At 39.6% G+C, this 72,089-nt stretch overlaps 1 protein-coding gene across 1 annotated transcript; it reads left to right on the top strand.

The window, feature by feature from the left end:
* Positions 1–23,692: 23,692 nt before the first annotated feature.
* EMC2 (ER membrane protein complex subunit 2) lies at positions 23,693–65,527 on the top strand. Its single transcript, XM_084260441.1, has 11 exons — positions 23,693–23,757; positions 30,223–30,336; positions 33,703–33,767; positions 38,136–38,221; positions 40,940–40,997; positions 51,949–52,034; positions 52,207–52,266; positions 54,647–54,728; positions 55,871–55,981; positions 58,453–58,557; positions 65,134–65,527. Exons 1-11 carry the CDS (start codon positions 23,718–23,720, stop codon positions 65,218–65,220), a joined length of 894 nt encoding a protein of 297 aa, XP_084116567.1. The 5' UTR covers positions 23,693–23,717; the 3' UTR covers positions 65,221–65,527.
* Positions 65,528–72,089: the final 6,562 nt, after the last annotated feature.

Genomic DNA, 72,089 nt, shown 5'->3' with positions numbered 1-72,089 from the left:
TGTTACACATCTGGAGGAAGACATTTACTATCAATGAAGTGAAGTTCCAGAACAGCCTGCTCACAGAAGTGGAAGCAAAGAGCCAATTCAGGTCTAACATAGGTTTAGCTACTGAACAGGAGGCTTCTTTGAAGCATGTTTGCTGTTTCTGCATTATTCCTACCTATACAGGAGCAAAATCTATCTTCAGGGAACAGTTTATTTCTGTTAAGCATCTGAGTATGGACTAACGTATCAAACATAGAGCTCACCAGCCAAACTTAACAGCTAGAGTCTATACTGAAAGGCTGCACTTGTGTCATACCTACACAGATACTGTAGGACGGGCCCTAGGATGTTTTACTGAATATCCTGCAAATCCTACATTATGTAAATTGAAAATTCTTTGGTAATCTCAGACTATGGAAATATAAACCAACAATCTGGTGGTGATCATGCTAGTAATTAAACTCCTCCAGAGAGCAGCCACTCATACAGCTTTCTCTAGTCCTCCTGCTTCATGTTTCTTATGTGTTGTGGGTAGTCTGCTTTCAGTCTGTTGTCCCTCTCCCTCTCATCACTCTTTCGGTGTCAATCAGAAGTCAGATGGCTGGTCCATCCTCCTTCAGTTCGAAGTTACTTTGGCGAGTACCAGAATAACAAGGTACTCCCTCCAAGAGGCCCAGTGCCTGCCTTTCTCCAGTCAGGCTTAAAGGCTCTGCCAAAGAATTTAAAGAACATCTTGTTTTACAACCACAGAAAGTAATACAAAAAAATTCTTCCCCTTCACATGCCAGAGTTGATATTTTTTATCTACAATGCCTGTCAGATGGCACTGCCTGTTGCTCACCTCCCCTTTGCCTTCCCCCACTGGCTCTTTGCTGTGTGCACACCATTCAGGGTGAAGTTTGTACAGATCTGTACAATGCCATTTTAATGTACTTCAGTTTGTCTGAGCACCCCTTGAGGCAGAGACTGAGGCTAACAGCTTAGATTTGTCAGTTACCCATGCCAGCCCGGGGCTCACCCTTTGGGGAGCCAGACCCTAACCCGGAGGTGCAGGAGCTGCTGGTGGTTCTCAGCAGTTCATCACGGCTCAAGTGGGCAGAGGTGGGTCAAGTGATGGCTTCCCAGTAAAACTCTTAGGAACAAGGAAAATACTATTCTCAATGGAAGGACCAACCATCTATTTGTAAAGAGGGAATGAGAATGTCTTGTATGATCAGTTCCAGCTTCTCTACTAGACATCCTTTTCTCCAGCAATATTCTCATGACTGAAGCAGCAACGGGTTCTGAATTACCCATTGACCAGTTTCCAATATTGTTTAGTATGATTTTTGGGATGGACAGGCTAGTTTATGGCCCAGTAGAGCTCTGTGTGGCTGCTGTGCCCAGGAAGGTCTGATCCTTTAGAATAGAATAGAATAGAATAGAATAGAATAGAATAGAATAGAATAGAATAGAATAGAATAGAATAGAATAGAATAGAATAGAATAGAATAGGAATAGAATGGAATAGAATTTTTACCAAAAAAAAAATTACTGAAAGAGTTGTCAGGGCCTGGAACAGGCTGCCTAGGGATGTGGTTGAGTCACCTTCCCTGGATGTGTTCAAAAAAAGGGTAGATGAGGTACTTGAGGATATGGTTTAGCTTAGGATGGGAATGGTTGGACTTGATGATCTTCAGAGGTCTTTTCCAACCTTGTGATTCTGTGAATATAATATAATATAATATAATATAATATAATATAATATAATATAATATAATATAATATAATATAATATAATATAATATAATATAATATAATATAATGCTGTTCTGTTACAACTGCAAAGGGCAGTTGCTACTTTATGATTGCTGGTTGTATTTACTTGGAAAAAAACATGTCTAAGATAGTTGTACTGCAGCTGATGCACTGTTGATGTGGTTTGTGAGGAGAGAGAAGGACATTCTCAGCTGAGGGCTATGGACCATAAAACTCCTCACCCCGAAACCTCAGGGTGAGGACGAACAGCAGCATCAGATGAAATGAACCCACACTAGAAAAGTGCTTTAAAACACCTTCTGCAATTAATTGTTTTCCAAGTTAGGCCTACTGTGAAAAAATTTAGATTTCTTTGTCATTTCCACCCCGCCCTGAGAAAAGATTTTAAGCAATGATAAATAGTATGGTTGCCATAATGCCTTAGTCTTGATTGACTGCTATGTGCATTGTATGGGGTATGTTATATGCTGTTTTTCTGACCCTGGTTTCCTGCCATTAGTCAAACATCATCACATGTGGAGAAATGGTTGAATTGCCAGATGATAGGTAAAGGCCCTGAGAAAAGGCCTGGCCATTCATGTTTCCACATTGGTGAAAATCAGCAGGAACTTATTTTCATTATAGTGGTTTTGTATTTACATCAGTGTCACTTATTTATGGTAGAATTTAATAGTTGTTTAAATTGAGTGCTTCTTGCCCACTATAGTGACTGTTCGAGCACACAGAAATGTGCTTGCTTGGAGCACACTGGGGTGACAGCACTGATAGTCTCACCTTCCTGTCTGGCACAAGGATCAAAGTGGTTAAATGCTTCTCTCTGCTAAGGCCAGATCTACTCTCTTCTGTGACAGTAACAGTTGTGGTCTGATCAGACTGTCAGTGGTTGTGGTGTCATGATCACATTCCAGTGTTGTCATCCTGCACTCAAAGAGCAAACTGGTCACAGAAGTCACAGGAGAAAGAAGTATGACAGGATTGTATGTCTGACTTAACTGAAGGGACTTCCTATTTGGTTGTTCTTTATCTCATTTTGAATCTTCCCATGTTAGAGAAAAGATGCTGAAAAGCAAAAGAGCAAATCAGATTCTGTGCATGAACTATTTACTGGGGAGACTGAAATCACTCATGCTGGGATACCTGTTCCAACAGGTAGAGCTACTGCAGTAAGCTTCCTCGAACACTCCCGAGCATCTCAGGGATCACGGCAGCATATGCGCTTAGTGAGGGTTAATATAGTTTGGCACAGCTAGAATGGTAATTAAAGAAGTCGACATCACAGGCTGTGGCTCCTGATGAGCCTTTCCTGGGGTGTACTGGAAGTCACAAGGCCAAAGGCCAAGTGACTTCATGTTTCTCAGAAGAGGCCATGACACACATCCTGGAATGGCGCGTGGAAATTTGAAAAACATCATTCACAGGGGCAGAGGCCTCCTGCAAACCCCAGTGTGAGCTCCAGAACATTTTTCACTTATGATTGTTAATTTAATAACCCAGCACATCTCTCTGAACAACTAGGGACAGATATTCAGCTATTACTTGCAGATTGTCATAGAATCATAGAATACTTAGAGCTGGAAGGGACCTTAAGTTCCAACCCCCTGCCATGGGCAGGGACACCTCTCACCAGACCAGGCTGCTTAAGGCTCCATCCAACCTGGCCTTGAACACTGCCAGGGAAGGGGCATCCACCACATTTGCCCCAGTACGATCGGATACTTTCAGGCCTATCTTTCTGCAGCCTTTTTAGATCTTCTAAACAGGCTTTTTTACCCACTGAAAGAATTCTAAGTGACAGTCTGATAACCTTGATAGACATGCACATCTCTCTTACATGAAGGAGGATCCTTTCTTAGAACTGACGGTTTAAGGATTAAGTTACAGAAAAGCTGCACTCCATATGGGCAGCACAAAGTAAGTAAAACCAAACACAGCTCACAGTGTAATAATATCAGAAGAGCAATAATTTGAAATGAGGTGGCTTGTTACAAACTGCAGCCTGTGTGGAACAGAAGTCCAATCCGATTTCTTTCTCCCCAGCCCTGGAAGGTTTGAGGCTTGATTAACTGTGCTCCTTACAATGCTGCGAGATCCTCAGGTAGTGTTTTGCAAAAACAACCACCACATTTAATTTTCTGTCACAAAACAATGAATTAATGCTTGACTGAAGCATAGAAATTAGGTGCCAGTTGCAAAGGTGAGACAGACAATATTTGACACTGTTTCCCACAGCATCCTAGTGGCTAAACTGAGGAAGTGTGGTCTGGAGGGTTGGGTAGTGAGGTGGACTGTAAACTGATTGAAGGAAAGAAGTCAGAGAGTTTTGATCAACGGGACAGAGTCTATCTGGAGGTCTGTATCTAGTGAAGTCCCTCATGGATTGGTACTGGGACCAGTACTATTCAGTATACTCATCAGTGACCTAGATGAGGGAATAGAGTGTACAGTCAGCAAGTTTGCTGATGACACCAAACTGGGAGGAGTGACCGACACATCAGAAGGCTGTGCTGCCATCCACCAAGACCTGGACAGGTTGGAGAGTTAAGCTGGGAGAAGTTTAATGAGATTTAACAACAGCAAGTGTAGAGTCTTGCATCTGGGGAAGAACAACCCCAGGTACCAGTATAGGTTGGAGATGGATCTGTTGGAGAGCAGCATAGGGAAAATGAACCTGGGGGTTCCGGTGGGCAGCAGGATGACCATGAGCGAGCAATGTGCCCATGTGGCTAAGAAGGTCAATGGCATCCTGGGGTGTATTAGAAGGGGTGTGGTTAGTAGGTCAAGAGAGGTCCTTCTCCCCCTCTACTCTGCCCTGGTGAGACGGCACTTGGAATATTGTGTCCAGTTCTGGGACCCTCAGTTCAAGAAGGACATAGAACTCATTGAAAGAGTCCAGTGCAGGGCCACCAAGATGATTAAGGAAGTGAAACATCTGCCTTATGAGGAGAGTCTGAGGGAGCTGGGCCTCTATAGCCTGGAGGAGACTGAGGGGTGACCTCATTAATATTTATAAATATGTAAAAGGGTGAGTGTCAGGAGAACAGAGCCAGGTTCTTCTCAGTGATGTCCAATGGTAGAACAAAGGGCAATGGGTACAAGCTGGAGCTGAGGAGGTTCCATGTGAACATAAGGAGAAACTTTTTCACTGTGAGGGTGACGGAGCACTGGGACAGACTTCCCCCAGGTTGTACAGTCTCCTTCTCTGGAGACATTCAAAACCTGCCTGGACGTGTTCCTGTGTGACCTAATCTAGGTGATCCTGCTCTGGTGGGTGGGGTTGGACTAGATGATCTTTAGAGGTCCTTTCCAATCCCTAACACTCTGTGATTCTGTGTATGATCTAGGAATTTGGGTATTAATTATGGTCAACAAGCAATGAGTATATAGTTTTATCTTTCATAGCATGCCTCCACTTTCCATGAGAACAAGCAAATCATTAACATCAGTAGACTTATGCCACTTTGTGCCAATAGAGGATGATGGCCATTCTCCCTTCTTAATAAAAACACACACTTCCTTGTAAATTCAAAATGTGATGATTGCTAGGAGAAATAAATGCGCTTGATTTTTCAGTGTTTTTGTCAGTAGTATGACAATCACAGTACACACACACAAAATAATCTGAACAGTGTGTTGTTAGAATTGAATTCATATAAATCTACATGAACATTAGAAAAAATAAAGGAAAACAGAAAGTTGAAGAGTACAAAGACTCATCAAGTCCATGAGAATCTTCATTATAAAGTACTGAGGTCTGTGCAAATGAAAAGGTCTCTGTTGGCTAAATTGCTGCACTTTTTTACAAAATTTTATGAAAAAGATACAGCCTAACTCTTCTTCTGATTAGTAGGCTGCTAATGGCTAGTTCATGTAAATCCATTTTCTGTTCTGCCAGTGCCAAGTGAATTCTTTTGCTGGTGAGTGCCCTGAATCTATCAATCATCCATGTTGTTCAGGGAAGCTCCCTTTTTGGAGGATGGGCAGCTTTGAACTGGGAGCCATCCCCACGAAGGTTCACAGCAAATTTCAGAGCCCCTCTGGGTTTTTGGTCTGGAAACAATTTTATCCATGCAGGGACATGACTTTGGGGTGTACCATAGCAGGGAGCCAGGCACTAGCTGTGTGGGACCAGGGGCTCCTTTTCCTGGCTGAATGGTACAAGGACATCCAGCTCTCACTGGGAAAGTATTTCGCTCTGGAGAGCCCTTTCTCTTTTAGGCCTATTTAACTGTATATGGAGTCACAGTCTTCAGAAACACAATCCCTTCTAAGCAGAATAATCATCATGTCTTTTTGTGTTGTATAGATCTTCATGTTGTGTGAGACTTGCAATAAGATAGAAAGGGTGAGAAAAATACCTGTGAGGGTTTGCTCACCTCTAAGAAAAGCTCTGGCAACATTTCCAGAAATACCCAAACCATTTTGCCTTGCTACTGGAGAGGGAGCCCAGATGTGAAGAGCTATAGGAGAACCCTCGACTACTGTCAGCTGTTATGCTCCAGTGCCTTCAGTAACAATACAATGCAGCTGTGGGTTTCCCAGATGGGTCCTTGCTCCCTGCTCTGCTACTGTATTGACAGGCTCAGTGTACTCATCTGTGAGGGAATGGCTGCAGCAGCAGTGTTGACCAACTTGCAGTGGTTTTTTTTTTTTCATGATTAATCAGCAGTTTGCAAAATATTTGAACACCATAGTGGAATAAAGCACTAATAGTTTGGAGCAGTTTGTATGCGGTATGAAAATCAGAATGTTAATGCTTCTGTTTCAGATCAGCCTCAACAGTTAAAATGAAAAGAATGTGCACTACCATCCCTCCTCTTAGGACAGTCAAATGTATTCACCTCTACTTAGAGAAAAAAGCCATGAAATAACCATAAATTGCTTCAGCAAATTACAGTCTAGACTTGCTGATTTGTTTTAACAACACAAGATATCAAATCCATATGCAAGCATTATTGTAAACTGCTGTTCCTAAATGCCTGTAAATGCATTGTCCTGTAGACCAAGTATCACTGCAGCCAAGTAATTACTTAGATTTAATGTGGAATTTGTAACAGGAAAGGAGTATTCGCCATGTCGCTTGTAGTAGTCTGGTTTTCCTCTTCCCCTGACATCTTTAGACAGAGTGACTGGGTCATCACTATCATTTGACAGCAGTGCAGCTTGCAGAAGATGAGAAGGCTATTTGTGGTTAGGTAACACCAACACAGACAGTGAGCTGTGCACCTCCGAAGGGAAAATGAAACAGGAGTCAGGCTGCATTTAATTTTTAATGCTTTTTTGTGGTTGTCCAAGTTTATCTTTATAATTCACAGTACCCACAAGATGTACTCATTTCCTTCAGAACAACAGCTGTGGAACGCATGGAGGATTACCTTTGTGGTTTCCCCAAGGAGTTTTGCCTCCTCACAGAGGATCGTGAAAGCTTCCAGTGACTACAGTGGTCCCTTTTCCTTTGGCAGGCTGTGCTGTTCAGCCAAGCACATACATATCAACTGCAGGGCAGTCACAAGTTCATAACAGTTTCCAATGAAAAGAAAATGTGTATGAAACCTTTGGGTTTTGTAGGGTAAAGGTTTTTACTAACCATTCATTATAAACCAGCTATCCCAGGTTTTCAAACCTAGGAACCTAAACCTGCAGGCAAAGTCATCCCCTTGTATCGTACCTGTGGCAGCAGCTTCTTGGGCTGACTTACTGGTTGCATTGACCATTCAAGTGATGACGTTAATTTTGGGAACTGGAACTATTAAATGCAGAGTATTTACAGATGCAGTACGCTGTAGATACTGAATTTCTGCACTAAGTTACTGGCATGTAGAATTCAAAATGAAACCAAAAAAATCTCAGAAAAACACAGAGTAAATCTGTTCCCTACCAATGAAGCACTGCAAAAGCACATTCATGGCAAACATGGAGAAAATGAAGCTGAAAACAAGGCCTGGCCATTCCCCCCACCTCCACTGCAGTGCTGATTTTCTGGCACGTGCTCTGCACACACTGCTCACGTGGAACACGCAGGCAGAGGAAGGAGGCTGAGGTGGCACTGTGACCGCACTGCTTCTTGTGCATACTGACCTTGGAAAATGTAGCCCAGCATCTCACTGACGGCATTTAGCTCCTGCAGGATGTTCCACCCTCTCCCTCTGGATAAGGCAATGGTTTTGGGGAGAAATTGTTCTGAACATAGCAACAAGGCATTTGCAGTCTTCTTTACACAATTGCTTTTTCAGCCCCAGCTTTATCAGACTCAGCAGATAAATAATACATGCCCTTCCCATTTCCTATGTGAGATCATGAGCGAGGAGGTGCTTCTTGACAGATGTCCAGTGAGTATATTCAGAAGTAATTTTTCAGTCAAATGTAACCGTTATAGCTGTCTAGTCAATTTAGCAGTGGCATCTCACTTTTCAAACTTCAGCCAAATTTTCTCATAGCTGTGACTAGAGAACTTCAGTTAGAACTTCCTAACAGGACAAAAGAGCTCTTTTTCTCTGCTTAAAATTACTTCAACACCATTTTTCACTCTCAGAAAACTAAAAGGAGATGTCTCTCAACCAGAGAAGGGAATAAAGTCAAGACATTTTAATAATTTGAAAAGAGGAATGTAAAATTAAAGTAAGTATGGCACAAATCCTAACATCTTTGCTTAGAAGTATTAGCAGCATTTAGATACAACTTCTTTTGGCATGCATGGGACGTCAGTACTCTTTTAGTTCTCCAAAGGATTTTGGGCAGATCCTGTCCTACAGAAACAAAAGGCATTTGTGCTACTGAATAAAGATGGAAAATGAGAGCAGTAAAAAGGCAGTGGTAGAATATCCCTGCATAGTGAGTTTGACCTAGATTATGAAAGTTTCAGTTACATTTGCTAAGAACTCATATCATTAACTGTAGGTAAAAATGCTAGCAATAAATCCACACAAATTACAAACTAAGAGTTACAAACAGCTCTCATACCACCTCTAGCACCCTAACTGTAATTTCTAAGGAATTTAGAAATTCCTTGATTTTACAGTTATGAAAAAGTTAATTTTCTTTTTTACTAGCAGGAAGTATCTAAAAATTTGCCACTTTAATACCAGTTGGACCTTTTTAATGTCTGCAAATGCCTAAATATATGGTTCCATTGTTTTATTAGTATGTAAACTGTGCTTGATGCATCAGGATCACAGCAGACCAAAGTGTGACCCGTAGGATGACCTCAGAAACTGTGTTGGTAATCAAACATGTTTTCTTTCTGTAACAAAAATATGGAATAGAAATTGTCTGAGAGGTAAGAAGAGCACACTGTACAGCTTTAGATTACTTAATATTAACACTTTAAGCAGTGTTCCATGTTGGTTCTTGCTTTTGATTTACTAGGAAAATATATTACAGTGTATTGCAAACTCTTGCCATTTATACTATTACGTGTAGGATCAAGTCCAGTAAATTAATGGCCAAATAAATCCCACACATTATCTGTGGGCCTCTTCAATACACTGGTGAACATCAACTATTTCATGAGATCATACTTACTAGTTTGTCATCAGGTTGTAAAACATTTTACCTAAACTGTCAGTGAATGTGAACTAAAATAAATGCTGAGTAAAAGAAAAGATAGTGAAGCTAATGATAAACTCTCTTCATCAGTAGAGACCTTTTCTTTCCTTTTCATTTTCAGTAAAATATTTTTCAAGCCGCAGCCTGAACTACTCAGCCGAGAAGTGATCCAGTTACAACACTTTATGTATGGTGTGGTTCACAGTAGCTACTTTTTTGACAACTTTTGCACATTTTTATTTCAGAAAGAGTTTGTGGTTCATGTAGTGGAATAAGTTCTTGTTCCTTTCCACTTAATGGCCCTGGGGTTCCTACCAGTGATACCTTTGAGAAGAACATTGTGGTTGAAAGTTTCAACTGCTGTACTAATGCATCTCTGGTACTCATTGTAGAACTACTGTGCAATTGAGGGGAAGACAGTAACAACTATTATTTTTAGCAGTCATCTCTTTGCAAAGCAAAGTGCTGATGACTAAATAATTTGTTACACATGTACTGGTCCAGATTCTGCTTGCCTTTTGCAATCAAAGCTCTCCTTGATGCATCTAGGAGAACTGAGAGTGCAAGCATAGCCAATTCATTCTTCTAAACATTGAAGAACATGTTTTTCTACTTTTCTACCCATTGAGTATGAACATACCCTGGAAATAACATTTGTAGGATCAGTCACAGAGTAAAAAAAAACATTTACTGAAAGTGAAGATTTTTTTCCTTAGATTTATAGCATGCTTGTACAGGCAGAGAAAATATTAAAACTATGAATACTCAAAAGAATTCACGAGATATAACGGTGACAATCAATTTTATTATCTAAAAGCATGAATGTCAAAAACTCACTTCCAGTCACTGGTCAGAATCTGAGCTCAGTAACTGAGTGCCTTTCATTTGATCTCTGCCATATCTCTCAGTTTACACATGCTGGTGGTCTCATTCCCTCTTCTCAATGGTATCCAATGGCTACATCTAGGTTAATAAATCAAGCACTGTTCCCAGGAGCAGGAAATCCACTGCCTCTACTGTTAAATTGCCAAAATAGTCCCTGGGATGGCCATGTCCAAGGGTAGCTAGCAATCTCTCAAGTAATTCCAGAATGCAATTCAGGAAGAGGCACAGGTTGGAGATCCAGCATGGAAACGGCCAACATATTTTGGAGGACAATAGAGTTTAACAGCATGTTAACAGATGCTGACCATTCAATGCCAGTTTGCCCTAGTACCAAAGAATGATCCTGAGACAATGGATTTACTTGTATGGGCATAGCCAGTGAGGACCCCATCAGAGCATGGCCTCTGAGACCTCACCCATGGTAAATGTAGTTCTTCCATCAGGAACTTCAGAGTACAGAGTATGACAGTCCAAACAGCATCACCCACAAGTGTCAACTTTTTTGTATTAGCAGAGAAGCACGTGACATTTCAGTAACCCTCTCAGTTCTCACTGGAAGGTGTCTTTCACCAGAAAGCCCTTGCACCCTGGGATCTGGTTTTGAATTCAGGTCCTGTGATTCATTCACTACAGGCCACTCCATTGTAGGAGTATCGTGGAGATTTTTCTCTTCTAACCTCCAGAAGATTGTTGTTATAGTTAGGTGTGATCTTGCCATCATCTCTCACTTGTTTCTATGATGCTAGTTCTTCAATAGATGCAGGAGTGTACGTGCCAACACAGTATGGTTTCTTATGCTTGAGAGGGACTGTTAGAATCATAGAATCATAGAATCATAGAATCATAGAATGGCCTGGGTTGGAAGGGATCCCAGGGATCATAAAGCTCCAATCCCCCTGCCACAGGCAGGGCCACCAACCTCCAGCCTGGATCTACACAAGGTTGCCCAGGGCCCCATCCAACCTGGCCTTGAACACCTCTAGGGACGGGGAATCTACTACTTCTCTGGGCAGCCTGTTCCAGCACCTCACCGCTCTTTCTGTAAAAAACTTCCCCCTAATATCTAATCTAAACCTTCCCTCCTTTAGCTTTAGTCCATTCCCCCTTGTCCTGCCATTATCTGCTCTTTTAAAAAGTTGAATCCCCTCCTGCTTATAAGCTCCCTTCAGCGACTGGAAGGCTGCAATGAGGTCCCCCCGCAGCCTTCTCTTCTCCAGGCTGAACAAGCCCAGCTCCCTCAGACTCTCTTTGTAGGGCAGGTGCTCCAGCCCTCTAATCATCTTTGTGGCTCCTCTGAACTCTCTCCAGTAGTTCTACATCTTTCTTGTATTGGTGACCCCAGACCTGGACACAGTACTCCAGATGGGGCCTCACGAGGGCAGAGGCCACCCCCTAAAATGAATATACTCACCATTTTTTTCCTCTTGCCTGTGAAACTAGCCAAAAGACATACACATGGCTTATTTGGGTTTCCACAATAAGTAATTTCAGCACATACACTGTGTTTTCTGGTCAAAGTTTCCATCTGTGGCTTAACTTTCAGAGGCTGGAAGAGGAGCAGTTATGCAAGGAACAGCTGTTGACGTCAAAGTTGAGTTTGAGGCAGATCTGGAGTGCAGCTTGAGATTCAAACTTCCCTTATACTTTGGTCCTTCTGAGAAAAGTTGTAGTTAGACAAAAGGCAGTTGATTATTTTATGTGGTTATAGCAGTGTTTGGAGTTCCCTGGTAAGTCCGGATGCATGCCCACTTGCATTCATATGGTGATATTAAGATTTAAGACCTGGAGATGAGTGAAGCAGAAATTAAAAAAAAATTCCATATGCAAATTATTTTTATGTCCTTCAACGATGCTAATTCTTACAGATCCTACAGGACCAGTGTCCTACTTATCCATCTCTAAGGACACAACAGGCATTTTTACATTCACTGCTGCCTTTTGCCAAAATTGCTGTTCCATGGAATAGCAAATAAGTAATTAAAAAAAAAAAACAAACGCAAAAGAAATATTTAGTTTTAACAAAAGACAATAGAATTCATCACTGGACTTGAAGGAAGTACAATGCATTTTTTAACTCATGTTTCCAGCACAATCTCATTAAAACCTAGGTAGGCCTTGGTTGTGTATTTGCTCAATCTTCTCACAATGGTATTAATGTAACTAATATGTTATTACACTACAAGACCAAACAAGAGCGGCAGATGTGTAAGAATATCTCGTCAGAGAGTATGCCCTTAAATTTCCAAGAAAGCTGGAGGTAGGTTTATGTAGTTTTGGAACAGCATAGTATTCACTTCAACTCTGTGCTACTGGCCTTTACCAAAAAGCTAGCAAGATGTGACAAAAGATCCAAGAAGTGTTTGACAATAGATCCAAGAAGTGTTTGCAGGTGTTATTTTAGAATAAAAAGTAGCTTGTTAGGGAATTTAGGAAATACTTCCTCATACTTATCAGTGTCTATATGGAAAATGAAAAAAAAAAAACCCAAAACCAACACATTGATTTCAACAGTAGTTTGCAAAGGAGGTTATACTAAAGTGCATTGTATCAGCACCTCATGCAGTCTGTTATTATTGCAACTGAGCTGTTACAAAGCTGGGACTGCTTAATCATGGTGAGAAGTGTAAAGAGGGCAGACACGTCTCATATCTGACTGTTCACACATGGCAATCAATCCGGGCTGCACTCGGAAGCGTATAGGATCTCCACCACAGGTGAGTAGGGGATTCATCAACTGCCCTGAGGATTTGATGTTGGCAAACTCTCTGATGGACACTTGAGTGGACCTTCACAGATGGAAGCCCCTATCTTGTAAAGCTAGGGACTCAACATAGAACAGGAAGAAAATTCAGATTATCAGTGGTTCATTTTCATTCTGAAGTGGTATGTGTATCATTGTTAGTGCTTCTGTGGCAGGAAAACCTCTGCCACTTTTAGATTTGTTATTGTCAAATGTTTTATTTCCAAAGAAAAACATTTATTTTGAACCGAGAAAACTTAAAGCTTTAATTTGCCAATATCTGAGAGTCCTTTAATGAAGGACAACTGCAGGCAGACAGCTCAAGGAAAGGTTGGGGGCAGGGAGGGCAGGTCTGGTCTTTGGTGGATGTTATGGCAGGTTTTTTTTTTCTTTTTATTCCCTTTTTTTGGCAAAAGTAAGAGAAGGGAAGACAGTTGCTACTACAGAAGTGGAGGAGATCTGGAAAATTGCAGACATAATGAAGATTATCTGTACACAACAGTTGTGGGTTCAATGTTATCCTTGAGCATTCCACAGCAGTTTGAGACATATCAGGTCATCTGACAGACCCTGAGAAGAGAAAATTCAAATATTTAAAGTCCATAGGGAAGTCAGGAGAAAAACATAATGGAAAAGAGGGGAAAACCAAGATTTTCAGATACATAATGATGATAAGACCTGAAAAATTAATGTGCAAATGGTAACAGTAACCCATGATATAACCAGAAGGACAACACAAAAGGAAAAGGAGAATTATTGTGTATTTGTTTTATATGAGAATGGAAAGAAGAACCAAAGCATGGAAAAGGATATTCTGGATCAGGAAGAAGAGAAGAAATATGGTGAACATGGTCACAGCTTACACAAAAAATGATATTTAAAGCATCAGAAAGAACAACAGGCAGAATGATACTCAGTAAATTGGGAGAATAGAAAAAATGAGATTTAAGATCCACCCTAAGAAAAGACATGTCTGCCTTACAGAGGAGCACTTATTAAAGACTAATAGATGTGCAATGGCAGAGCAGAAGGGTAGAACAGAAAGGTATGCACAGTGTTAGTTTCAAGTCTTGGAAGAGTAGGCCAGCAGGCAAAAGGATCCCTGTGGGACCACAAAAGTCCACAACCCATTCTTCACTTTAGGTTGAATGCCATGGCAAAATTCCTGTTACAATAGATGTCAAATGACTGTAACATCTTAAAGAAAATATTCACAGAAGTGCTGTAAATCAAAGGACATAAACTAGTCATGTGGTATGAGGCAACAACCACAGATCCATCAGAACTTCCTAGCGGCAGTTTGTGAGGCAGACAGATGGTCAGAGAGAAGCTGAATGACTTTGGTAAATTTTCCAAGATGTTCAAGGCCAGAAGATCTGGAGCACAGTGACAAAACAGGACAAATTTGGAAAACACGTGGTCCCAAATGATCTCTTATTCTTCAGTCAACCTACAAAGTCTACCTATCACTCTACTATTGAGGCACACAAATAAGAGGGCTCATGTCAGCAGAAGAACATGACCTGAAAGCCCCTCAAGACTAGTATCTGTTCTTTGAAAACTCTTAGTCGTACTAGCAGAGTTTTGTGATGCTACTTTAAAAGTTGCTGAACCCTGAGCGATAAATCCTGGAGTCTGGCTTTCAGAGAATGGGGCTTAAAAACTGCACTGAGGTCACAGATGGTACAAACATACTCAGTATTTGCCCTTTTACCAAAGGAACCAGTGAATAAATGAACCTAAGATGTTCTTTAAGAGCCCTGAGGACCATAGAGCAAGCTTAAGAGCACCAGTCTGGGAGGCATTGGCAAGATACATGACATCTGTGTTTGGAGCAGATAAGACACGCAGACCCTTGGACAAGCTGAGATCTTTACTGTCTCCCATTAATAACATTCTCAATCGGGTGCAGGTGCCTCCTGTTATTTTGATGAATTCCATCTAGCTTCTCCTGCCAGGACTTAAGAAGGTAAATATACACAAAGTGCATCCACCCAGTGCATACTCTTACAGCCTGTAATCATTGCAGAATGGTGGCGGATTATTCAGTGGGAAAGCTGGAGGCAAGAACGCATGGTTTCCAGAGTCACTCGAATGCCAATATTATAAAAACTATACCTATGATGATGACCTTTTTGCAACACATGGGAAATTTGAGGGGGTTTTATTATTAGAATAATATGTGGATACTGATGAACTCATTAGCTGATCTGAAAATCTGGAAAGGGCTCCCAAAGGTAATGCAGGTCTTAGTTCAAGAGACTAGGGAAATTAGGAAAGTCACAATGGAACTTTAGTGTGTAACAATTACAAATTTTTCAGGATCACTTTATGGTCAATAGTGTTTTTATAGCACCTTTGTTATTGAAATTCTTCCCTTTTTTTTTTTTTTTCCTATTTACTTTTTCTGCCTTCACAGAAAAGCATGAGAAGGACAAAGTGTTTTACAAAAAGCAACAACACCTGTTTTATTATATGAAATCTAACACATATACTTCTTTCTCCTCTACATATATACAGCAAATAAATATAGCCCATATGGCACTCTGAGTATGTACGTATGTGTTCACATTCATGCCACACATAGTTATCCTTTCAAGAAGTCACCTGCTAACTCATGTGCTATTCTACAGACTGGAAGCGCTCCTACTGTTGCAGTACTGCACTGAAGAAGATCCTGATCTGTAGGGCAGATGTTATCCCTGATAAATTCTAAGTCTGGTAGTGTATAAAACATTGATTTTTATTTTTTTCTGCTGATTTAAGTATTGATTTAATTGGAGTTTTTTCTGCCTGTAATTTTGAGAACATGGAACACTATTTCTGAGGCTAGTACATATTCCTTGGTGGTTTGTATTATTTCAGTAATGTCTTGAGGCTTTCTGTTTCATTGCAATTGCATTTACAGCAATAAATTGTTCAGCAAACACTGAATTTTATTAAACTGGCAAAATATGTGATAAGGAAAGCTAAACAAGCCCAGAGTAAGCTGTGCCAAAAGCAAACAAGTGTTTTCTTTTAAATGCTAAAATAATGTGCAAATGAAGCTCGGCAAAACTAAAATGCAGAATAATTCTGAAACTGAAGTGTGTGTAAAATTAAAGTTCAAGAGCAGAACAGTCACACCATCCAGCTGCAGTTCCATAACAGAAGGGATTCATCATTCCAGCTGTAAGGAAATCCTTACCCATTTTTTGCTGTCCTTGGCCACAGTGTATTGTTCCTTCCATATGGTTAACGTAACCAAGAGACTAGATTCCTGCCCTGAGTTGGAGCAAATGTTCCTTCTTTTTTAAAAGCTCTTTTTGGGTTAATCAGTTGGAGACCTACCATTCCACCTGGACTGTTGAAAGTCCATGGGGCCAAATGGGATCCACCCAGGGGTACAGTCTGCCCAAGCAGTCATTTACAGCATTTACTTACCTTTACCAATTCTTGCTTGGTGTCCTGTCTTGGTGGATAGCAATTTCCCTGTAAACAGGACAGGGTTATGACTGATACAGAAGATCTCTTTCACTAGCTAGGGCTCCCTTGCTCTCTTTCAAGCTGATCATCTTGTTAGGAATATAAATATTTCACAGGTTCCTGGCTGGAAAAGCATGCTGGCACTTAACCAGTGAAGAACTTTCTTCAAAGACTCTCTTTTACAAGCCTTCTGTCCGCAAAGTACATACATGAACAAATAAGAATGAATGTTTCCTTAATACAACAATTAGTAGATGTATAAAAACTTGCAAATGTCACTTCTTTACAGTGGTGAAAAGAAGAACATCACTGGAGAGAAGAAAGAAGGCTCTCAGGAGCTTTGTGTTGAGAACTTTAATGACTCATTCCCTAGGAGAGAGATATTTTCTAGAGCATTGTTTTCTCTTTCCCATTTTCAGTTGCTGTAGCAAGGCTCAAGCAAGGACAGGAGATACTCCTCTTGGGAGAATTCATCAACTAAACATAGACATTGGCAATGAAGACATCTGCAGCTGAGCTGAGCTAGTCCTCTCGATTCCCTTTACAGTTAATGGAAAGAAAGAGTTGCCTGTAGGTTGTGATTTAGCTTATGCCTTGGACACCCCTTTTAGGATGAGATGCACTCCACAAATGCATTATTTGTTCCACTGACTATAAACTGAACTTGAGATAAACGGCTTGTGTATAGGCAACTAGACTGTATGCATTTAAAGTGAAGGGCGATGAACACTTCTGCTGCTGACTTCTAACATGAACAGTTCCCATGGAAGGAGTCATATTATTTGCAGGCAAAATCACAGCCTTGTTTTGATTAACTTCTTTTTTTCTGAAGCTGCAGTCCATTAACACTCACTCACGCAGATTGTAATGATGTATTGTATATTCTTTTTAAATCTTATGTAACAGCTCTAGTGTGTAACAATGTCATGGTAATTAGAATTGCAGTTTAGATTATCATGATGCATTTTCTGCTTGGCTTGTGCTTTTAAAATGTTAATTCTCTCATTTGGCAGTCATACTGCCAAGGATGTGGCAAAGCAGGGGAGATGTGCAAATTATACACTAAAGTTTCTACCCCAAATCAAAGCTAGTGACACCCAGGAAAGTCAGAATCCTAGTTAACTCTCTTTTCATTATCAATCTGTGAAATTCTGTTTTATTGATCCATGAGAAAACTTCCTCCTGTCCTTGAATTTTTTCTTCCAAAATCAAGAAAAAAAAAAATACTGCCCAATATCTTGGAGTGTGCTTGAGGACACTTTACCAAAAGCATCTGCAGAGAACCATCCCAGGCCATCCTGTGGAGCAGGTTCAGAGCACATGGTTCTGCACTTGCCAAGGGACAGCTGCTGCTATTGCAGTGCCCGTGTTCTACCACTGCTCTTTTACCGTCTGCTTCTGCCTCTGAAAAGAAGCCTCATGCTGAAGAACTAAATGAAGCAATGAGCAGATTAGCATTCAGAGTACTGGCAGGTATCTAATAGAGTTTCTTGTAGAAGGTTATGTAGTCACAGCATTCTTGGTCTTCTAATGAATTTCTTTTGATTCCCAGTTGAGCTGTTTCATGTTTGGTGTGTTCATGGCTCTGGTAGAATAAAAATCAGCTGAGGAGGCTGCTGCTAATACTGATGTGTGTTACTACTGCTCTGACTGCATTGCTGATGTTCACTGTAGCTCTGCCATTCTTTTGATAAGGACACTACTTTTCGAACAGGGGCTCAGAGCGTGAGAGTAATTGGTTGGACTGGTAAAGCAGCAGCTAGCTAGCAGTATTGTGTCTCATAAAGGTTGGCCAAGCAACCTGAAACAGTTTGTAAGGAAAATGAGGGGTTAAATGACAAATAATAAAGTATACATTGCCACTGAGCTTCTAAAAAGTCAGGTAAGAAGAAATGACGGAATACCTAGAAGAATTAATATGGAAGTTTTGAACCTCACAAACCTACCCTAGGCACAGCAGGAACTGGCAGCTTGCAGTTGTAAGCAGCACATGAAACACACGTGTGAATACTGAACCATCTTTATAGTGAAATGGTTCAAAACAGGAATAAGGTCTTTCAAGTTGGCCAATTAGATTGTGCACGAATGGGAGCACAATGGGAGTCTGTTTCACTTCAGAAGTTTAGGAAACTACATAAGCTTCCTATATTTTGATTTTCTCATCTCTAATGCTGAGTTCTTTACACCTATCTATGAGTTTGGAAGGATATAGACAGAGAACACCTATTCCATATCACTCCAGAAATGGAAGTAATTTCTGCCTCTGCTGAAGCGAGAATGGATTAATTATAACTGACAAGGTACCATCATCATTTTGCATTGGCAGGTATGATAAGCAGTCCCTGTTTCCACTCCGGTCTGACCTTCTTTTTAAGGATAGAAACACGAACGAATGTATCCATGAATGAAACATGCTGCCTCACAAAGACATAATTTCCCATCCAAATCCAGTGATTGTCCTGAAAAAAGCACCTCAGAAACATCACAAAAATAATGAGATGAACACAAGGAGAAAACCTGGAAAAAGGAACAAAATTAATAAATAAGGATTGGGGGAAAGCACAGGAGAATTCTTTGTGAGACAGACATGAGGTTTAGAAATGAGAAGATTTTTAAATGATCAGGATGTCAGGAGGGTGTTAAAAAAACATTCTGAGAGCAGACTTCAGCCCAGAGAGAGTGCTCTAACTCCCTTAACTTCAGTACAATTTATTTCAAGTCAGTCAAAAATGACCCCAAATGTATATGACACACTACTGAAGCTATGAGGAGATGAGTAACTGGGCTGGGAGCTGGAGAGGTGCATGCAGGAGGGAACATCCGACCCTCTGGGCCACAGGCCTAGAGGCATACAGCTGCCTGTGGTGGCCCCCACCACCCTCTAAGGAAGTCCATGGGACCTGCTCAGCTGCAGACACTGGCCCCCAGCCCTCCTGCTGCCTCCTCCCCATCCACTTCCCCTACAGCCGCTGGCTGGGGAGCGCTGGCACGTCTGCTGCCCCAGGCAAGGGGCTCTCTCCAGTCCTGCTTCTCATCCTTGTTTCTTGTGCAAGGGAAATGTACTCATTCCAGCAGGCATGCAGGCAAGGCATTTAGTGCCACTCTGCCCTTAGTGGGGTAGCAATGCTTGCTACCGGCAAGCACAAGGCTGCAGAGCCCTGCAGGCCTGCTTAAGAGAGCAGCACATTCGTGCTGAATGGGGAGCAAAAGAGAAATTGGATGGAAACCACAGCATTAGGTGGGTGGGTAGTTTGAATGCATTGCTCCCTCCTGTACCCGGCACTGCTGGCAAGGAGGGCTGGGGTAGCAGGGCCTGACTCTGACATCTCCCAGCTGAGCTGACCCTGTTCTTGGCACCCACCAGGAAGAAAAGGAGGGCAGCCCATGCTGGCTTCCAGCTATGCCTGATGCGCCCTCCCTACCTCCCCACTTGCCTTGGAAAAGGCTACTCCTTACTGCAAATTTGTTCACTTTAGCTATAGGAAATGACAGCTTCCAATGCTAAATTTAAGCTTCTGCAACATATTACTATTAATGGATTCTGATATTTAATTAGTGCCCACAGGATCTAGTTAAGACTGTACAAAAATTCTTAATGAAGCATACAGAGAGCTGTCTTTGGGACAGATATGTCAAGCTTATATGTACTCAGTTTGAAAATTCAAAAAATTAAACACATATTAGCGTATCATATGAACTCAGAAACTTGGAAACTTGGATCTTTGGCATTTGTTCACTTTCCTGCCCTTTTAAAATCAATCTTGGGAAGCTCTCAGGATACAGAATATCATGCTGTAGAGGAAGTGCTTCTCCACCTGCTTAAGGATTGTTAACATTGTCAATTCATCAAGTTGATTTATATTTCTTGTTTTCCCCAGCTTTCCAAAAGTGTCTCCTCTTTGCTTTTACTCGTGGCATGCTGAATGATGTAATTCTGGAAGTGTTCTACATTTGTGAGTGTCAATAGCAAGAAGATTTATAGCTTAAGGATAAAAAACTCCTCTGGCTATGGTCTCCTTTTGTTCTTTAGTTTAGGAGTCAGAAAGAGGGAATTAATTTTAAATTGACTGTAAATCCTAACGCTGAATTATAAATTCAAAATGTTACTGCTTTGCTACATATGTTCCAATATATAACAGTTTGGGCTAGTCAAAATGATAAGGAAAAAACATCCAAACTTTTCAAGATGACTTACAAAATTTCTGCTTGTCTTCTCTTATTTGTGATGATGCTGTGATAAAACTTAGAAGCATGTTAAATCGTTCTCCTCTCTAAAACAAGTTCTAGATCCTACTAGGCGATGAGCCCAAATCTCTCTATATGCCCTATATGTCATGCACAGAAGACAGACATCCATGCTTTGCTGTACTAGTAAGCTGTAAAAGCATTCTGCTTCCTTGGTAAGTGTCACTTCTCTGAACTGTCATTCTGAATGACTTATTATTGAACTGACTGATGGGCTTCATAATAGAAGAGAAAGGACTTTTAACAGGAAACTGAGCCAAGAAGGGTATTTGGCAACTTTTGAATTTCATTTGAATTTGGTAGGATGTAGAGCTAGCTGTGGTACCTGCAGAAAGCTTACAGTGAGTTTTCTGCATTTGTAAATAGTCCCCTGAAAACACCTTGTATTTACCACTATGTGAGATTTGTATCACTACCTTCCTGGTTGGTTCCTGCAGAATTGGCACAAGAGCAGAACATGACAGATTCAGAAAAGAGACTTCATATGGTTATTGCCTTTTTAGTTTTATTAGCAAAACGCTTTAAACTTTGAATGAAGTGATGGAGTCCTTGGCATTATAAAAGAGCTTTTGAAACAACTGTTTTAGTTTCCAAGAAGAAAAAGCTTAATACCAAAACCATTTCTGTTTTTAACTATAACAGTATCTGGCATAACGGGATATTGTAACAATAATTCCCAGCTCTTGGTGAGTGTGGATGGTTTTCTCTTCCACAGTAAGAGCAGAGGAATGCAGTGGAAGGGTCGGTTTTGAGCTCTGCAGAACAGGGCGTGTGTGATTTTAGGCAAGTTGTTCAAGACTACATCCAAAAAAGGCAGCAGGCAACACTTAGAGTACATAACTTGAGGATCAAGTCTCCTCTTACAGTGCAGGTGGAAGGCTGCACGTTTTAGGAGGTAATCCAGCATAACCGGGGAGCTGTCTAAATCTAGCTAGCAGAGATCAGTTATCGCTGAGAACTGTAACTGGACCAAGCGCCTGTGAGGTACCGTCTCCTGCCTCCTGCTGAGACAGAAAGTTGCAGAAGCACAGAGCTGGATGTCTGGGGACCTGGAAGTCTGAACCCCTCCCAAACACCTCAGAACGCACATTTATCAAATTTCAGTTCCTTCAGCAGTCAGTGGGAGCTGACAGAACTTTTAAAAGGATTAAAATTTTGAATGTATATGTTTAAAAGTTCTGTCTGCATCCCACATTAGGCATTACAGCCAGCTCACTAATCCAGCAGCACTGAACTCTGCAAGAAAATTTCTCATTTTACCTCAGATATTCCAGTGCTACCCTGTAATGCGCCAAGCAGGTGTGTGCTAAATCCTTTACAGGTCTAGCACGTAACCTTTCTGCACTCACTCAGTCACCTGTAAAACAGGAATAGTAGTTCCCTACCCAAGGAATACCATGAGAATAAATACATAAATGCTTTAGAAGTGTTCATATAATAGATACTGACATTGTAAAATTAGCTGGATATATGGCTGTGCTATACAATGTCTAAACAACTCCGTGACTTAGAAGTTCAAAACCCACTTTCAAGGGAAGAAAAATTAGGCATACACTGTCCTTCTAGACCACCATTTGAATTACAGTTGAGCCCTTTTAGCTGTTAAAGTCCTTACATCTAATTGCATTATAGATTGCATTAAAAATTAGTAGTTTGTTCTAGTTCAGAGGAAGCAACACAATAAATACAGAAAGAGTTTTCTTTATATTAGAGTACATTTGTTGATGGATCTAGGGGATTAATTTTGAGTTTGGAGTCTAAAGAATTTCACAGAAGAAATCATCAGAGTTGAATGTCAGACAAGTACATTTCCAGTGATGTTTTCTAAAAACTAGTTCCTTTGGCATACACAAAGTTAAAAATCCATTGTCGTTTTTTTAAACATCTTCAGCAAAGATATATTTATTTCCTAACAACAACACAGCATTGAAATCGAGAGGTTTCTTTACTGAGAAACCCATCATCACCATGCCCGGTGCTCAGCAGAAGCCACAGCATCAGAAAATAAACGTGGGAGAGCAGACAGAGGTGGGCACAGCCAGTGGCCCCAGGCCCCACTCGCAGCTGGGGGGCCTCCTCAGGGCTTCTCCCACTCAGACAGAAATGAGTTGCTGGGGTGGTTCACTGCACAGGGGGTGGCTGGGGCAAATGCAGACATGCAGAATCTTCATCCTTGTCTCCAGGAGCCAAGGGCATCAAATACGCTGCCAGTTCACCTTCTCAAAAGAAACCACACTGGGTGTCTCCCCATGCGTACTGTCACCATACGCACAGCACAGGGCCACCAAGATGATTAAGGGAGTGGAACACCTTCCTTATGAGTGAGGAAAGGCTGAGGGAGCTGGGCCTCTTGAGCTTGGAAGAGACTGAGGGGTGACCTTATTAATATTTATAAATATGTAAAAGGCAAGAGTCAGTAGGATGGAGCCAGGCTCTTCTCCGTGATGGCCAGCAACAGGACAAGGGGCAACAGGTACAAGCTGGAGCAGAGGAAGTTCCATGCAAATATAAGGAGGAACTTTTTTACTGTGAGGGTGACAGAGCACTGGGACAGGCTGCCCAGAGGATGTGGAGTCTCCAGACATTCAAAACCTGCCTGGACACGGTCCTGTTTGGTTTAGTCTAGGTGATCCTGCCCTGGCAGGAGGTTGGACTAGATGATCTTTCAAGGTCCCTCCCAGCTCCTAACGTTCTGTGACTCTGTGATCTGAGGTGTAAAGCTCTGTACCATGGGAAGTGGCTGCATAAGGTTTACGTGGATTATAAAATAACTGACATTAACGTGCAGCCCTTAGCGCCATGTCCAGTTCAGAGTAACCCAGCAGCGGACACGGTTTTATTCAGCTAAGCCAGGCCTCTCCAGCCACATGCAGGACAAACACGGTGCCACGGAAAAGGAGTGAGAGGACGGCTGCAGCCCCTCGGCGGGATTGCGCAGGCGGGTGGCGCTCAGCTGGGGCGGGCGCGTCAGACGGACCCGCGCCCCGCCGGGCCCTGCGCCGGGCCGGGCCTGCCCGCCGCGGGACGCCGCCCGTTCGCCCGCCAATGACGGCCGGGACCGTCACAGCGGCGCGTCACGCGGGCGGCCGCCAAGATGGCGAAGGTGTCGGAGATGTACGACGTGACTTGGGAAGGTAACGCCGCGGCCGGCCGGCGGCCTCCCGCCTGGGGCCGGGGCCACGCCCGGGCTGTCCGAGCCCCGGGCGCGGGGTGGGGACGGCGGTGCCCGCACCTGCGCGGTGCCCCCGAAGCCTCGTTGCGCGGCGGGCCCGGGGCAGGCCGGCGCCTGCGCCCCGGCAGCCGGTGCCGGGCGGTGGCGGTACCCGGGCGGGGCCGGGGCGGCTTCAAGAGGTCAGGGCTCCGATTGCGGCCGTTGCCGGGCTCCTCGAGCCGTGGGGCGGCCGGCTGGCCGGCATAAGCGGGGCGGCGTTGTCGGAGAAGGTAGCTCGCGACCTGTGCCCAGCCCGTCGGTGACCCCGGGTCCGCCGGCTTGTAACGCGCCCGGAGAGGGCCCCGAGCTTGCTCCCGGTGCGCTGCGGGGGAAGCTTCGCTGCTACGCTGCCCTCCCCTCTCCAAGCGCGGATATGGGCGGGCGCCGTCAGCCGCTGCCCTGCTTTGTGCTTCCGCGGAGATCAGTGGAGGAGCGTTCCTGCTACCCTGATTTTCGACACCACCCCCCCACACACACACACACCCAGCCCCCAAAAATGCAGACACAGCGCATGCAAGAGTATATGGGCTCTTGGTTGGATCAGCAGTTTCTGTCTCAGTTCAGATTTTGGAGGGCATGACAATTACTTGGTGTTTTCCTGATCATGAGCATTAGCTCCCGGTAGCTCTGAAGGGACATAAAAGATTTTGAAAATCCTGTTCCAGAGGTCTCTGTACCTTGCACGTTTGGTTGGTTGTAATGAATATTTTGTTATTACCTGACCTTCTCAATGGTTCTTCTCTCATAAGCAGTACTTGTTCAAATGTGAGTTCGTACAGTGCTCAGGCCCATTACAGTCTTCTGTCAGGAGTAGAATAACACTTCTCCATAGTTCTGGCCATAAAGGGGGAATCTTTGCCTAGGTGGTCTAATACATTACAAATATGATATAGTAGAGAGGACAAAGCAGGCAGAAGCTGTGTGTTCTTTTGGTTTTTGGTCTGTGAAGAAAAATTGAGCAGTAGAATAATTCCCCAGGCACAGATTATCAGTTAGTTTGGTTTGGGGATAAGAGGAGGAACGTTTACAGACGGCCCAGAGTCTCCTTCTGTGGAGACATTCATAACCCTCCCATATGCGTTCCTGTGCAATATAGTCTAGGTGATCCTGCTCTGGCAGGGCAGCTGGACTAGATAATTTTTCAAGGTCCCTTTCAACTTCTAACGTTCTGTGATTCTGATTGCTTGGGATGTATTTTAGCAGATGCCAGTAACTTGCCCATCTTTTATGAAGTCCAGAGATTTAGGGTTTTTTTCTTACTGTGGTTCTCAGGTGTCAGTGATGTGAAAAATCTCATTTTTCTTTCCAAGGATAGGTAATGTGCATTGTGGATATGTTTCTGTATGTTTAATCCTAGATTGTTTTGGGTGAGAGTATTTTAGAGATGAAGTCTTTATCCTCTAACGTATAAAGGCTCAAGCGTACTGCTTTTGGACTTGGCTATTTCATACTGAGGTGAGCATCCTGCTCTTAGAAATAACCTCCATACTCTGTTTCCAGGAATTTTGATTGACATTTGAGGCATTGTGCTAGGTGTATGGTTTTGCATTTGGGTGTGTTGAATGTGAAATTTTGGGGGACCAGCAAGTGAGTTTTGTCATATGAACTTCTTGGTTGGTATCTATCAGTTAACATCCCAGTTAAAGTCTTGCAGCATAATGGAATACCTGCATTGATACAGGCAGCTTCCTGTCCTTTAGAAGCCCGCAATTGAAAAATACTTTTTTCTTCTATTTTAAGAGATGCAAAGTAGTGTAAAGATGAGCTGATCCCTGCAGCAGACGGTGGAAAGGCTCTTCTCCAGAAGGTGGCTGTTCTCTCTATCCCTGGTGCAGTGAGGGTTTTCATGAGTGGGGTGACCCCAGCAGTGTTGTGACCTAGTCTCTAGGAAAGAATTTGTACAAAGCTCTAGAAATTGAGTGTAGTTCATCTTGAATTTGTCGAAAATGCTTAATTTCTGTGAAACCAAGTTTATGGTTGACAGTAACCTCAAAATATGTTCTTTATCAGCTCAGTCCTTTCTAAACAAGGTGTTTCTAAACAAGGTGTTCTTATATATTGCTCAAAGACAAAACTGATTGGAGATTAGGGAAGAAGAGAAACTTGAGGCAGATGAAATACAGTTTGTTCCTTGTTTCACTTTTCACTCAGGTTCTTTAGGACAAGGGTGGGAGTTTAACAGTTAATAAATTGTGTGTTAGGTAAGTGCATTGCGCAGCTGATTAGGGAAGATAACTGAAACCAGCTCTGATTTCCACCTTGAGATGCTATTTTTTTCTTCCTTTGTCTGCAGCTGTTTCTTGAGCTCTAAAGAGTGTTTTTAAACCTGTGGAGCAGGAAAACATCTCCTTTAACTTCTGGATTTTGATCAGTGGACTTAGGTGATCCAAACATGGCTTCAGGGTGCCATTGTATATTAAAAGTAATGGTTGCATATGGATGTGCATCATATATGTTACAGTTTACTTACTTGAGTCTTCAGGTGGTATGTTCTTCTATTATTTTTGCCACTGTTGCTAATTTTCCTGTAGAAAATGGCATGCTGTGTCCTGCTTCCTTTGTATTTTCAAGAATTAGAGACTTTGTGGAGTGACAGGGAGCCAAGAATTGCAAGTCTGGCAAGGAAGCGTGATGTAGTCACTTAGCACATCAGTTGTAACTGGGGATGTGCAGCCTCTTAAGCCATGTAGAACTTTATGGAGATTGTTCATAAATATTTAACACGGTTTCAGTGATATATTAAAGATTAATTTGACCTATGAGTGGAAACATTTAAGGTAAAAAAAGAAAAATACACCTCTAACTTATTTTTAGGAGCAGTTTTTGTAGCACACAGGGTAGCTTGTATGTGCAGAACTAGCGTGATCTGCAAATAAGAAGCAGTCATGGTAGTCAACAACTAAAAATGGCAATTGGCTGTCACAGAAAACTCATTTGACATATTGTCAGAACTGGACAAAGTAAACCATGTTTTCTTTCTCTGCCTTGCACAGGAGTAGCATTAACATCTCAAACCCAGCTTGGATGAAGCAGTGATTCTTGGCTACTGATAGGCGGGATTTCTGGAAACCTTTGAATGCCTTCATAGCAATTCTTATTCTAGTCAATAATTCTTCACTGGATATCAAAACCAAAACGAGAAAGGGAATATTCTCTAAACTATCTTTCTTTTAATATAAATTGAAAAAAAGTGAAAAGAATGTTTTGGAAGATTTTGAATAGCTCACAACGACTGTTGCTGAAGTTACTTGTTTTCTGGATCATTAGATTAATAATTGCTATTTTCTATATTACACATCACACTGCTTAAGCAGTAGCACGCTACAAGTTTTTTTCACATGTTCATGTGAGGTTTTTCTCAAGGAATTCTTTGTATTTTTTTGAAATATCATGAAATTATTATACGATTAAATGCAACAGAGTCTATATGCAAGGCCATTTTCTTGCAAATATACATATCTGGTCCTTGCAAATATGTGTATCTGGGGACATCACATACAACAAAGACAATCCCACATGAATTTTTAAATTGAGCACTTTTGTCTTTAGTATCTCTAGTTAGAGTCCACTTCAGATGACAAAATTAGCTCCTACCTGTGAGCTGGAAATGGAATTCACATTTACTTTGTATGGGAGGACACTAGGAAATAGAACACAGTTGAACGTATTATGTCTATCATAATCAGTGTGCGATTAAATGTTGGTGTGATGGTTTTGTTGTGTTCCATACTATGCTTGCTTGCTTTTAGCTATTCCTAATTTTTAGTAATTAAAGAGACAGATCAGTTTACTCAGGGTTTTAGATGTGATTCTAAGGGATTACAGCAGGCAAAGGCGAGATGCTGGGATTGTTGTTGAGGCCGCTTCGAAAGCTGAAAGTTGTTAAGATTGGAGGCAGCATCCACAGTGCCCAGCTGAGCCACTTTTGCCTCTGCCTGCACCAGCAAAGGCCCAGTCAGGTGCCTGGGTAATGCCAGGGATCTGGAAACAGTCGCCAGGTCACCACACACCCTGTGTGTTTAGGTAAGCTGGTTGAATTGGTGGATTTGTGAGGTTTTCTGGTTTGATTCTTATTCTCTAAGATGAGAGTGGGTGGAGCTGAGGCATGGTGGAAGATTTGGTGCCTGCAGCAGAATGATATACAGATGAGATCTAGAAATAATGTTTTGGGGTCCCTGCGTGACTGCTGGTGGTAGTAGTTATTACATGTCAAGATAATATTTTGGAGTATGCAATGTATGTCTCTACTAGTAGGAGTAACTTAATTTGAACCGATGCTTCTAGATACCCATGACTTGAAATCTGTGATCCAACTAAACAATCAAAGCATAAGTAATTATAAGAGGGTTACTTCATGTCTGGTTGCGTAGGCTAAGTTAACTGACACCTTAACAGCCACAAAAATAAATCAGGTTACTTCCTTCAGCTTCCTGCAGTCTGCTTGCATGTTTTTACAGAACAGCCACACTGTGGCAAGTGCCTCTGTGCCTTTGAACTTGTAATGTTCTGAGTTTTATGTGCAGAGCTTGCTACTGTAAGAATTTAAGGCTGAAACAAGTGTATCAGTTGCTCAGGACCAGCCTATATGTGTGACGGTAATTGTAGTTTAAACTAGACATTTCTTCAACAATTTTTCTCCCCTAATATTCCCATTTGCTACAACCCAACTTTGTATTACATGCTAGATGTAGATTTGCTTCCAAGATTTATTGGCTGACTCTTGATAGTTTCATAATAAAAAATTCATAAAGTTTTACAGTGTTGTCAAAAGCCTTGCATAAATTTCCCTGCCGTTTTTAACATTTTCATCCTTCTACCTTTTACATAAAACTCAGTATTCCTGAAACTATCTAGCCTTTTGGTAGTTTCACATGAATGAGAACATTTATTTTTACCTGGGGTTTTTGGTCATCATCTGACTATTCTCTGTCCTGCAGTATTTTTTCCTTTGCTGTAAATGCCGTAGTGGGTGATGAATGGTAGATGTGCCTTCTGCTACACATAATTCAGACACTCTTCCACTTGGAATCACACTGGAATGGAAGCATTGATAATTTCCAAGTAAATGAGGAGGTAGAAGTCAGACAGCTTATTTATTTTTATGGGTTTAGCTTGTCAGCTTTTGTGAATGTTTGTGTTCTCAAACATTCTTGCTGTCTAACTTTGAATTTCCAAGGACCATCATGTGTCTAGAGCCGTTTAACTTTACCCGTGCATATGAAATGTAACCCTGCAGTGGTTTTGGTTTCATTTCAAAGTAGAAAAATGTAGCACAATAGCAGTGTTATGAGCGATCTGAGATTGCTTCAGGTAGATGGAAGAAAATTTGGTGTTTAATTTTCACTGTCAGTTATATTAACTGTGCATTTTGAAGTGCAAGAAAAACTGACAGTGTTTAGCTCTGCCGTTGTGTCTGCTTTTCCAACTGCTGTAAAGTTTCAAAAAAAAATACTGGCAACAGTTGTCATGGTACCTTCATATTAGTAAAGCCAGTATCTATTAAGGGAAGCTGTTTTCTGTAAGGTTCCTCAAAATTTGTTCCTGTATATGGAATCTCAACATGTATATTAATTTATGTGTGCATATAAAAGCACATTCTTAGCAGTTTCTTGATCCAGAGGATAACTAAAACTTTGTCTAGGTAGTGCTCTCTAGCTGAGTTCCTAAGTATGTGTGCTCTTTTGAAGATCTGATTCATAGTAAATGTACTTTTGAAATAACAACAACCAAAAAGCTAAAATAAACTCTCTTCAATGTTACCTAGGTAAACCATGATCGGTTTTATACTTCTGGGCACTTCCCTGGTGTAGAAAGCCTTCACTTCCATTGCTGCCCTTCTTGAGGCTCCTTTCCATAGGAGTGTGCAAATTCTTTTTAAAGTGGAAGTTAGCAGCATTTTGCTTACACTGGTAAATGTGAGCAGTGATTGAGTTCTCATAGTTTTTCTAATCCTTCAAGTGAAAATTTGTTCACCTGGAGCAGAAATGCAAATTTAGTACTGTTTGTAAGTGTGTGAAACTAATTGGGAGAAATCTCATGTAGCCTGCTTTTCCTGACCATGGGTAATGTCTGTTAAACTTTATTATTTATTGGATAACTTGGTATAAAGGGTCTTTACTGCATACATTACTAACCTGAGAGACCCCAAACTTAGAAATGGAACCGATTATGTTACAGTGTGAGCACAGTTTGAGTGGTATGGTTTCAGCGGTCTGATACACCTATCTGTTCTCTAGGAATTTTCTAATTTTGCCAGAAGTCACTTTTTTTAGATCTCTTGCTCTCCAAACCCATTCTTCCCATGTATATTTTTCAGAAATAAAATTAAAATTCAGTTGCTGTCTGGAAATCTCAGTTGTTTTATTTTTTCCTTCCCCTTGGCCCCCAGATATGCGCGATAAAATGAGGAAATGGAGGGAAGAAAACTACCGAAACAGTGAACAGATAGTGGATGTTGGAGAAGAGTTAATTAATGAATATGCATCTAAACTTGGAGATGACAGTAAGTAAACAATCCTTATTTTTAAAACTTCCATTATCTGATTTTGTTTTCTCTTTTCAGTCTCCACTTTGTACTTCTGTATTGCCTTTCTGTATCTGCTGATGTTGATTAAATATATATTGCTTTCTTAGTCTATTAGACTGACAGAATTCCTGGATTTTATTTCTTTTCCCAAATATGGGCTGCAGTGAAAACAGATGGAAAAATTACCTATTAGAACTGTTTGCTAGATTAGTAGTTAGGCCAATTATGTGAAAATTTAGTGTGAAACTGTGTTAGAGCTGTTCTTGGATTGATTTTAGCACTGCAGCTAAAATTGTAAAGTATCTTTTTGTAACAGATAAAGGCATTCCTTAAGCAACTCTTACATACTGCAGGAATTAATTTTAAGGCTGCTTTTATAATAGCATTGCATTTGTGGTGTTATAATTGAAGGTCAATTGAAGTTTCCACTATTCATGAAATTATTACAATTATTATTTTCAGAGAATTTTAACTACTATACTGATTTCAGTAGACAGAAGCTTGGATATAACATTTCATACTAAAAAAGAATTGTTTACAAGCATGTCACAATACAACAGCACTCTTTATTGCTCTCTAAGTATAAAATAAGCCATAGTATAACCAAAGTATCTTCTATAGAGATTGTATATGCTTGTGTATTAATATCACACAGGTTTTTATTTTAATGCTTGTTCTTCTCTCTTTTTTCCCCTTCTTTATAATTCAGGTAATTTAATATAGACACTCTTTAATGCATTTCTCTTGTAGTTGTTCCATGTAACTAACAGCTGTAATACAGTCACAAGCAGATTTCAGCAGCCACAGTAGTGCAGTGTATCTACTAATAAAAGTTACAGTATAATGAACTTGCTCAATTAGTTAATTTGTTCACTTAGTTTAGGAAGTTGACTTTCATTTCAAATGCCTAACTTCACACAGTGTTTCAGGAATTAAAATCCACAGTCATTTCAGAAAGACACTTTGCCTCCCTTTCTTATAAGGTGATGAATCTTTCAGTATTATGTTTGGGGTCCTTCAGATCGGATTTGCTTTATATTGCTGCTTTGCTCTGGTTTTGTCTTTCACCCTCTGAGCTCTAATTCTGTTCTTGAGTTCTTTGAAACTGCAAATATACTTTTTTGGATATAAGTACATGGATAATCTACCCCAGGTATCATGTATTGAAGTCACTGCTGCATATAGCAGTGAGTCATGAAGCACGTTTGGAGATTCAGTGTCTGAAGAAGATACTGCACTGTCAGGGAGTCTTGCACTGTAGCTGTGAGGAACTTGCTTGTTTTTAGACTGGATGGATAAGCTTAATACAGCCACCTGCAAGAAAGTTGTCATAGGTTTCCCCTGCTTCAGAGGAATTTTGATAACTAACCTTGATTTTACTTTCTTCTTACCATGTTGCTAGTAAGAAATTTTTGAGCTTGATACCCCTCTCAGATCTGATGTCTTTCTGAAACATCTTTCAGTAATACAGGCTGGATCATTCCTTTCTTGTCAGTGTTGAGTTTGTCCTTCTTTTCAAGATATATTTGTTTTATTCTTTCATAAACTCAGCCTTCAGAATTCATGAAGTAAGGTAGCTGCAATGTCCCTGAGGTTCTTAGGGAATCCGTAGAAATATCAGAAATTTATTTATATATTTGCATTCTGTTTCTTAGTTGTTGTTGTTTGGATTTTTTTAAAGTAGTAACAGAGTGGTAACTCTATGTGGGTTTAAAACAAATAAAAGCCAGGAATGACCCCTGGAAACATATAGGAGACCTAAAATTCTTTCTTGGGTAGCTATGGAAGGTGAATCAGTTGTCTTAAGATGGATGTTAGTCTTGCTGCTTCATGTGTTTTCAGAAAATACCTGGATATTACAATGGTTAATTTCAGAATCCATGTAGAAGGGAAAATAATGAATGCAGTGGGATAGATTATTTGGGTATCTCTGTAACTTGGTTTCTGCAGGCAGAAGACAGCCAATGTAATTGGAGGAAAAAAAAGATTTTTATTATTTTTATTGTTTTTAAAACAAACAAAAAAAGTTACTTAATGTGCAATCCAAGGGGCAGGAATAGTGTCATCCACATCATAATGTTAATCAAAAGTTGTGATTTTCTTAGGGACTATCAGTAATCCAAAGCTATAGAGTTGGACTTCAAAATAGAGAAATAAAATTCTGGGGGGGTTTGTTTGTTTTATTTTAGGCTTGAACAAGAAACCCCTAGTGCAGGTTAGAAAAACACATCCCTCCTACCTGGATACTTGATTCTCTTACAAGTGTTCTCTTACCTCATATCTGACAGCAACCTCTGTTAGAGGTAGAGCACTGAAGTCGAGGTATGATTGCACAGGGAGACCAATTTCATAAAGTAGAAAAGTATCTTAATCTTGTGTCTAGATTATTTTTTTTAAGGCAATATATAATTTATATAATGGATATATGTTATCTGTATTTTGTCTGTATATATTTTTATAGTAATGGGAAAAAGGTATATGCTATAATAAAACCAGAATATAAGTCTTACATGTAGTTCCAATGGGGAAAGAGGGGTTACAGACATGTACTGTGTTGGTTTCTCTTTTTTTGGATACTTAGCAAAAAATAGTTTACTTTTTTTTTTTTTAAATGGGAAAATCATGTAACAGAAACTTTATAAAATTGAGAGGGCTTTTGTTATCTTTATATTTTTCTCTTATTTTTTATATTTTTATTTTGAAGACATTTGCTTCTGTTTCAGTTCTGTGAAACACAGGGTACATCTGATTTGCTTTACATGAGTTCAAAACAGTGTTTCTAATACTTGCATTGCATGTTTCCTTCTACTGTAACCTCTCTTATATGCAACTTGTGTAGCTTTGCTGTTAAGTTCTTTATGTTAAGACCTTGGTAGGCCTAGAACAGAAGTAATGTAATCTGTTACTGATTTAGAGTAGTTATTCATATCCAGGAAGATGACACCATTTCTATGACTTTAAGCAGTGAAATGGTTAAGGGAAGTTTGGATTTTTTTCTAGCCCAAACAGCTGTTCTCCAGGTCTGATCAGAGAGCAAGTGCTAATGGGGATCTGCTTAGAAGACTACAGCTATAATGTTAGGAAAAGCAGAGAATTAAGAGCTTTTTTGCCTTTCAAGATGTCAAAAGGTACTTAGTTACTAAAAGCAATAGAATTGCTTAAATGCTCTTTTAATTAAGTCCAGCAGTTTCTTAAAATGTCCCTGTTTCAGTAGTGATCACAGCAGTAGAGGGAGAAAAATCTACAGACAGAATTCATTAATCTTATTTAAATTGTAGGTGTTTCCCATTACCTTTAAAAAGAAAATCAATTATCTGCATTTAATGTCTCTCTTCTGTTCAGTTTGGATAATATACGAACAGGTGATGATTGCTGCCCTGGACTGCAGTCGAGATGATTTGGCGTTGGTAAGTTTTCAAGTTGACTTTTCCCTCAAACCTCAAGTTTTCTTCCTGGGTATCTCTTCTAGATAGTTCTTTGGACAGTTACAGGATGTTCTGTACTCCATAGCTCAGAGTGGTAGAATATCTGTCGAGAAATACACTGCTGGGAAGAAACCACCTCCACCCACCTTCTCTAATGTGTGACTTTTGTTTAGACAGATCATGTCTCTTCCAATAGCCATGAAAATATTTACAGCTACTCTGGCATGGGCTAAATGTCAAGAATAATACTGCAGTTGCCAAACAGTACAGACAGGGTTTGTTTATTGAAAAACTCTCAAATTATATTGTTTTTTTGAATGTTTTGAGGAAAAAGAGCCTGTCATGCATATCATATTATATGTCATGTTGGCTATCATCAAAGAAAGGCATTGATATATTGGGGTAAGTCTTCAAGATGAATAAGCAGTTGGACTGCATAATGTATAAGGAAAGGCTAAGAGATCTGTGTTTGTTAAGTCCTGAGAATGCTAAGACAGGATTTTAGTGTTACCTTTGAATATGTACTAATGGGAGGGTATAAAGAAGGTGGAGACGGATTTTTTTTTTTAGGTGTACAGCAAAAGACAAGAGTGAGAGACATAAGCTGCCACTAAGGAAGTGACAATTAGATACTAGGAAAAAGTTATTAACAGCGGGGTTAGTGAACCCTCTGAGCAGGTGGCACAGAGAAGATGTGGAATCTCCTTTGGAGATGCTCAGAGTGCAAGTGCACTCACGTAGGAGCTGGGTTTGTTTTGAGTAGGGATTTGGAGCAGGTGACCTCCAAAGGTCCCTTGCAATCCAAATTATTCAGTCTTTTTTAATAAAAAATACTGTTAATGGATGCGTGAGTTTAGTCAATTTATATGCAAATTTATTTGAATTATACTAATAACAATATAGATAAACTCATAAAATGAGTTTATTTAGAACTGTAGCACCTGTTCATTAGAATAAAAATTTAAAAACACTGAAGCAAACAAAACCACTCCAACAAATCACAGAATCGTAGGGGTTGGAAGGGACCTCGAGAGATCATCGGGTCCAACCCCCCTACCAAAGCAGCTCCCTATCTCATATTACATAGATAGGCAATCCTTTAAAGGCAGCTACTGGAAAAGCAAAAGTATGTTTTGCAGGCAAATCTTAATAATTTTTTTATCCCTCCTTTACAAAAAGACCAGGGGGAAAAAAACATGAGCTTGTCTTGTGCCCTGAAAGCCAGAAAGTTTGAGCTTATTCTGAGTAAAAAGAAAGATATTTTCAGGAGTCTGTGTCTTTCATGGAGATTACTCTTCCGGAGTCTTGTTCTCTGTCAGATTGCAAAATGCCCCATAAAGTCTTTGAGCTGCATGTGATGTCGTTTGGGTGAAACTTAATGGTCTGTAATGTACAAGGGGTCAGACTAGAGGATGTAGCTGGGAGAAGGGCAATTTGAAAGTAGGCAGAGCCAGACAGGTTTATCTTGCATCCCATATGTATGTGGTGAAGTGGGGTACGCTGGAAAATGCAGCACAACACGCCGAACTTGACATGAACCCACTGAACTTCCCTTTCCTTTGTTCCTGGGAAGAAAATACTGGTTTAGTGTAGCTATCTGTTTAAACAAAAACAAGTAGACTTGCTGTTAAAATAAATGTATTTCTGTTTTCTGATGTATATCAAAACCAGTTTTGGTCTTTATTTTCAGGGTCTTTTTAGGAAGACTTTCACAAAATTGTTGAGGAAGCCAGTGTTGAAAGATCAGTTGTGAAACACTATTTATTTTTACTAACCCTGGCAGGGATTTTAAATTTCAGTTTCTGTGCCCTCTAAGGAATACTGCTTGAGATGAGGGAGTGCAACATTTTATATGCAGCTCAGAAAGGAGCTTAAAAGCTTAGAAGAAAACCAAAACTTAGTTGCTTTTAAAATTTGCTTTTTAAAAGTTTGATTTATAGTAAAGAAGCAGTTATTTCAAACAAGTCAACATCATATGTGGCTTTTTGCTACAGCCCTGAAGTAGACAAACAGCTTTGGAACTTTTGTTTTTTAGCAGTGAGACAGCTGTGTTGGATTTTGCTTAGGGGGAGATAGGCCTCATCTGCTCCAAATGAGGAGGCAAAACAGTTTTCAGAGTCATTTATCTACGTTTTTTTCTTGTTCTTTCCACTTTTTATTACTGTTGTCTTGTCTGTCCTGCACAAAGTGACTCTGCGTAACACGTTCCCTGGCTGCAGTCAGCCAGTGAAATCACATTCTGCTGTCAGGCAGGCACTTGCACTGCCAGTGTTTTACACCCTGAAGTCCAGGTTTCTTGTTTGCCTTTGTCAGACCTTTAAAATTAAAACCCAACGTGACTAAAAAAATCAGTAAGCAAATTAACTGCAAATAAAAGTTTCACTTACAACTGAGATTTACCATTGTAACTGCTGAGTTTCTGAGAGAATCTTGAAAGTAGATTATTGACATATTGCAGAACCAGTCCTCAATAACTTAAATTGAAGTGGAGGTTACAGGGTAAATTTAAAGAGGAGACATTCAGGACTGCTGAGTCCAGGGTGTTTTGAAGATACACCTATCATAGCTTATTCATGCCCTATTGTTTTCAAAAGTGTTATAGTGTGTTGTTCATGACTGTCAATTCTTCATGTGACTTTATTGTGCTTGATGTCTTAATCGACAGGAGTCTATTTTGGCCTGGTGCCTGCTGTGCTTGGTTGAATAATGATCATGTAGTCAGAGCTAATTGAACAATTTTGGTCTTGTAGTACTTCTGCACTTGAGTGCTGCTTCATCGACTGATTTTATATTGTCAGTGGGGTTTTTCTAGATGTAGAAGTCCATCTGCAGGTTGTGGAGTTTAACATTATTGCAAATGTTAGATTTTTTGATATTTAAAAATTTTATGTTTTTATATTGAAAGCCACTGTCCTTCAGATTCCCAGATCACTGGGCCACACAGTGGATTTTTTTTGTCTGCAGAAGTTGTTTTTAAAATGTAAGAGATTGTTTGTATTGTAAAAATGTGAAGCTACTTTCCTGAAATGCTATGTAAGTTTTCCTGTCTCTTAAGAATCTTCACAGATTCGTTCAGATGTCACATAATGTGCTGCTAAGTATGTGGAGGTTTTCATGGCAATTTGTTGTCCAGATCAGCAGCAGTTCACCATAGACATCACTCAGAGTGCCAGTAAACTTTCTCTCTAAGCCTGAATCTTGCTATGTGGAATGTTATTGCTGAGGTCTTGGTTCATTGGAAACTCACGTGATAATGATGAAAATACCCTGTGCTTACTTGAGGCTAAGCAATACCACTTAGATTAGTTTTCTTTCAGTCTTTTTTTGCTTTTTTTTTTTTTGTATCTGAGAGAAATGTGATTATTTCTTTGCTGTGCTCTAGCCCCTTACCCACTGAAACAGAGAGGGAACCTACTGCTTTTTACTGAATCGCTTCTGTTCTTTTCCTTTTACAAGTGGATGTGATGAGATGGATTGGATTATGTAGATTGGTCTCTGCTGGAACCTTAGAGCTGAAAAAGAAGTTCATAGGCTGAGTTGTATGAATAGATGCCTGAAAATGGAGGGTTCTGTGTAAGATGTTTAATGTGATTTTGAGAGCCTGGGCACTGTCCTGCCTCCCACCATAATGAGTGAGCCACAAACTTTGCAATGCTATCTAGCCACATGCATGATACAGTTAGAGTTAGTTTGCTCTGAGGAAGTTGTGACTCAGTCACTCTACCAAACGTCCTTTTTTGCTAATCCAGAGAAATCTGCCTGTGATGAATTCCTTTTATCCAGCCCAGGTGTCTCATTGATTTCAGGAGTTGAAGCTATGCCTTTTGTGCCAGCAGGCTCAACCCATGCCAGTGACAAACATTTTCTTTGGATGTCAAAGTTTTATTTTAAAAATAAACAGAAAGCATAGTATTAACATAGTTTGTTCCATTGTGAGATATCCATTTATTAAAGAAGTATCACATAAGCTCTTACTGTCTTTATTTTGGTTTTTTTCCTGTCTTATGTTATTATGAGGCAGCTCAGGAAACCTCAAGTTTTAATAGTATCAGAACTGTTTTAATAGGTGAGTTTAATTTCCTAGGCAAATAACTGTTTCCAAGAAGGCCTGACAATCTAATGACATGTATGAATGATATTTCTTAGAATTAGTCTTCTCACAGACAAAGTTTCAGTTTTTGAGCTTCTTTTTATCAATACATTTTATTGCTTACTTCTAAAATGGCTATTTGCTGTTAATAAGACGTGACAGGTCAGGTTGTGGAATTCATCAGTCAAGGACTGTTTCTTTTTGGTTTTTTTTTCTTCCAGCTTCTGTGTAGCTAATTATTTTTGGTTTTATTTGTATAGTTTTGTCTTCAGGAACTACGACGGCAGTTTCCTGGGAGTCACAGAGTTAAACGATTAACTGGAATGAGATTTGAAGCTATGGAAAGGTAAAACCTGAACTGACAAAACCCCAACTTTCTGGAAAGGTGCTTGCTATTTCTTAAAAAGGCAGTGAGGCACTATAAAACCATGGCAAAGCAATGCTGGGCAACTTCTGTATAGAGAATAATGGTGTGCACAATCATACTATAATGTTTAGACATTTTTATTGCATTTTTACATGTATTATGCAGTGTTACATTTTTGCAATCTTCCCTTCAGACTTCATAGGTTTAAAAGATCTGTTACTTGACAGCATAAGTCATTATATAATAAAACACTAGGCACTTTTTTGGCGAATTCTGTGAGGTATACATTTCATCTCACAGCTACAGCGGCATATGAAAATCAGTGTCAGCATTTGGTTTCCTTCATTGTTCTCCTGTGCTCCTGATGAATGCAGGATGTAGCTCCTTGCCCTGGTTTTCTGAGCAGGTATAAATCCAGTAGAACTTAGTAAGTATTACATCTATAGAGATTGTTATAGAAACAACTCGTGAAACATATGGACTAGAATGGCAGAACCTAAAAATCAGATTGTCATATTTCAAATATCCTATAGAAGATCTATAACCTAATAAGATTAACAGGAATTATTAAAATAATGAACAGCTTAACACTTTTTGGCTTTCCAAGATGAATGACCTGAGGCTAAGCTTTATTGTCCACCTTTCTCCTTTGGATATGTCCTTGACATCAGCACTCCGTTATAAAGCACCTACAGCTTCCAGTGCCTTTGAATGTTAGCAGATGTGTTCTCTGCCACATTTTCCATTCAGAGTTGTTGAGATTTGGAACCTTTGTGCTGTCTTGGTACGATGGAATTAGACTTTACAAGTAAATCCCTAAATGCTTTTTCATGTAATTTATTTGTTTATTTAGCAGGTGTTCTTAATCCATTGTATTCTTGCAAAATTAATTTGCAAAATGTTACTTGATGAGCCACTAATGAATATCTGTTGCTTGGACCGAAAAGGGTGGCTAACTGGACTGGCTCCACAACCCCAGGAGCAGTCTCAAGAGCATCTAGATGTTCCGCATTTCATGCCGACTTTATATCAAATAGATAATTTCCATTGAATTTAGCTCTCTTTCTGTCTTCATTTGATGTAGGGCAGGAAGACAGCAAGAGAATGGCAGCAGATTTTTCACCCTTCCCAAAACCTATTCAGAAGTGCAAAAGATGGTAATTCTGTTCAGGCTGATATGAGTAAATTGAAGATGTTAGTTATTGCATGGCAACAGGTCTTTGTGGAAGATGGCTGCTGTTGAAACATCACGTGTTGCTTCAGCAGTAAAGTGAGATTGAGCCAGAGGTTTGCAGAAAGTGCTCATAAAAATGATAGACAAAATGTTATCCATCAGGTTAGATCCTTGAGATTGGAGTATCAGAGGAGCAGAAGTGCTAACAAAAGCTGAGGTTTCATCTTCTGAACTCAGAGAAGAAAAAGAGTTTTCAGGCCTGGGTTATCTTGAACAAGAACCCATCTGTAGGTGCTTTGGAGAACCTAGGGAGACTTAGGCTGGAGTGAGCACATGTTCAACTGAAGAAGGAAGCTTCTTGTTAAATTCTCAGTGACTTCCAGGAGTTGATAAGATCCTGCCTTCCCCAGGAGCAAGAGGAAACAGTGAGGAACATCCCTGTAGACATTGGCAAATCAAAAGGATAATATACTGAAACTTCATCTCTTAAAGCTGGGATTATGGCTATTACGTTACATCTTGTATAATACATTGGTTAAAGCAGCAACTAACAGGGAACATTAATACAGAATTGTGCAGCATGTCTGCTCAATTCAGTAGCAGTCACCTTCTGCTTGGTTTTGCTTTTCTGCTGCCTTCCACATTGGCTCTCATACCTGACAGTAACTGGACTGGACAGCTGAGCTGTGCAAAATACAGCAGTGCTTAGGGAGCAGTGAGAGTACACAAATGGGTGTCCAAGAAGGGGATGCGTACCATCAAAATCAGTCAGTAGTACTTCTGAAAAACTACCTGTCAAACTATATATGAAGACACAAAATATGGCCTAATTCTGTGGTGACAGGACAGCAGCTGTGTAATCAAATGTGGTTTGAATTATTTAAGTTGTCCAGTTTGGGTTCTGTTCTCAGCACTCTGTATGCACAGACCTGCTTCCTAAAAGATGTAAATCATTTATAGAAGCTAGAGTAACCTGTTTCAAACATGATCAAATACCAAAATTAATTAATAAGAAACTGTGTAGTGATAGTGGAAATTACTTTCTTTCAAGATTTATGGTACAGTCTAGAGGTGGACTCCTGTTTGAATCCCCCGAGTTTACTGTATGTGGTTGGTTATAGTTTATAAAATATTAACAGAAGAAACATACAGAAGTGAACAGTCATTATTTTGGATGGGCTTTCAAATTCGGGAGTTTCTGTCAGGAGAGGTAGAAGGGAGAGTTGGGATGTGATGATTTGACCTATTGGGTATATAAAAGCAGAGAACAGATACAAGAATAAGAAATTGGGTGTAAAATATACAAGTTATCGCTGAAGCAGTATTCCATGGAGCAATTACCATGAATTTTTTTAACTTGGAGACATAAAGATCTTGCTGTTCATATTCAGCACTCAAAAATTTTGTATAAGAGTAGTTTCTTGAAATATAAAACATGCAGGAGGTTTATTATCTATTGCAATGGCAGTCAAAAAGTCAGATCTGTCTTAGCAAAAATAAATGCAAATGATTTCTTTGAACAGGTATGACGATGCTATCCAGTTATACGATAGAATTTTACAAGAAGATTCAACAAATACAGTAAGTTTAAAAGACTTTTCTGAACTGCATTGTTTTGTTGTTTGAAATGGTCATAACATTTTGTGGGTTTCACTGTGGACAAATGTCTGTATCGCTGTATTTGTTTCCTTTTGTATTCTAACTAATTTCCTTTCTATACCCCTAGTTGCCTTTATAAGAACAAGTGAGATTTGTTTCATGAGGGGAAGGTGTGATGGAATGAATACCTGCTTAAACACTGAATGTAGAAAACAGGATTTTAACTAGCAACTTTTCCAGCAGTCTTAGAAGGGTTTAGGTGGGTCCTTTCATATTTTTCCATTTCCCTGACTATTATGCAAAGGACCAATACAGTCTGCTGTGTGTCTTCTGTCTTCCTCGTGCTTAATCTTACTTAAAGATTGGGCATGAATAAACTCAAGTAGGGCTTGGGTAGCTTTTGAATCAGAAAGCCAGAAAGCTTGCCAGCCGTATAAAACAAAACCTGAGACAGGCTGTATTTTTAAGCATATTTTGCATCCTTGTTGGGTAAGCCTCCTTAAGCTATTAGCTGCCAAAATTGATGTCTAGGGAAATTTGTAGCAATATATTTTCATGTATTTTTCCCACAAGGATAAAACTAGAAATACAAAGAAAATACTGAGTTTCAAATTTTTATATCACATATTGCAAAGTCAGTTAATTATTATTAATTATTGTGCGTTTGAAGGTATATGTTTGTGTTGCTTGGTTTCAAAGAACTGGTTCTCTTTATTGGGTGAACTTCTATGTATATGTAATACTTGGGCTATTGCAGATGTTCTGGCAGGCTCATGTAAACCTTCCTTGGTGCATTTGGAACCTCTATCTTTCTTCAGTCAGCTTATTCGTTGTGGTTTGCTGTTCAGGAGGGGAAAACCTACAGAAACACAGATAAAGGGTGCTAATCAGGAAGCTGCATATCAATAAAGTGCCATCACTTTAAATATTAAAAACAACCAAAGAGCCAAAACCTAAACAACCCAACAACCAAAACCCACTCAAAGTCACCAAAGCAGAAAAGTATTTTCAAGGCTATCCATCTGGAAACATTAATACCAAGTTAAGCACTTGGTGACAGTTGGGAGGTTAAAGTCTGTGCCTTTTAGCAGTGAGAGGACCCCTATTGTTTGTGCAAGGGTAAGAACTGTTTCAGTTCTTCACTGTTTTCTCTCTCTTTCAAGCAGTGCTACTTGAACTATGTTCTATGGGACAAATGTTAGGTGATCTGCAGTTGAACTTTGAAAGTCTATAGTGTTTTTGAGTAGAAGTTTGAGCACAGGGTGGATAACTGTGTGCAGTAAATGTTGATGGATTTTATCAGTGTATGGCCCAAAGAGTTTCAGGGTCATGTTAAAACAAGATGGAACCCATCAAGAGGGAAGCCACAAGAGCAGGTCACCTTGGTGCACATTTTATGACCTTTTGCTCAATTCAGCGAATAATGGAGCACCATATTACAACTACTTCTGTGGACCACAGATCTTGGAAGTGTGCATTCTTGGCTGTTCCACTTGAGCTGTCTCAACATGGCTAACATCATCCATAGTGGTCTGTAAAGCAAAGGTACACTTTAAAATAAATATTATGCATGACGGTTACCCAGTTTGGATTTCCTCACTAAAAAAATCATGAACATCCATAAAATGCTGATATTTAGAAGCATAAGATGTAAATATTAGAACTGCTGCATGATCTATTGGATTTCTTAAGATCTAAGAACAGTACTGGAGTGTTAAATGCAAAGCAAAGGCTCCTTGCTACGTAACCAGAGAGAATAGGCTGGCTGAGCCTCGCATGTGAAGAGTGAAAGTTAAATAGAAAGTTTTGATAAATTGTCATGTGCAGTTTTCTTTGTGTCTTTTACCTGTTATTTCCATACACACATGTGGCTGCTGTAGGAAAATAAATATTTCAAGATTTTAAAAAAGAAACTGTTGCTGAGTTTGTCTTGGCACTCACCTTCCCTTATAGCAATTTCTTCTGCTCTGCTGACACATGGAGTTACTTATGTACGTTAAATGTTTTGGCAAGTGCTGTAAGTGAAACATAGACATTTGTTCACACGAATCATGTAAAATCATACTTTGCATCGACTGACAGTTTCAAATAGAAGCATGGAAAAAGCTTTTTCAGAAAATTACTTACCTTTTCCATTGTGAAAAGTGAACTTTTTACTCAGATTATGTAATGGCCATTTACACTTTCAGATGAGTTTTTGTTGCATGCAAAACTCTGAAATTAAGATAACAGTAATTGTTTTATTTCATTTCTTGGGATAGAATTCACAGTAATCTTTGTTTTTAAAAGATGACCATCTTTCAATGTTTCTCTGAGCTTGCTTGCTGAAAAAAAATTACTCATTTGACAGTAGAATAATGTTAATGTTGTCACTTCAGGGATCGTGTTTCATTTTTTCAAAGCATGTAGGCATTGAATAAAAGTCTGTGTCTTCTCTAAAAGAGTATAACATTAATGAATGAAATGTGATTACTGTGAAAAGCACAACTTGTATGTATTTTAATAGGACATTCTTGTCCATTTTGGTTGAAGTGAAGGCTTTAATTAGAGCTGTAGCTGGCACATTACCCTGTTATTAAGCCTGCATAACATTTTCCATTGTAGGGCCTTTTTATTAATTAAAATTTAATGCAGTATCCAGTTGAAAAATCTTTCTACTGGTGCTGAACAGTGGCTGAGTTGTTTGCAGATCTTCAAATACAATATTTAGTCTGTTCCTCAGAACAAAGTAAGGAGCATTGGGGTTTTTTTAAGCAGAGTTGGTAGAAAAGACTTTTTTTTGTTTGCTGTTAATATATTTCATTAAGAAATCCTCATCCTGTGCTGCTTTGGAGGGAAGCCTTAGATACCAACAGGAAAAGAGCTCTCAGTAGAATGCAGCTTTTATTATGCTATGAGAAAAACACCCAAACTGGCTAAGTTACAGGCATTTGAAAAACTTCACTTCGTGTTCTCAGTAGAGACTGGTGGAATTTTTATTAAATACATCTTCTTAAAATCCCATTTGTATTGAGCATGATCTGTTCCAGCCTACAGAGACTAAGCAGGGCTTTCTTGCAGTTGCTCCTCATGGCTGTAGGGCTGTGGGAAGGGGCAGAAAGTAGGGAGACTCCTTTCATTTCTGAGCTGCGCCCAAGTGGTGAGCAGAAGAAGGGAAAAAATACCCAAAACCACCCAGAAGGAACTGAGTAAAAAGAGAAGGAAGCGGAGCTCCAAGGACCACAAGGGAGAAGGCCAGGTAATGGAAGATTATGTGGCTAGTTAACAGGTCAGATGTAGGGGAACAGATGGCTCGACTGGTGCCTAGGAGATGAGAACAGAGGGGTTTGTATTAACATTTAAGTCTTGGGCACTTTTTTTGTTCTTCCCTTAAGAAAAAAAATTAAATCACATTTTGCCTTGAGGCACTATATTTTCTGCTGTCAGTAAATAGCTTTGAGGCCTCCTGGTGAAATGTCTCTTACTCCCTGTGGTACCTGGTGTGTATTGGTTCTGTCAGTAACTGTTTTAGCTCTAACAGTGGAGGCATATACCATTTGAACGCTGCAAGGAACCAAACCTGTGCTTCTGCAAGATAGAATTTCTGTTCTCTCACCAAAAAAAACCCCAGGTACACTGTGTGCCTTCTGGAGATAAGGCTGAATGCCCAACCATGCTACTTATAAGATGCCTGAATCTGCCCACCCTTAAAATGATTGGTAGTCTTTTGAAGTAAGCAGTTACTCTTTAGCAGTATCCTTTGTAAACTCATGTGATACAATGGTGTAGCTTTGTGATAGGAAATGCAACGCCACATTCGATCTCTGGGCATTTTTAAATCTTAAGTTGATCTCGGCATCTTTATTAGTGGTCTGGATACTTGTGTGAAATTTGGTAGGAAATTTGCATGGGCTTGGTGATTTTTCTATTAGAAATACAAGTTCTCGTTTCTGGCAATGGGACTCTTACCAGAAGAACCTTCCAAATGGAAGCATTGTCTTGAGTGGGTATTTTTGTTCGTTTGTCCCACAGCAGCCATGTGAGATGAAATAGTACTGACATTTTACATATGGAGAGCAGATGAAAGCCCAGCTCTGTAAGATTATTTAGGACTCAGTTCCTAAGCAGAAAGTTGGCTCCCTGATTTTGCTATTGATTTCAATTTTGTAATGAATATTAAATGAGGAGTTTTTAGACTGTATGTGCATGTCTGTATCAGATTAAATTGAATGCCTTTTTGCATTATTTTACCCTGGCAAAGATTCTGCTTTGGGGGATCAATTTGGATGTAGACTGATATATTTTAATTAGCTAAATATTTTTGTCAGTTGGGCCTTTCTCGAGGTGGCATCTCCAGGAGTGCAGAGAAGATTGATGATGAGAAAGCAAATTAAGTTAATGTGTTCAAGACACATGCTGGTGTCTAACCCGTCCCACTGTCATCCTAGTGCACCTGCAGCTTCTCATGATTCAACTCAACCATCAAGGAGATTGCAGATCACTTGGTCAACACTGGGGAAGATAAGGCACAAAGTTCTGCCTTAATTCTAATTCACAGAAAACCTGATATCTTTATTGGGATAATTCTGCTGTTCTTCTTGCCACCTTTTCAACTAAGCTTTTAATACAAGAAGATGTTGTATATGCTTGCTTAGCTTTGGGCACGTGGATAATCTCATTAACTTAATGTGTCTAGTAATATAACTGTTAACAAAGATGTAAAAATAGACTTTTCAGAAGAAGGTAGTGTTCTAGGTGAAGCTGTTGTCTTTCAGGGTTCATAATACTTCACTAACAACTCTTGTCATTTCTGGGAGTGGGCAGGAGCAAGTGTGCAGTCAGCAGCACGGCCACATGAAGTTACACTTCCCTGTACTGTTTTGAGATTCTTTTTCTAGCCAAGCTGGACATGTTTCAGAAAAGGCACAGGAGGTAGTTGAAGACATATGGGAATCCAGAACTAAAAGAATTTGAAGGAAAATCTTAGTACTTAGTGTCATGTAAATAGGCAGCAATTATGTATGATGAATGTATGAGTTCATTATTACTAGCATCTCTTTCTATCATTGTGCTATTACTACTGTCTTGACTTTCTTTCTCAGCTCCTTGTCTCTGCCAAATGAGATGAGAATAATGAGCACTGAGTCTGAGCATTGGATATCTATTTATCATCTGAACAGTGATACTTCTTTTAAACTCCTTCAGTATCTGTGCATTCATTTTGAACAGATAAGAGATCTCCTGTTAACTTCTTGCAGATTTATCTACAGGATGCTTTAGGTTTAAAGAAGGAAAATTACTTCTGAGTGTCCTCTCTGGTTTGCTTTTTTTATTTCTTATGTTTGGACGAGGAAGGAAAGGGCAGAACCACAGTTTTAAATGCAGGATAATTTCAGAATTATACAATGGCAAAATTATGCCACTGATGGGTTCTTTTCTGTATTCTTACCTCATAATTCCAGCATCACTGTCTTGTTGGGTTTGGTTTGTTTATTAAGGTCTCCTCTGAACATTGAGCCGACATTTTATAGAACTGTCTTGCAACTCCAGCCACTCCTTCCTAACAGGGAAATTCAGAGCACTTTGCTGTGTATGTTACATTAGTATTGTTTTACCCTATGTGCAACCCTTTATCTAGATTAAATTTCGGGGGCTGTTTTATCATGCTGACAATCACTATTGTGAATGCTGTTACTGTAGTTCACTTTTGTTCTTTATACTTAAATAGCTCATTATCATCAATTAACTTTAGCACTTTGCTGTTAATTCCCGTGTGGGATCAGTTATGATTATGCTGAGCAGTAGTTTTTAGTACAGGTGACTGGTATTCTCAGTGCAGAGAACTTGATAGCAGCAAAGAACTGGTTTTTCTCTTCCATTTCATATATTTTGGCTAATTTATTTATTCATGCAAAGACATTCCTCTCCTACCCTGTGTCAGCTTAGTTTCCTTCAGAGCTTTTGGCTTTGGAGTGAGAGATCTTTTTGAAATTATTTTTGAAGTTGACTTTTACATATATCTTTATTCATCCACACTCTTTAGTGACTCCTTCAAAGAAATCCAGCAGATCTGGGAAGCCTTACTTTCCTCTGCATAAACTGTTCTTATTCTTCTTTGGTATATAGTGTTTTCCGATTCCAGCCTTTAGATTTTTAGCCTTTATAGTTTCTACCAATTTTCTGTGAGCTGGTGTTAGACTTTACAGGCTATTGTTTATTGGATTCCCCCTAGAACCCTGTAAAGAGTTATATTCACCATTGCTACACTTCTGCTTTGAAGTTAGCCCTAAAGGAGCAGCTTTAACTCAGCAGCTCTGCGTCTGCATAGATTAATTTTTGAGATCTGGCCTGATCTAACTTTCTTCCATTGTTAACAATGGAACAATTCTACACTTGGTAAGAGTACATCCTTTTTGTGGCCGTTCAGATTGTATGGCATTTTTTGATGTCTGTGTAATTCCTTCCTGTTGTAGTTGTTTACAATTCTGTTTTGATTTGCCTGTTGGAATTTGAAGGAAATTAGTGTGTTGGATGCTTAGACCAAATGCACTTCTTCAAAAATGTTAAATCTTCACTAAAAGCAAACTTCAAAAATTGAAGAAATTTGTTCTAAGATGTAAAATAAAATTTGCTGCCGCAGCTATAACGATGCAAAATTGTTCCTTCCTTAGAGGTGTCAGTTCCTGGAAATTCTCCTCCTAATACTTTCTTTGCAACCATGAAATTTAGAAAAATCTTAGACTCTCTCAAAATGTTTTACTAATCAAATGCAGAAGTTGATAAATGTTCAAATCCTCACTTCACTTCTAGTCAAATGCTAATTAAAAAGAATCATGAAAAATGGATAATTAGTTCTTGTGCCAGATTGGGGATTGTTAATCTTTAAAAGAAATAGCTTGGAAAGCCTCACTGTTTAATAAATACGTTATATACCGAAGCACCTTAGTCCATATGATACTTTTAACGCTGTAAGTGTTAATTTAGCATGGCATATGTAACTTTTCCATCAAGAATGCTGGATTTACAGAATCTGCCAATAACCATTCCAGTGTTTTCTTCTAAACTCAGGAAAACTGATGAGGGGAATTCCTTGTGTCGCTCGTTCTGCATGGTCAGACACTGCAGATCTTGTTGCAGCACTAGTTTTTTTGTTTTTTTGTTTCCTTTTGATTTAAGGTGGAAGGAGAAAGGAGATTGAGTTCATTTTGCATCAGGCTTGTTCTTAAAGAACTTACTGTTGCAATGCAAAGAGTTCACATATAACTCTTGAACGTTACATTTCTGTCTTTGTTAATAGAATTATTACAACTATTGTAGGATGCTTCATAGGTTTCAAAATAATCTCAAATCTTGTAGTTAAAAATAGGTTTTTCCTGACCATTCCTAATGGACTTGAAAATTAATGATTGAACAGATTTGTACTCTGCATTCTGCAGTTTTTTAGTGTCCTGCAATGAGCTTATATTTTGAAACATGAGATTTTGACTACACAAAGCCCTGAAACATAATAAAACATGAAATGGCCTGGGTTTCTTACCTTAGCTGATACTAAGGCAGGTAATAAATCATATGTATGAAATAAATGCCAGGCAAAGCTTCTGTAGAATTGGTGGGAGTCAGCCTGTTTTTGTAAAATAATTATTTCTGTCTGATAAAGTGGTTGTTAGTGTTGGCAGTGGTTCTGTGTGCTAAAATATTTGATGGAAAGAAAGAAAAATTGGTGCTGTGTGTGTAAAGTTTCATGCTCAGTAAGCATACATAGTGTGAGCCCGCAGTCACAGAGGTGGAAGCTGATACATACAGGGAGCTAGATAGGGGTTCTGAGACAATATAAATCAGAAGAAGGATTAGAAGTTTACAGCACACAGTGTGTCCCATGTCCTGGTTTTAGTGCAGGCCTTTTCATATACATTTTTTCCTAAAGCATTGACTAATGGAGTCATAATGAATTTCAATTTTTATTAAAAAAAAAACCCCAACAACTAACTGATACTATTTTTGAATCAAAGAAAAGCTAAAAAATCAGATGGGAGGATAGTCTGTGAATAAGACAAAAGCAATAGTGGTTTGTTTAATTTCTTTATTTTTCAGTCTGTCTTAATCACTCCTAGGAATCGGAGACCTGAATACTTCATTATCTACTGAACACCTGTGTGTATGTCTCTTGGCAATGCATTCAGAATATGTGTGTTTTAATTTAATTTATGTGATTGAAAAATGTTCATAATTGCTTTAAAAATCCCACTCGTTATTAAAAAATCCTCATTATTTGATTGCACTATCTGACTTGCCCGTTATAGGTAACTGCTGCTTCATATTTGTGACTCGAAATATTTTCAGTGTTTCATAAATCCATGTCTCGAGGTTGCAGTGATTTATGTTATTTGGGAGTGCTGTGGTGTAGAAATAAAACAACCGTGGAGAAAATCTGTTTCTGGACTTGTGGAGGACTGACTTACATATGATTGAAAGAATCGTATTAGAAAGGAAAAGAGCTGGTGACTTATATAGTCAGTTCCCGTTTGCTGTTGCAAATTAAATTATCAGAGGCATTGATTGATTTTATTTTATTAAACGAATGATTTCAGATCTCAAGCAACTTAGTTTTGATCAATTCAGTCTCTTGATTGTTTTCTCTTTAAATTTCAGAAATAACAATAGGATTTTTAATCCAAAAGCTACATTTTAAAGTAGATAGTCTGTAACCTGCTAAACCCCCCCTTGTCTTCATAAGCCATAATTGCATGATACGCTCCTTTGGCTGTGCACGCTGTTATCCCCGCTTTCTCTTCTTTCAGTTTTCGGGCTCAGTGAGCAGGTCACTGGGCTGTGTATAAATAATATCAGCCGTGGGTAGTGAGTTTGACACTGCCCTGGTGTTCCCACCATAGCAAGGGTGCTGACCTGCTTTATGAAATGTTTTGAGACCTCTTAAAACGAGATAGAGAGCAATGGTGTTGCTTGGTTCATTGGCTGGTTTATTTAGTGACAGTAGCGGTATGATAAGCATCTGGGATTATTCTCGTCATATTTAAAAACAAAAAAAATTACACTGTTATCTTTATTTTAGAAACCCAAAAATAAAATAAACAGCATGTATTATTGTTACAGTGATAAACGTGGTCAGCTGTTAAAATTTCCAGTCTCGGTTATGGCTTTTAGCCAAATGTCTCCCAGTAAAAGTAGAATGATGAATGTAACTTCGCAGGTTGCAGTTTGACAAAGCAGCCGTGGAAAACAAAATGACTCTATGGGTAAATCCACCACGCTGCCTCTTGATCGTTCTGATGATTTTTTTCTCTGCCTGTGCCTTGTGTTTACACAGAAGAGTGAAATATTTTTTTCCTCACTTGAGTCGTTTTCACGGAGTTTTTGTGGTTTTTTCATACGTTTGTGTGAGAGGTGAAGGGAATGAACTCTAATGAAAGAATAAACCTGCTGGTTTGGTATCTTGAACTGGGTTATTTAAATGCTACACTCTTCTTTCTTCTGGAAGCAATACATTTGTTCAAATGACAATGAAAGTCTAAGAAATTATTTAAGAGAATGGTGATGTTTACTGTAAAAATACAAGAACTCTTTCAGGGTATATGTGGCTGTTATCTTAGGAAGGTATCTCTTGAACAAGCTCATTTCTTAAATTCAGAGATTAAACTCATTTAAGGTTTTGTCGAAGAGTTGTCTGATCCTGGGCTCTCAAGGCTTCTGTGAGGTGATACCCAGCTGTATAAGATCTGAAACGATGAGATCTCTGAGGGAAATAAGCAGTGGGAGTTCACTACTGGAAAAGTGTGCACTGCGTTTTGGGTTTTTTTTTCTTTTCCATTAATATTATAGAGAAATGTCATGTAAGTATGTGTGTACATGCAGGCACGTCACGCGCACCAGACCATCTGTCTTCTTGGGTCTGACTGCAGCGGCTGTGAGCACCCGGGAGAACGGGTCATAGGCAAGGCAGGAGGTTGATGGCGTTCATCCATTGAGGCACGTTGTGCTGGAACTTGGGTTTAGTTTCCTTCTGTCAGATTCCCGATGGGATGACTTTCAGGCTGGCTGAGGTGTAATGCTGTTTGCTCCAAACTGTCAGACTTCTGGGAAGATGTCCGTTGTTTTGTGTTACACCTCAAGGGTGCCTTGATTCACGGCTCCTAGGGGCCTGAACACAGTTTTTAGAGAACTGTAAACAACATACTTGAGAAACTGGAATATTGGATTAAAGTACAGAATCATCAACTGTTAAAATTCTGTGTATCTTTATTCCCGGTGGTCTGTAACAACTTCTATTGAGTTCAAAATTTAAATAATTACAATTCTTATAAATCGTTTTTATATTGTTTATGTTGAAATACATTTTCCACCCACATACTGAAGTACTGCTCGGTTTTGCTGTTGAACTGGCTGTTTTGTCTTCCCTTTTCGTTGAGGGGTACTTTGTGCTCCAAGAATGATGAGAAACTTGTTTATGAATTTGGTGTGTAGTCAATATTAATTAAAGAAGACATTCAGCACTCCAACAAGAGTCTAAAAATGGCTGAAAGCCATGTTTACACAGTGACAACCAAGATCCATCTGTGGGATTCTCTAAGACTCAGTCACCGTCTCTCCCCTATAGTCATGGATCCTGTGAATGACAAGGTGGGGGTCTTTGGAATGGCTGAAGATTAGCATCCCCTGCTGTTTTGTAATTATCAGAATCTGGACAATCATTTATTTGAATGAAATAATGCATACAGTTTGTGCCTCCAAAGAAAAGCATACATAATGTGATTGTCAGAAGAGGTTTTCAGTCTCTCAGTGGGATGTCCTAGGGTATGTTTATAAACTTCAACCTAGCAGTTGCTCTGCAGTGGAATTCTGCTGGTATTGAGATAATAATTTGCTCAGTCAAATTGCTTTCTTTACAAAAACCCAGGGAATTATGAGACCCTAATCCTTTATTAATGTCAACCCATAGGCAGCAAGAAAGCGTAAGATTGCCATTCGAAAAGCCCAAGGGAAAAATCTTGAGGCCATCCGAGAGCTGAATGAGTATCTGGAACAGTGAGTGTCTTACAAGAATACGGATTGTGTTTTGCTATTCTGATAAAACTTTTTAATTAAAATGGAATTTGCATTTGATTTACGCTTTTGCTTCCATGCTGGTCATTTACAGAATCCCTTGTGCATTCTTTTTTTTATTTTCCCTTTTTCCTCTCATGTCTTATCTGTACAGATTTGTTGGTGACCAAGAAGCTTGGCATGAACTTGCAGAACTTTACATCAATGAACATGAGTAAGTTGTTTGCTAAGTCCACGTAAAAACTGTTAAAATGAAACCTAATCTGCGGAAGTCAAAGACCTCAGTGTTGTTTTGACAAACTAGTGTTAGATTGTCTCATTCCAATATAACAGGCATCAGCAGGAAATAATTCCAACCTTATCTGACTACCAAATGCTTTAAGAAGGCATTTGATTATAAAACTGAAACAGTTTTCTTAATTATCATTATGTTTCAGTATTTAAAAAAATTATATTTTAAAATAAGAGGATGTTTGAATGTACCAAGGGACAGCACTTATTTCCCATAATTTTTTTCATTCAAGTGCATTTTTTACTATAGTTTTAATTCTTTGCTTCTAAAGTCAATTGATCAGAACTGATTTGCTGATTTTCTTTGAGCCTGTCTCTGCAAAAACCTTTAGTAACCGTTAAAAAACAAAACGTCAATCCAGAGTTAGAGGCATCCGGTCACCTGGGTACAAAACCCAAAGCAATCAAGAATGCTGAATGTTGTAGTAACTTGCTTATTGGATATTTAATGGTTTTGTTAGCTTTTTTTTTTATCATTGTGGTGACAGGAGGAAATCCCAGTGTGAGAGGATTAGGTCAAAGCCTTAGTGCAAGTTTTCTAATATCACAGCATTAATTCTAACCTCCACCCAAAGGCATAATTTTTTCCTCCTCCTTTTTAGTTCTTTAACCCAGCCTAAATTATATCATATTGTTTCCTTCCTTCCTTTCTAGAGAGTAGTAAAAGAATCAAATTCTCAAGGAAGAAACAGCCATTCTCACTATGATGTGAAAAGATTGTTCCCCTTCGCTTTTCCTTCCGACCCATTTTTAAAGAAAATAATTATTAAACTCTTTCAAATGCTGACTTAAGGAATAATCTAGAATTTTGGTATTCAGATTACTATTTGTTCAGAGAAATTCACCAGCCATTTTTCCAAGAAAATAGCTACTTAAAAAATAAAATAAAATAGAAAAAAATAATGAAACATGTCAAATCTGTCAGTATAAAAGTGAGTGGTGCAAACTTACATATTCTACTACTGGAGTTTTGTGGGGGTTTACTATAATCTTTATTACAAAGTTTTGTAATAAAACCTGAGAAAGAACCTGGGCTTGCTTGTATTTGCCTTGGTCTGTAATTCCAAAATAGTATGTAGAACTTTCTCCAGTTCATTGAAAAAATTTACTCTGCTCACCGTATTTTTGTGGTTTTGTTGTTATTTTGATGATTAAATGGAAGGAGGGAGAATGGATTTTTGGCTAAAAAGCAACTAAAAATTAATTATTAAAAAAGGAAACAATTCATACATGTTTTATCAGTGTCACAAATTCGGTCTGGCTTGTGAATCACCGTGCTGTTACCGTTGTTTGTAAACACATAGATGTACAAGCTTTACACTGCCCTCACTTCTACCCTCTGTTCTCTTACGGGGTCTGTGGCTTTTGCTTGTGGAGAATGAGGTGATTCTCCTTTTATCCCAAATTAATATTTGAAATACTTACACGACTATCATGTGCACAGGAGAAAACCACAATACGTTCATTTTAAGAAACAAGATTTTACAGATTATATGGCTTAATACTGTCTCATAATTGCTGAATTGCTTTGACTCTGATATTAAATATCTACCCACACTGTCATTATAAACACTGCGGCTCTGAATTTTGGAACCCTATCATATAAACTCTGTGTAACAGTGCTATCACATATCTGTAGAAGATGCATATTCTGCAGATAACTCTATTACCTGAAAGATTATGAAGCTAATATTTTTATAATTAAATAAGCCTACATACATTTTAGCTTGATGACTTAATGCTTCCTGAAAGCTTTCTTTTAACAAACAAATAGCAGCCTTTTTTTTTTTTTTTTGCAATAAGTTGCTGCTCATTTATATTGGTACAGTGCTATTTTCACATTTTTTTCATATTTTTGAATCTCACTTCTGTGTTTGACTGTGAGCAGGTAAAAGTAACTGGCAGTGAAGTGCTCTGGTCTGTAGCTGAGTTTCTGAATCCTCCAGTAGCTAAATTTTCCTGTACAAAAATGTGAACTATTTTGCAGCCTGAGTTCTAATGTTTTATAGTACTTACTGTCTGTTTCTGCTCACTCTTAGTGATCAGAAATGGCACTAATTAAAGAGTATATTAAATGCATTCCATGAGCTGTTCCATGTTCCTGGACTATTAGATTTTGTATATTTTTCACACAAGTAGTAACTTGCGGTTTCAACCATTGTGTAATAACAAGTATTTTTTCTTAATTGTGAATTACATAAAATTATAGGGGGAAAAGTAAAACTTCTTTATTGTGCTGTAAAGAATCTGAAGCAGAGAACTGCACACTGTTTCATTTTGTCGCTGTTTTTTATATTCCTCAGCTATGCAAAAGCAGCCTTCTGCTTAGAGGAGCTTATGATGACTAATCCACACAACCACTTATACTGTCAGCAATATGCTGAAGTAAGTATTTTCAGAAAAATCAATTATGTTTGAATACATATTCTGTTTTTATGTTACTGAAGTGGTGAAAATGGAATAAAAATGTTTCTTTAATTTTTCCCTGGGAGATTTAAGAGAGTACACAAAGAACATTAACTTCTTCTAGAACTTAACATGTTAAGAAAACTGTGTTTTCTTACTCAGTGTGACCAAGCTAAATTTAAGAGTAAGAGCAGAAATTATTAAAGATAACAATTCATTTTAAATGAGCTATTCTTGTTGAAGTGTTTATGCACTTTTCAAATTAAGTGCATGAGAAGTTAAATTTTTCCCCAGCAACGCTGCCTCAAAGGTTGTGATATATTGCCTGTTATTGTGGAGCCAGATCTTGGAAGCCACGTAGGAAATTTTGCCTGAAAGAGCTCTAGGGGAGAAAGGCCCTTAGCTCAAGATTTTAGCCATTTGCACTCTTTTTTTCAGATGTGTATTATTGTTTTGCTACATTATACATTACATTGTTAATTGCTTAGAATTGTTTTAATTAGGTTTTTTTTAATGTGATAAGAATTGGTTAATATTAAAACTTGAAAATCCAAATAACTTTCTGGTAGACAGACTGAAGCATGTCTTCTTGTATTTATCCCTCTTTTTGTCAGTCAGCTTAACAGGCAACACGGTTATAAAAACAATGGAGTAATCTTCTAAACTGTGTGAGCTGTTTTGCAGCTGAATATGTAATGACAGGCATTCTGTAGGTTTGTGTGCTGGTGTAATGCTGTGTGGAAGGAATATAGAGTTAGGATGGATTTACAGCAGTCAGGATTTAGCTTCAGCATTTAAAACTTTGTGCTGCTTCTCAGCAGAGACTAACCCAAGGTTGTAAGTATGTGCAAGTGCAAAATAGTAACTTTTTATTCTTGTAGCAGTAAATTAATTAATGTTGGTGCTTTTTTTTTTTTTTCTCCTATAGTTAAATATTTTACCAGTTTTATATTGAAAAGAGCTCAGATTTCTCCTGAGCCAGTATTTGGCCTTTGATAGGACTTAACCTGATTTGAAATATCATGTGAAACAAAACTCAAGTTTCACAGTACCTTTGTTTCAGGAGTGAATGCCTGATGTATGGATGACGGGCAAGTTTCAGGACCTTATATTTTTTACAGGTTAAATACACTCAAGGGGGGCTTGAAAACCTTGAGCTATCAAGAAAATATTTTGCACAAGCACTGAAGCTCAACAACAGAAATATGAGGGCTTTGTTTGGACTTTACATGGTAAGCATGATTATATATTTTCTATATTATCATTTTGAATGTGGTTTTATGCACGTATAATATCCTTTACCATTTGCTGGGGGGGGGAGTTGTGATTTTTTTTTTTCTCCCTTTTGGTTTAATGTAATAACCAAGACTCTGGTTTTAAATACTTAGTATGGACAGTTTTATGTCGTCTTAACCTTTAAATCTTGCCCATGTTTTCAAAAAGATTGTAATTATTGGCGTGTGAAGGTAAATTCTTAAAAAATGATTTAAAGCCATATTCCTCATACAGGATGGTGACTGCTTGATAGTACCACCACCCCCGTTTCTAAATACAATCTTTCTACTTTCAATTTCAACAGGAGTCTTTAGCTTGCACAGCACTGTTGGCTTGAGCACTGCCATGACTACAGTAACTGTGGGTAGAATGTACTGGCACCAGTTCTTCAGTTTGTCCAAAGATACTAAGGCCTCTATTGAAGATCTTACTTTAGATCTTAGATCTTTTAAAAGATCTTTTTAAGGACAAACCCAGAAATGTTCTCCATATATTTTATTTTTAAAAAAATAATAATTCTAAGCCATCCTTTGTCTCTTGGGAAGGGGGATAGTTTACAGAAACATATCAGATAACTTTGAGGCTTCCTATAAATACCAGGCAATAGGAGATTCCTTTCAAGGACTTGTAGGGCATCACCTTTAAGACTTAAAGAAACATGGACCTAATCTCAGCCTATCTGCAGGGGTTCTTGGGTTTGTGATTTTATATTCAAGAAGACTGACCTCTTCCTGGTCCTTATGTCATTTAGCTTTTTAAGAGTAAGTTTTGCAGCAAATCTGTTCTTTGGCCTAACCTGATTTTGGAACAGGATTTGGGGTTTATTGTGGCCAGTTTTGGCTTATACTCTGTCAGATCTTACATCCTGCCTGTTACTTTCAGTCTGTAAAGTAGGTTTAGAACCTATAATCTGTGATGATCTGGCTAGCAACTTTGGCTAATGTGACCGAAGCGTTTGAGAAACTATTTGTTTTGTCTGTGCCTGAAATTCATACACCTAAGCCCCAATTTGCATATTACAAGCTTGTTACTGCAGAAAATGTGTGTATGCTCTGTTTCAGTTCTTCAGTTTTTTCCAGGCTTTAAGATCTATTTTTGCTGTGGCTGCTGCTTTTGTACTTGACAGAAATGCCCAGTGTTTGCAGTTTCCAGAGAATGACCTAGTAAATTCTTCCCAAAGGCTTTCAGCCATGTCTTCTGAGGAAACTGGTCAGTACTTCGATGAATTCCAGAAACCAGAATGATGCCTCATCTTAGGACCCTGACAGGTCACCAATTCAATTCATGCAGGCATGGCATCAGAGAAAATGTTCCTGAGTTTGAGGAGGCTGCTGCTTTGACAAAGCTGCTCCTCTCCCATTCCTGGAGGTAGTTTCAGAGAAATAGCTGTAAGGGAACATTACTGAGTTTGAAATGTGGTATTCAAGTAGGCATTTGCTTCTGTGCTCCTTTTTAAAATCTTCTGTGAGTATTCTTCATTGATTCATAGAATCATAGAATCATTACAGCCTTCCAGTACCTGAAGGGAGCTTATAAGCAGGAGGAGATTTTTAAAAGGATAGACAATGGCAGGACAAGGGGGAATGGATTAAAACTAAAGGAAGGAAGGTTTAGATTAGATATTAGGGGGAGGTTTTTTACAGAGAGAGTGGTGAGGTGCTGGAACGGGCTGCCCAGAGAAGTAGTGGATGCCCCGTCCCTGAAGGTGTTCAAGGCCAGGTTGGATGGGGCCCTGGGCAGCCTTGTGTAGATCCAGGCCTGGAGGTTGGTGTCCCTGCCTGTGGCAGGGGGGTTGGAGCTCTATGGTCCTTGGGGTCCCTTCCAACCCAGGCCATTCTATGATACTATGGGTGAGAGTAGCGTTCTATGGTTCTTTCCATTCAGCTGCTTCATAGAAAGATGTTCTGGGAGAGAGTACCAATGATTCCTTGCAAATTGTTTGGTTCTTAAGTAATCTTTTTTTTTTTTTTTCAGGTGAAGATGGGCTTAGTTTATGTATGCCCATGAGTTCTTTTAAAATGTTTATGACTTGCTTTTAAAATGTTTTTTCTGGTGCCCCAGGGGAGAATGTAATGTTTTTAATGGTGGTTTGGACACACAAGTGTTCTATTTTATATTGTCTCTGGTGACAATTAAATGGGGAAAACTAATTCATAACTCTTGCTGTAGGGAAAGCAGATTGGATTAACTGGTCGTATCCATGGTGTGTTCCTAACTCAGCACACAGCTGAACTGAAGTCTAGTTCAGCTTTAGTTAGAACAAACAATTGTCTGGAAAGTTTAACTGATTCTTAATTGAATGCTGTTTACCAGTAAGGGGTTTTATTATTTTTTGTCTTTTTCACTCCATCACTGTGTGTGGGGCTTTGAATGCAAAGATGCTGAATCTCTCAGTTTGTAAAACTGATTTTTATTTTTGTATTCCTAGTCTGCCAGCCATATTGCTTCCAATCCAAAAGCAAGTGCAAAAATGAAGAAAGATAATATGAAATATGCCAGCTGGGCAGCTAACCAAATAAATAGAGCATACCAGGTTAGTACATCATTGTTTTGTTACACACTTAACATGCTCGGTAGTTCTCTGCATTTTTATCAACTGCTGTTCAAGAGGTTAGCTGGGACATGTAATTTGCTTGGATTCTGCTTGATTTCCTGGAAGCAAGGTTGATAGTCTTTGTGGGCCACAGTCAAAGCTTAATGAAGTCAGTAGGAATCTTTTCAGCTATTTGAAAAGTTATGCATAAACATCTATATTTACTTTTGTATTATAAGCCTCTATATTTTTTTCAAAACTATGAATGAAAACATGTTTTAGCTCATAGGTTCTGTCTGCTGCCTGTGCATGCCAAACATGGTGTGTCTGTTTGACTCCCTTGTAGCTATTATTAATGATCTACCAATTAAAGTTTATGTATAAGTAATCCAGAACATCAACATCATACTGTCCAGTTCTCCCCAGAACTTTTTCTGAGAAAAAAAGTTGGTATTAAATGTGAAGACTTTATACACGCAATACTCCTTTTTCTCTGTGATATTTCAGTGTCAGAACACAGTATTTGATTTTTCTCTTGCTGTTGCTGTTTCAGTTCATTTTTCTAAATAGCCTTTTGACCAGCTCCATCTATTATGGAATTAAGTTAGGATTTTCTTCTGTGGCCAATGCAGTTTTCTTAGTCCCCTGTATGTGATTTCATTGCCAAGAGTGCAGCTCCTCTTGGCTGATGTAGCTTTGATGTATTACAACTTTGAAGTATTCTCCATTTCCCTTGATTGGCCTTGCAGCATCTGACTGTGCTTTACAGCAAAGAATACTGTATCCCTGAGGACATAATTAAGCATTTTATACTTGTGTGCCTAGAAGTTTACTTCTCTGTTTTTCTACTTAAATGACTCCCTGCTTTTCTTTAATTAATGGTTTATGTGCCTGTGACAGCGAGGTGTATATGAATTAACAATTTTGTTTGATTTCCCATAAATAAGCAGGACTTTTCTTGCCTTCAGTACATCTGACATCCTGTAAGCACAATATTGATGGAAAACTCAAGTATTGCAGGACTTAAAAACCAACCAGACAAGAAACCCTCAGAAAAAACCCCTTAAATACGAGAGTACACCATGGATTTGCCATTGGTAGAACAAAACGGGTTTTAATAGATGTGTGTATTTTGAGTGAAAATTACTATTCCATGTTTTGCATCTTTAAAAAGCAAACTGCTTAGATTAGAGGGGTGTTAAAAACATTTTAAGCAAATACTGTGACATAGGTATATAGTTCAGAGCACCATTAGAAACCTGTTAACACTTTTGGGGAACACCCACCCCTTTCAGGGTGCATCAGGATGGAAATGTAAAACCAGTGTTGGCTATGGAGTGGTGGCATACCAAAATTAAGACTTAGAAATAGGCATCTCCTGGTTATATATGTAATGCAAGTTTAATTGTGAAGTCTGTAGATGCTTGACTCACAGCTAGATAAGCTTGTCTTTGTTTGGGTTTTTTTTTTTCCTTTTTTTCTCTCCACATGGTTTTCTGTTAACATCACATTGTCTCTAACAAAATATAAATTGTATTTGGAATAGTGGTGGTATTTTGCGGGGAGGTGGGGTTGGTTTGGTGGTTTTACTGTATGATGGGTTGACCCTGACTGAAGGCCAGGTACCCACCCAAGCTCCTCTGTCTGTGTCCATCCCCAACTGGACAGGGGACAGAAAATATAATGAAAGACTCATGGGTCGAGATAAGGACAGGGAGATCATTCACCAATTACCATTATGGGTAAAATATACTCAAATTGGGAAAATTAGTTTAATATATAACCAAACAAATTGAAGTAGAGTAATGAGAAATAAACTCAAATCTTAAAACACCTCCCTCCACCTCTCCCTTCTTCCTGGGCTCAATTTCACTTCCCATTTCTCTCCCTCCTCTGCCAGCAGCACAGGGATGGGGAATGGGGGTTAGGATTCAGTTCTACACATTGTCTCTGCTGCTCCTTCCTCCTGAAGAGGCAGACTCTGCACACTTTTCCCCTGCTCAAACACAGGGTCACAGTCCTCCACAAACTTTTCAAACATGAATCTTTTCTATGGGCTGCAGTTTCTTCACCAACTGCTCCAGCATGGGGCCCCTTCCATGGGGTGCAGACCTTCAGGCCCAGACTGCTCCTGCATGGCTCCCCGACAAGTCCTACCAGCAAACCTGCTCCAACGTGGGCTCCTCTTTCTGTGGGGCCAGTGGTCCTACCAGGAACCAGCTCCAGCACAGGGGAAATCTCTGCTCCAGCATTTGGAACATCTGCTCCCCTTCCTTCTTCACTGACCTTGGTGTCTGCAAAGTTGTTTGTCTCGCATAGTCTCACTCCTCTGTCCAGCTGCAATTACTGTTGTTTTCCCCTTCTTATCCCCTGTTATTCCAGAGATGGTGCCACCACTGCTGATGGTCTCAGCCTTGGCCAGCAGTGAGTCCATCTTTGAGACAGCTGACATTGGCTCTGTCAGAAGGGGGAAGCTCCTAGCAGCTTCTCACAGAAGCCACCGCTGCAGCCCCCCATCTGCCAAAACCTTACCACGCAAACCCGGTACTTACTGGAAAGTGCAATTCCACTGTTACTGTGAAACTTCTGCAACCTACATTAAGCATTTGTGGTTGATGCTTACCAGAAGAGATCATGTTAACACAACTAAGGTATATTTAAAACACATGTCGTAACTTCTTTGTGACTTCATACTTTTGTAACACATCGCGTACTTCAGCTGCTTTTTAGCTGTTTGAGACACAGAGTGATGCACACTGTATCTCGCTGGGATTGCAGGGGGAATTGAGCTATATAGAGAATGTAAGCACTGAAGCTAGGTTTTGGCAAGCAAACGGTGTGAAGACCCCCTTCCTCTTCACATGAGTGCCACAAGAAGCTCTAGTGACCACAGCTGGACAGGACTGCTCCAGCCCAACCCTGCTGAGCTTGTTACATGACTGCAGAAGGGTTTGGCCACTCCGGTGTTTGTCAGAGACTTACAACATCCGAGCGCTACAGCACAGGGTGTTTGGTGATGTAGTAGGTGGCAGTTTCCCCTATGAGTCAGTATTGATTTGTTGCTCCATTAGTGCATTGAGGTTTGGAAATTGTTGTCTTTTGGACCTACGGATAAAACCTGGGTTGGTTTTGCCAGTGGAAGCCCTTACAGCATTCTGCTGTTGCAGGGTTGTCTAGCCAGGTTTTAACTAGATACTTATATTATCTCTATAAATCCTCCCCACTTTCCTTGCAGTATCCAAAGCGCTTTTCAAAGTGTAATAAGAGCCTTAAGAGCTTGTTGAGCTTGGCATTGACATGTTTTATTAGTTGGACTACACTATTAAATGCAGTTATTCCGGTCTAGAGAATAAGGTGCATTTAGAATCCTGACTTGGGTGCCTAAACAAATTACATGAATTTGTGACTTTAAAATATGAAGTTATAAATTAAAAAGTTTCTTTTTGAGCAATTATGTTACTGTGAGATATTTCTGCATTGTCAGTTTGGTTTGAACTTGAATTGCCAGCAGTTTGCTCAGTAATTTTAGAAAACTACCTTTATTTTTCAAATTCAGCGCTGGCTATAGTTGCATTTTTTAATTTTATATGCAATTTACTTGAAATATTTTTACTGGTCCCCTTCTTTCAATTTACTCTCCCATCTAGGCAGTTAGCTTTGGCTCTAGACTTTTGCTTTTCCTGTGCATTCCTGTATGGAAGCAGACGAGCTTTTCAGTTTATTCTCATTTTAAGAAAATAACCTTTGGGTGTAAAAAGAAAACCTTGCTTTCACCAGTGTTGGTTAGACTGCACAGCAGTTTCTTTACAAGAAAATATGGTGCTAAAGAATAGTTAAATAATTATGTGAAAAATACAGGCATGTATTTTTCTGGTTAAAATACTTATTTGATATTAAAGATGTAACCCTCTGTGGTGATTAGTACTTCTCAACTGTGCCCCATCTAGGAGAAAGGTAAACTTTCAGAGAAAGACAGAAAGGTTTTGTGGCTAGGGCTGCTGCATGGAGCTGGAATTCCTGGCTGCTAACACATGCTCTGAAAAAAAAAAAGAAAGGTCGTTATTCTCCAGGCCACTTAAATTTAATTGACTGAGTGGAGAAAAAAACCCCAATAAAATTAATCTTTTATTCTAGATGTTACTGAAGTAACTAATTATTCAAAGAATTATTGTAAATTTAATATTGTGATAAGCTTACTTTTGCTTATCACTGGGAAACTGGATTATTCTTTCTGTGCAGACCCTGCGAAGAACGTTTCTGTTGAGACTGAGGACATGAGTCACAGTTATTTTAACACCGAAACAAAATATGGCTACCTAGCGCCCTTCAATTAGGTAATTGGTTTAGCATGTCCTCTGGCAGAAGGGTTTCAGCAGAGGCAGGCTAGTTTGATTAATGCTCAGAAAAATCTTTAATGCGATCCTCCTCGCAGTGATTTTCCAGATCCATGCTTCTTGGGCCCATTGCTAAATTCTTCTGTGTTAGCGGTCCGCGTGTTATTTAGGTTTGGAGAGGTGATTTTGTTACAAACCATTTGGGAAACAGAAAATTAAATCATGATTTTAAGCAATGGATTCCGGCTCAATCAGTCAAATTGCTGTGTAATGGCAGAATAGACAAAATAATTGTTCGTCAGGGCAAATTTGAAGTGATTACATTTCCAAGTATACTTCTGTTTGTTATGACGCAGAGTTTGGTTTTATTTGTTCAGCTTAAAGCACACGTCAGTCCTGTGAAGGCAGCTACTCTTGAAATTAGCAAGTAACATTTTTTAAACTAATGTCTTATGTCAGTTTTGCTTTCGGTGTCCCTGAAGAGAAGTAAAATAAGTAAAATTCTTCTTATTTTGAAGCTTTCCTCTGCATGCTTTCCGTGTGTGTTGCCAGGCGTGCTTTTTGACCACAGTGTCTTCAAGCTTCTGCACTTTTTACTGAAATCACCAAATGCTTTGAATTGAAAAAAACCATTTCAGTCGAGGATTTCAAGTTCTATTTTTTCATTTTCTGTTTGGTTTTTATATAAAGGGGTGTGGACTCCCCAGATTTCTGTTTGGGACTCATGTTTAGCGTGAATAAAAAGAGGATATTGCGTGAAGTCAGATCCAAGCAAAAGTTTGATTCTCCTCTGAAGCTGACTATTATCAGGTCATTATAGAAACTGCACAACCTGAAGAATGGGTTTATACACACTGCTAGAGTCAAAATGTGGCATATCAGTTCACCACTGAATATGAAATACGAAAATACAGTGTTATCAGTATGTCTCTTAACTGTAAAGTGCTGTCACAATAATGATATTTCATTCTCCTAACTATTTAATTTGAAATAGTGTTTCATTTACAGTGCCAAAACTTTTTTTTTTTTTTCAGAACCCAGTACTGATTGGGAATCACAGTGTTAGATTGTAGCCTGGGGGTCAAAAGCAGGTTAACAGGTCCTGCAGCTTGTTCCTGGTGTGATATTACCTGGGTTTGATGACTTAATCTTTCTTAACAGGTCATGAAGAGTTTGCTAAATTAAGTTAATTACAAGAGAAAAGGGACACATTATAAATCAAGGACTAACTATGCAAGACACCAGTGGTATTTGAAATAAAAAACATTACATCGAAATTTATTGAGTGTTTAGATGTTAACATTTAGGCATGGAAAAGGCAGCTTTACTAGCAGCAAGTTATAGTTCCTACTATAGTTTCTTTAACACCCCTCCCAACCCAAAATGCAAAACTTTTTAGTGCAGGTGGATTAAAAATGGTTGAGAGTTTCATTTCACTGAAGACCAACTTAGTAAATCCACTGGGTTAAATATTGCTGATGAGTGATGGGAATCATCAGTACAGTTAGAAAACCCCTTTTGAGGTCAGCATGGGGTGATGAACGTCTCCAACCCTTCTACCTCTTCCTTTCCCAAACTTGGCTGCATGTGGCTTAGGGAATCTAAATCCATAAGTAGTATTTATTAAGCTGTATTTTTCTTTGTTATCAAGACAGGCTTTATTTCAAATGCTCTCTGCAGTTGCTCTTGTAATAGTAGGTTACAGTCGAATACAAGGTCATTACTCACAGTTACTTTGAATCATAAAATATAATTATATGATGACTGAATTATTTTATAGTAGATTGGCTCGCTATAACAAAAATAGAAAACAGATTAGCTTAAAGAACAGGTCCAAGTCTTGCTACTATTTAAATTATGAATATAATCTAATTTGGATCACATACAAAATTCAAGTCTGGAATAAAAATTATGTTCAAATTTACAGAGCAAACAGACCAACAGGAAGATCTCTATTCAGAGAAATGTTACGTTTCAAAGTGGAGCATTTTTTAGTGCTGAATATTCGAATTCAGAGCACATGAGTGAAACCAAGGAGTTCTTTTGTTAGGGGAAGAGTGGTACAGCCTGTATTCTAACAAAAATGCTGAGTTTCAGTGTAATAAGGAAGGGCCTGTGCTTTAGGTTTTATACCAATTAGAGTAAATTTTTGGTTCTTAATCTTTAGAACTGCTGTTTGTAGAGGATCTGCACAGAATTTCTGATGTATGACAAGTAACGGTCATTTTTTGTTGTTGTTTAGTTCGCAGGTCGCAGCAAGAAAGAAACTAAATACTCTTTGAAGGCAGTAGAAGACATGTTGGAGACCCTGCAGATCACACAGTCCTAGGTTGGCGTAGAGATCTAGTACTGAATTTTCCAATTCCATGATCAACCTGTCATGGCCCATGGGTTACATTAGTGCTATTAAAAGTTAATTTTGTATTGATTAACGTGCTATCTGAAATAATGTTTTATGAAAAGAAAAACACCTATTTATTGCTGCTATGAGAAATGTGATGAATACTCACTGAAAGGAGTAACTTACCCACAAAGGCAACAGAAAGAAATGACATAGGCTGCATATCAGTCTCTTCAGATTTTTGTATCAACAGGACCCACTTTTAAGCCATAATTTGTGAAATAAACTTGTTAAATGATTAAAAGAAAAAGACTGATTTATTTGACTTGCAAATGGAAATTGCAAATCTATATATGTAGGCGAATAACATATGTTAGAAATTTTTATCTTATTTGCATATTTAAGAGTACAAGCATGCTACAGATGTACACTTTCTGGTAAACATTTCCCATACAACAAGGAGTGATTAGGAATATATATTTTATTAGAGAAAAAAAGGTGATGCTAATGTTTTTATTATGGAATTGATATATCCAGGGCTGAGGAGATGGAGAAAACTTAACTGTGTACTTTGCTTCAGAGAGGCTCTTGCGCTGGCTTACGGCCAAAGATAGACTTCTCTGTGGCTTTGTGGGCAGATGTTTCCGTGTCCACGTGGTTCCCCAATCAGTACACGCATATGCACTTCATTTTATATTTTGTGTGTCCTTTGTTGTACGGTATGTTCCACACCAGGAATTTCAAAACCTTCCAAATGCAAGGCTGCGTGCTGGTCTGTGCTGATTTTGTACCTGCATATGGGTGCCCCTCCGCTGAGTTGTAACCTGTGGTGTAGTAGCTTCTCCACAGTCAAAGGAGCTCCTCCGCAAGTGTTAGAGGACTGCGAGGATGAGGCAGATTGCTCAGTCCTTACTGAAGGATAGGAGTGTATTTACACCATTAGCATAAAGCAGTAGCACACTGTACCTATATATCGTGTTTGCCTTTAGGCACTTGTTTGTTTACTCAGAGAATTAGTCAAACACCTGAATTCGTGGATTTTGCAGTTTGATCATTCTGGGTGGTGTTCAGCTGTGTACAGTGGCAGTTCAGGCACATAGCTGTCATTTCACTTATCATGGCTTCTGTACAACTGCATAACAGCAGCAATGTACCCTTGGCAAATACTAATAAAAATACTGCAGTGCCATTTCCATGACTGTTACCGTCCTTCAAGCTGAGCTGAGTTTGAGATTTTATACTGCCTCCTCTGTACAGACGGGTAGGTTAAAGGCTGTGTGTTAAAATGTCCTTTTTTTATCACCCTGGACTTGATGTACTAAAGCAAAGCTGAGCTCCTGCTTAAAAACAAAGCAGCAACAAAAACTTCCCTTGTGAGTTCAGAGCTTGAAAATGTGTGTAACATGTAAACAACATGCTGGTTGTTGCATGAAACTGTGCCTTTATAAACATGTAAAATCAAATTCCCATAATCCCAGGAGTAGGTTGGAGTAGGATAGCGTGACAGGATGGGTGCTATGCTGTGCAAACTAATTGTGTGTAGAATCGTAACTGAATTCAGTCCTGCTGAAACACAAACCTGCAAATGCAGCACAGTATTCTATTAAATCGCCCAATTCTAACTTGGAAATAGTGCAGATCCTTTTATAGTGGCAATTTACAAACTGGCCTCAGAGCGGCATTTGCAGGTAGATGATGTATGTCTCAGGTGGAAAACCAAGAAAATACCATAGGTGAAGCCATGTGTTTGTGTTCAGATGTACTGTCTTGTACTGTGTGAGTGTGCCACCTAGAGTTGTAAACCCTCATCTTTTTTTTAGGTCTTACTTTACCTACATCTCACGTAACCCGGTTGCATTCCAAAAGTAAAAATGGTGGGAAGCTGTACTACAAAGTGACGTAGCGGTGCATAATGTTACAGCTCCAAGGTGTTAAACACCAGTGAGGGAGTGTTGTGCAGCAGGCATCTATGCTGCTGGAAAGCGTCCTATAGAATGTTTTATTCAGAGGCAACTTCTAACGTAACAATGTCAGACTTGGGCACATAGAATATCGGGTCCTCTGTAAGGAAGTTCGTTCTGTTTCTTGTTTTCTGTGACTTGATGATAAATCTCATTTCATTTGGCTGCTTTCAATGTTCCGGTTTTCGCTACTGCTTAGCAGCTTTTTGAAATTACTGGTTAGCACTCTGATTTGTGCTTATATTTTGGCATAATTCCCACATAGTGGAGCTCACAAATTGACTTAGAAAATATTCCTGACAAATTTGTATTTACTTCAAAGGTAAAGTCAGTTACTCCTGTGAAAATGCCAGGACAGTCCTTGATAGAACTATTGAATTGCAGCAGTGGAAACTCAGGGGTTTTCCCCTATTTACATGGGGCGGGGGGGAATGATCAAAATCCTGTGTCTGCAGGAGGAGTAACTGTGTGAAATGCCCTGCACTCTTGGCAAGCAAAGGGTGCAGAGGAGAAGCTGTGATATAATGTGATCTTTATAAAGTAATTTTCCAGTTCTAGTAAATGATCTTGTAATACGTTACTGACACTGTCTTGCATTAAGGAATAGATTTTCAAAGAATGGGTTATGTAACAAATGAACTTGATTATGTTCTGTATTGTGCTCTGACAGTGACAGATGCTACACAAAAAATATTATTATCGAGCATGCAGTCTCCTCTTTAGAAAACAAAAGGCTATCTTCTCATATTGTTTCAGTTGGCAGCAAAATTTTGAGACCTTTGCAGTGCCAAGCTGTGTACCAAGGACTTGTGTCTTTATTTTTTGCAGCTACACTTTGATAGTAGGCTTGACAAAGAGAGCTTAGTGTTAACCTGTTGAACTGAAGAGCCAGCAAAGCCTCCGATTCTGCCTTTGTAATATATGGTACTGGTGACTTCGTAAAGACCTTTTGTCCAAATGTTAGACGATTCCTATTCTGTAGTTGCAAAAAGTACATCTTGTTTAGAATATATCCCTAAATCTTTTCAGTTCAGTGCCCAGAATATCTTGCCGTTGCTATTGGAAACTCTGTTATTAGTCAGCGGAGGACTTCCTCTTGGCAGCGCTGTATTTGTGATGGCATCCATGTTTGCTAGTCACTGCATTTACAGTGGAACCTGTATTTCATCCAGCTTTAGAAGGGAGGGGAAGGAAAAAGGAAAGCAAATTAAACTTGACTTACTGGCATGAATTTGTTAGCTTCTTGTTACTTGCACCCTCGTCTTCCAAGAACACCAACTGGAGTTGTAGTCAGGTTTGCAATAATAATTCTTCTTGTAACTCAAGAGAGCTATAACTATATTGAGCCCTAAACCCAACACTCCATTAAGATATAAGCCACACAGATTCCAGTGAAATGGCACCAAGTACCATGCAGGTACCCTGGTATGAGGGAGAGGACGCTTCTCCCACCCTCCTTCACTGTGTCTGTGTCAGAGCAGAGGAGCATTAGAACAATTCTTCAGTGTGATTCTGTGTGGCAAAGTAACATGCTTTAATATCTCTCAAAATACCACTTATTCCTTGCATTGCCTAGCGCACCAGTAGAATTGTAGAACTAACTGCTGCTTAACTACAGATACTTGAGTGTGTCTACATGGAGAACAAAATGCTTGACATTAGTCATTGGTCTTACCTGGAACACATCCTCACAGATCTGTGTCTGCTTGACAGGCACCACCTGGTCATTGGAGAAAACCCAGAGACTAATTTTCAGAAATAAATGGTCATTAATTTATTTAGTTCTGTGATGAGAAAATCCCCTATATCAAGAAGTGTGATCCTTTTAATGCCTTTCTAGAAGGAAGGAAGGCTGGAGAGTAGTTTGAAGGCCTGTTCAGCCCCTATCCCATAGCAGGACATTCTATGACATGTCACAAAGAAGAGGTCCCTCTTCTGCACTTGGCATCCCAGAGGTGAGCACTCCTGTGCTGGCACCATTGCAACTGAAAAGGCAGCAGCACAGCCCCGAGCCTGCACAGCAGGTGCTGGGATACATGTGCTGCAAGACCCAGCATGGCACAGTGTAGGGCTGCGTGTGGGCATGCATCTGTTCCCAGGCTTCTGCCCCTCCTGGGGACTGCCCGCTGGGCTTCACTTTCCTCCCCTTGGCCTCTGCACATCAGGAATCTTGCAGAAGATTCCTGCCGATGTGGTGCCCTACCTGAGTTTCCCTGGAGCTAGGCACAGAGGTGAGGGTACAATTTGCTGGATTCATCCTGGACTTGGGAAGGTTTTGCATGTTCTTAGCTTCAGTGCCCTCAGTTACCAGCCCACACCTAAAGGCCCCAACCTTTGCCTGGGACTCAAAGGACCTCAGCAGACAGGCCGGTTCCCTTGTACATCTGCAGGCTGCTGTGCTCGTTTGTGGTCACTGGACAAAGTGTAAGAGGGTTGGTTTTATCCATGCTGAGCGACGTGAAAACATACAGAAAAGTTTGTTATTCACGGTGTGGTAGTGACAGCAGTTTAGTTCTCCAGTCACTGGGCCTTTTTTGGTGCGTGTCTGTGTATGTGTGTGTGTGTGTGTGTGTGTGTGTGTGTGTGAGCACAGAGGGGATAGCTTGGAGTAAATGCTTCCAGATGGGAGGCCTGTTGTCCAAGGTCAAAGGGATGGCTGGAGGGAGGCAGAGCCACCTTTTCAGCACGCACGAGTTGCTGTAGGTCCAGTAGTTTCCTTTGCTGTAGAGGATGACAAAACATGCTCGGTTTGCACTATGTACTCAATGAGAGGTGTGCGGCTCCGAAAAGAAATAAATATTTGAAAATGTAGCACAAAGATATTTTTCTCCTCATCCCTACGTACTTTAACTGCTTTCAACGTGACCCCATTGCAGTCAGGGTTCCTCGTGCCGTTTGGCCAGCACGTAGGCATCTGCCTCAGGGCTGCCAGAGGAGAAAGACACATTTAGAGGGACTGCTCACATGGGAAAAGTTCCTGCTGGGCTTCCATCGTGGCAGGTCACGACCTGTTTGCATCGGCAGTAGAAGCACTGCGTATCCCGTGGATGGTGCTTGCTTGAGTAAGATTCCTCTTGGGATCAAGGATAATTTTCCCAAAAGACTGAAGGATCTTTTCCCAAATTCATACAGTTTTTCTGTAGCAAGCTTTTAGCTTTTGGATATGTTGTTTGGAAGTGAAACCTTAAACCAGGCAGATGTAATTCTCTGGGGAAGAGGCTGCAAAAATCAACACTGAGGCAGTTTCAGAAAAGTGAGCAGCAAGTAAAATTAACCATTACTTCTGTTTATTTAGGTAATTGAGCTTGACACGGCGCTGTGTCTGACATGTTGGTTTGTGTTTTTTATTCCATTAAATACAGATATGACACCCAAAGCTGTCACTGGCCGTCGGAGAATATTTGTTTCAGTTTAGGTTTTGGAAATCGTGGAAATGTGGATGGATCGTGATGTGGGCAGCGGCGTAAGAAGACTGCCCAGTAAACTGGTGTCTTTCCCCAGATGGCTGCTGCAGTTTGTTCTGTTTGACTTAGGATCAGGAATGAATACCATGAAAAATTATTAATAGATTTTTTAAAAGTCATTAGCTGCTGCGTCCTTTTAATTCTGTAACCATCATTGTTATTCCCTTACTGGTTTGGGTTGGGGGTTTTTTGTTATTGAATGGTTATTGTATGGGCTGCTTGGGCATTGTTTGCAGGCTGTATTGTCAGCTGGAAATATGCCTGAAAGATCTGAAGGTTCTGGATGGAAGTTCTGAAAAGCCCATAAATACCTTGGTCTTTCTGACTGCATTTGGGATAAACTGTATATAAAATGAACACAGAATTTCTGGTTTAACATACCAATAACATTTAGTGACTTGTAACAATATTGTAATTGTAGCCATGCCAAGCTTCTTGATCAAAACTTCCCAGAAATGTGATGTCTGTATGGAGCTCTAAGAAGCTTTTAAGTAAACTTTGATTTAGTTAAGTGTAGGCACTGCCCAGGCTCAGAACAGAGCCTTTGGTATTACAGGTAATTTACTCCTCTTGGGAAGCTCCCCCATTTAGGTAATTCTGAGCCTGATTATGAAAGAAACAGATTCACCATCTTACCAGAGTAGTTTCAAGGAACGTGAAGGCATTCTCACGTACAAACCATCTCCTTGGGAAAGCAGAGATGTGGGTGCAGGCATTGGGGAGCAAACGTTGAGAGCAAATTGATACGCGGCACCATCACGTTGGGAGGGAACTGGCTGCAGCAGCCTAGCAAGGGATTTACACCTGGTTTTCCTTAGACCCTGGTTTTCCTTAGGCCTTGGATTTTATGTAAAGTTTGCTGAGGACAGTTCATTTAGCTTGGCTGATACCCATGCTTCAGCTGTCTAACAACGTAACAGAAAGTGAATTTTGAGGGGTGGGAGCCGAACGGGCTGGTGGTGGTGGAGGTTAGTGCCAGAGCAGTGTCGTAGGTGGGTCCCAGGTTGGCCTTCTCAGCCAGGGCAGTGGGCTCTCACCCACCTCCAGCATCCATCACAAGAACATTTCCCATGTCCTTCCAATGCCCAGCTGTTGCGTTCAGTTGTCCGAATGCCTGTATAATACGAATAGTGCTTTTTTAAACATTTCCAGTGATTTGCCAGTTCAGAGGGGACCAACGACCCGATTTATTCCCTCCAGCTCTAGCCAGAATCCATGCAAATATTTTGTTTAAAATGAGCTCCTGGGCCCTATTCCTGGATTGCTATTTAGGCAACAAAATAAGGGATGGAATTCTCCAAGACACTGGCTCCCATTTGGCCTGGCTGGCACTTTTTCGATTCCAAACTTTTTATTTTTTTTTAAATCAGACCACATATTTAAGTGCTTAAGTGCTTAGACATGGGTTTGATTCTTAAATTTAGGCACTGAC

The sequence above is a fragment of the Gallinula chloropus genome, assembly GCF_964237585.1.
Source record: "Gallinula chloropus genome assembly, chromosome: 2".
Taxonomy (NCBI): Eukaryota; Metazoa; Chordata; class Aves; order Gruiformes; family Rallidae; genus Gallinula; species Gallinula chloropus.
This window is presented reverse-complemented; position numbering and strand designations above follow the sequence as displayed.

Coding starts and splice junctions, on each gene's coding strand:
- EMC2 (XM_084260441.1), top strand. CDS start 23,718: ATGGCGAAGGTGTCGGAGATGTACGACGTGACTTGGGAAG. Junction 40,998..51,948: donor AAGAAGATTCAACAAATACA/GTAAGTTTAAAA, acceptor GTCAACCCATAG/GCAGCAAGAAAGCGTAAGAT. Junction 58,558..65,133: donor AAATAAATAGAGCATACCAG/GTTAGTACATCA, acceptor GTTGTTGTTTAG/TTCGCAGGTCGCAGCAAGAA.